At 35.8% G+C, this 72,089-nt stretch overlaps 4 protein-coding genes and 1 pseudogene across 7 annotated transcripts; 2 read left to right on the top strand and 3 right to left on the bottom strand.

Annotated features, from left to right (window-relative positions):
* Positions 1 to 2,769: 2,769 nt before the first annotated feature.
* On the bottom strand, positions 2,770 to 3,963 carry LOC110826006 (SSUH2-like protein). Of its 2 annotated transcripts, XM_022056582.2 has the most exons (4): positions 3,776 to 3,959; positions 3,599 to 3,658; positions 3,008 to 3,054; positions 2,770 to 2,921 (listed from the first exon to the last, which is right to left on the bottom strand). In XM_022056582.2, exons 1-4 carry the CDS (start codon positions 3,920 to 3,922, stop codon positions 2,834 to 2,836), a joined length of 342 nt encoding a protein of 113 aa, XP_021912274.1. In that variant the 5' UTR covers positions 3,923 to 3,959; the 3' UTR covers positions 2,770 to 2,833. The 2 variants fall into 2 exon arrangements, with proteins under 2 accessions (XP_021912274.1, XP_021912278.1); XM_022056586.2 differs by lacking the exon at positions 3,008 to 3,054 and having other exon boundaries at positions 3,776 to 3,963.
* Positions 3,964 to 4,451: 488 nt separating this feature from the next.
* ATSAC1 (Phosphoinositide phosphatase family protein) lies at positions 4,452 to 21,426 on the top strand. The gene is made up of 16 exons (XM_088221266.1): positions 4,452 to 4,836; positions 5,490 to 5,694; positions 5,785 to 5,950; positions 8,384 to 8,606; positions 9,566 to 9,642; positions 11,617 to 11,804; positions 12,054 to 12,151; positions 13,043 to 13,176; positions 13,309 to 13,443; positions 17,961 to 18,372; positions 18,597 to 18,718; positions 18,920 to 19,030; positions 19,369 to 19,581; positions 19,983 to 20,171; positions 20,438 to 20,549; positions 20,862 to 21,426. The coding sequence occupies exons 1-16, from the start codon at positions 4,711 to 4,713 to the stop codon at positions 21,108 to 21,110; spliced, it is 2,760 nt and encodes a 919-aa protein (XP_088077392.1). The 5' UTR covers positions 4,452 to 4,710; the 3' UTR covers positions 21,111 to 21,426.
* A 16,029-nt stretch (positions 21,427 to 37,455) lies between these two features.
* On the top strand, positions 37,456 to 44,403 carry LOC110813235 (Methylthiotransferase). 3 transcript variants are annotated; one of them, XM_088221268.1, is made up of 11 exons: positions 37,456 to 37,789; positions 37,868 to 37,906; positions 38,096 to 38,187; positions 38,931 to 39,180; positions 39,383 to 39,502; positions 39,610 to 39,685; positions 40,690 to 40,898; positions 41,065 to 41,173; positions 41,573 to 41,665; positions 43,071 to 43,231; positions 43,702 to 44,403. In XM_088221268.1, the coding sequence occupies exons 1-11, from the start codon at positions 37,601 to 37,603 to the stop codon at positions 44,221 to 44,223; spliced, it is 1,860 nt and encodes a 619-aa protein (XP_088077394.1). In that variant the 5' UTR covers positions 37,456 to 37,600; the 3' UTR covers positions 44,224 to 44,403. The 3 variants fall into 3 exon arrangements, with proteins under 3 accessions (XP_088077394.1, XP_088077395.1, XP_088077393.1); XM_088221269.1 differs by having other exon boundaries at positions 43,714 to 44,403; XM_088221267.1 differs by having other exon boundaries at positions 37,457 to 37,789; positions 43,687 to 44,403.
* Positions 44,404 to 44,613: 210 nt separating this feature from the next.
* Positions 44,614 to 47,432, bottom strand: LOC110813234 (multiple C2 domain and transmembrane region protein 6 pseudogene; annotated as a pseudogene).
* Positions 47,433 to 53,471: 6,039 nt separating this feature from the next.
* On the bottom strand, positions 53,472 to 57,052 carry LOC110813321 (C2 calcium/lipid-binding plant phosphoribosyltransferase family protein). The gene has a single exon (XM_022040404.2). It carries the CDS (start codon positions 56,805 to 56,807, stop codon positions 53,811 to 53,813), a length of 2,997 nt encoding a protein of 998 aa, XP_021896096.2. The 5' UTR covers positions 56,808 to 57,052; the 3' UTR covers positions 53,472 to 53,810.
* Positions 57,053 to 72,089: the final 15,037 nt, after the last annotated feature.

Below are 72,089 nucleotides of genomic sequence, written 5' to 3' on the forward strand. Positions count from 1 at the left end.
CCTACATTTATTTACTATTACACTGTGCATAATTCAATTGATGATTTTTAAGATCTTTTTGGTTATTTTGTTACTTAGTTCCCCTGCATTATGTGTCAATATCCCGGTTATTAGTTATTTGGTTGTGTTAAACTATATTATTATTTAAGTGAACGTGAGTATAAAATGAGGCATGGTTATTGCATGATTGATTCTTATGCTGATGAAAATCTACATAGGAAATACTTAATGGGTACCCAAGAAAGGGTGGACGAGCTTGATACATAGAAAATTCTACCGTGAACGTTACCTCAATTGGACGGGGCTGGAAAATCCCTGACTAGTAAGGTTTGGGAGATACGATTCACCTTTATACCGAACGGAGTATCGAGGTGGTGAAATATTTGGCACCCATTACCAGATGGGATATGAGAACGGTCGGTTAATTGTGTAATTGGATATTGGATTCATGAGTAGGAAAACATCCCTATAGACCTTTAGGGGTACCAGTAAGTGGGTAAAAATATAAAATGATAGTTTTTTGTTATCTTCTATGTGATAAATAATTGTCCATGAATATGAATTTTCATAAGTTATTATTGAGAAAGACTTGTTATACAAATATAGAATAAATTGCTTTCTTTATAGTAAATGAATTTATATAAAATTAAGGGTTTCATTGGTTGTTTTTCTAACTTTTACCAATCTTTAATTTTCTGTATCTGTAATTAGTATGATATTTTTACTGAGTTAATATTTCTCACCCTTTCATTAATTATTTCAGATCAAGATGATCAAAATTCAGATCCTGACCAACAAAGGGGTTGTGAATAATTCACTACCTAAACTCCCTTCAAGAGCTAGTGAATGTCATTTTAGGGTTGCTTAGTTATTTGTCTTTCGTTTATTTATTTAATTTTCGTTTATTCTTTTAGAATGAACATTCTCGTAACTTTATTAGACATTCTAAAGTATTGTGTAAAGAATATAAACCCTAACTCTATTATTTTATTTTCGTATTTAATTTATGATTTTATTTTTATTTAAGTTCCGGACCTTTACATATTTTATGTGTGTGTCTTTGTATTTAATTATTCATAAAAATTAAGATCTTAGATAATAAATAAGTGAATTATAAATGAGAGAGATTTATAAATAGTGTAGAGTGTAAGGACCTTGGATACCTACTCGTTGAGTCTATATCGAAGAATGAAGGATATGTGTGCGGATGAAGTTCAGCAGGTATAATGAACCTTCACATGGATAGAGTTTGAAACCTAGTCCAGATGTGGATATGTACTTGTGAGTGCGAGTCACCTAGTAAACGTAATTTATGTGACCATTATGAAATTTATGCGTGTGTGTTATCCATGAGATGGGGGGATCTATTTCGCATCTCATCGACGACGATATAAACAGTATCACATGATGAAATTTTATATATGATATTTCGAGTGTATTGTGATATTTTGAGTGTGAGTGTGATTTGAAAAGAGAACAATAATTATGTTATAAAAATGAGGATTATAATATTTAGTGAAGATACATGTTTGTATTGTAATATGTGTGTACCTATATTATGCATATGAAATGTATAACTAATGTGTGTATGTGTGGAATTTGGGTACACTGCACTTAGCGTGTGATATGGTACAAATGTACAATGCACTATACTTGTTGTGTGATCTAGTATAATTGCGGGAGAAATCTAAATATCTTGTGCTTGCTATGTGATCTGGTACATGATGATTCAGAAAGTGGTTTAAAACGTATAGCTCTGATATACGTGATGATATTGTGTATTTTATTTGTGTATTTGTGTTTAATTATGCATGAAAATTAAGATCTTATGTAGGAAATAAATGAATTAGAAATGAGATAGATTTGAAAAGAGTGTAGAGTGTAAAGACTCTGAATATTTACTCGTTTAATCTGTATTTAGGAGGGAAATGTGCATGTGTGGCTGAAGTTCAGCAAGTATGGTGAACCTGCATATGGATAGAGTTTGAAACTTAGTTCAGACGTAGAGAGGTATTTACGAGTGTGGGTCACTTAGCAAACGTAACTGTTGTGGTCATTGTGAAATTTATGTATGCATGCCATCGATGCGATGGGAGATTCATTTCACCTCTATTCGACGATGATATAAACGGCATCGCGCGATAAAACCTTAGATGTAATATTCCGAATGTATTTTGATATTTCGAGTGTAAATATGATTTGAAAGAAGAATAAGAATTAGGTTAAAAAAATGAGGATTAGAATGTGTTCCATGTAATGGTTTATTTTGTTGTGTATTTTAACTGAGATATTTTGTTTGACTTTTTTTATTATAAATATTATTATATTTTACATATTGCGTGAATGTATGTATGTAAATCTCAATTATATAATCTTTTTTCTTACTGACATTGTAAAACTCACTCCAATTCATCCCATCCAAGTAAGAGGAAGTCAAATATCAAATGAATATGACGAATAAAACTTTGTTAGTTTATATTTTAAATTTATAAATTAATTTAGATTCTTCAATTATGTGCAAACAAATAATTATCCAGTTACAAGTGATGTGTATTAAAGTGTAGTTCAACAACATGTTTAATATTTATCTGTTCCACTAGTTGAAAATATTGTACTAATGTCCATATCTATTAACATTGGGGTTTGGGATGTTACACTAATATTTTTTTATTATAATTTAATTTCTAACGTATTTTATTTATTTAAATATTAATTTTTTAATTTTATGAAAAATTAAAACAATTAAACTATGTTGCAATGTTTAAAAAATTAATCTAAAAATATATTTTTATTTATTAACTAAATTATAATATATGTTATTTAAACGTATTTCCTATCTTTCCCCTCTTTGTTCAGGCGTCAGTCCTCCCCGCCCACAATTTGGGCAGCTCTTCAAGCCAAATCCTTGACAGTTGAAGCACCTGAAATTTAATTTGTTTCAGCGAAATGTTATTTAATTGTAATTATGTCTTCATAATGTAAAATTTAACTAAATAAGAAAACTCACTTCCAACGTTCAAAGATATTTCCATTTTTTTTATTCTTTCCCGTCCCCTGGAAAATAAAAATAATAATTTTATTACACTGCACGAAGCATTAAGAGGAAATTTTATGTGTTGTATTCCTAATTAATATTATATAAGATTTTTGTTCAGCCTGATAATATTTTGGCTAATTTCAATTTATAGCTATCAGTAATATGAACTATTAAATTTATAATTATTAATCTGATTATCAATTTAAAAGGGCATACACAAATTTACAAACTAAGAATATAAATTAGGGAAAAAAAGTTGACAATGTGTTTTTTCAAATTTTCGTTTAATTTGTAGTTAATTTTAAGTGCTTTAATTGTTAATTAAATACATATGATTAAAAGAATTCGTAGGAGGTGAGTTTGAGGGTTTATTGAAATGTAATTTACACGCTCAATATGTTTTCATATTTCTAATTAAAATAATTTAAACAATTTGTATGAACAAAACATAATATAGTCATAATAACTTTAAAATAATCTATTTACATATAATATATTTAAATTCGTGATGTTTCAAAAATATATTTTTGAAACGTCAAACCTTTAATGAAATTAACACACCTTGCATCCTGGACATTCAATGGCTCCTTTGCCTTCACATTTTTGGCAACTTTTCAGAAGCTATCAGCCAAAATTATTCAAAATAAGCACTAAAATTATAAAAACTTAGACTGCAATTTAAATTTCATAATTATTTGAATTTATTTAAAATTTTTAAAATAATCTAAAAATTCATACCGAATTAAAGGGGAATCCGCCAGATTTGGCAGCCAAAGTTGGGATTGTGGTGCGTCTTTGCTGGTGGCCGCCGCATCTGGCTGAGCCAGGAAATGGTGGAGAAACCATCACGTTCGCACTGCAGCCCGTGCAGAGTCTTGCCGCCATGTCTTGGATGCTATTTTTTTTATAAAAGCTATAAACTAAATTTGTGGCTATTTTATACATCAAATAGATATAATTTAATTAAAATTGCCAACGAGTGGATAATAGCCACATCTATAACCACTGGTTGTGGACACAAAATATAATATTATGTGGCTCTAACTCAACATAAATAATTTTAGGGAAAAAAAAAAAAAATCAGCCATAATTCCAGAAAACAATATAATATAAATATACATATATTTATGAATAAAAAGTTTCAGACAAAATTTCACCAATTGTATTTATTTAAAATAAATAAGTAAGAATATAAAGGACAATAAACTATACTAAGAAATTATTCAAATGATATTTAATTAGTGTAAAATAAATAAAATTTAAACAAAAATATATACGTAAAACAATAAAATTGCCATTTTGGTGTGATTGGTAGATTATAAAAATATTTTTAGTAAACATATAAATAACTTAATACGCTTTAGAAGTTCATATTAACAGAATAATCTATTTGTCAAAAAATTATTTATAAAAAGAAAAAAAGAAATAAAGAGTATTAAAATGGCCAAATGAGTCAACTCGGGTGAGTGCAGATCTTGAGAACAACTCAGAAATGGTCATCGAAGGCTATGAAATTCTCAAATCAACCCCTGACTTCCTTCCAATTCAAGGTTCTTGATGCCAGTTTCTCGTCCGGACGTTAATGGTCCAAAAAACTTTCAATCACATCCCGAAACAATTCTTAGAGGTTTGATTGAACGAAAATTCCCATAGAATTTTGAGTGGATTCCGAGATGGCGAAAGCCGAAAATTCTAAGTCCACCGTACCGCCTTACGCCAAAATTCACCCGTCAAACGAGTCTGAAGTCGATCCCAATTCATATTCGTTCGAGAAATTCAGGCTCTACGAGACCAGAGCGGTAAGATTACGCTGTACAGGTTCCACATGGAATATCGCTTTTGAGATTTCTCCTTTATTGAGGAAAAAATGGTAAAAAAGTACAAGAAAATAGTAAGTTTGAGCTTTCTAGCATTTTCATCTCTTGTGTTTTCTGGAAATCAGAAACGCACTTGAAAGTCTTGTTGATTTTTGCTAGGAACGAGTTGAATTGATTGAGCTGAATGTTAACGGATGAAAAAAAAGTGACGGTCAATGTATGTACGGTTTTGAATATCCTGTTTGATAATATATGTAAATTGAATTATGAAAACATGTCGTTTCATCATCTGGGTTTGGGGAAACAGTAACGTAGGTTTTGCATTTGCTTATCTTAAAAGAAAATGGACTTGTGGTGGATTAGGGAAGCTAATTGTTGATCTGATTTTCTCTGAATACACAGAAAAAAAAAGGGGGAAAATTTGTAATACAATCAACTATTATGGGTCAGACGGTGGACTGATCCTTGCTTGATGAACTTAGTTTAGAAGTTATGTTGTTTAAAGGTGTGGTTATTAGTATGAGCCATATATATGTATATATGTATATATTGATAGATAAGACATGATCCATGTTGCTATTAGTGCGTTGGAGGTCTTATTTAATTGGTTTATTATTTTGGGCTTGTTTAAGCAGAGATTTTATTTAGTTGGGAGTGATAGGAACAAGAGATATTTCCGGGTGTTGAAGATTGATCGTTCTGAGCCATCTGATCTCAATATTAGTGAAGATCCAGTGGTATATTCACCTCAGGAAATCAAGAACTTACTTCAGCGAATTGCTGAAGGTAATCGAGCTACAGGAGGCTTAACCTTTGTGGCCAAGGTTTTTGGGATAGCTGGTTAGTGGCAGTGCATGTTTTATCCTTATTTCTTTTATTTGATGCGATAGTCCTACAAGAGGGAGCATTATATGTTTTTCGGTCATACAGGTTGCATTAAGTTTCTGGAGTCGTATTACTTGATTCTGGTGACAAAGCGACGTCAAATTGGATGCATATGTGGTCATGCAATATATGCTATCGATGAAAGTCAGTTGATCACAATTCCACATGTTTCAATTCAAACTGATGTTGCACATTCGAAAACTGAGTTAAGGTATTTCCTTCCCTCGGATTGGCTTGCCTATGGTTGTTTAGTGTTTACATTTTTTGCTTTCTTCTGATTTTACAAATTTCTTGAACATATCAAATTTAAATATGTGGAGCGAGTCATCTTATATTTCCTGACTATTTTTAGGTCAACTCATAAATCAAATGGGTCTTTGTATTGCTCAAATCCTTCTTGATTATGATCTATTGATTTATGTCTTTGTTTTTAATTTAAAACCGGGATTTTGTGGGAATTTGTATCAAGGTTTTTTAAGTCTCTGTATCTCACGTTGGCTCTGTAACCTTAAAAAGAAAATGTGTTTCCCATCTTCAAGCTAACAGGGAAGAGATGTAGACCAAGATAGCAATGGAATTTTTGTCATAAATCTTATAACTCAGTCTGGACATTAAAACTGTTACAAAAACATTTCCTGACTCCAGCACTGACAGAGATAGAGATTGCAAGGGGATGTTTACTGTATATTTCTTTGGGCAAGTTAATTTATGGTGGACTACCAGAATTGGTCTCCTCTTCCTTACAGAATCAATAGTAAGGATTCTCCTTCTAACTGAGTCCTGAGCAAATAAAGTGATTCTAAAGGTGGCAGCATTCAACTTTAAAACATGCTTCCAACAGGAAAAAATTGATTGGTAAGTGGGCGGGTAAAATGCCAAAGAAAAATGTCATAGAAAAGTAACCACTATTACCTAGTTTCTAGAGCGATTTATTGGCTGCAGTAAGTGAAACACTACACAGGAAAAGGAGTTGAATCATTCTAGCATACTCTTCTTCCTCCCAGTCATAAGGTTTCCAACTGTGGCATTCACAGACTCTTTTACAGGTTGCAGGCTATAATTTTGGAGTTATACAAGAAAAGAAAGAGAGGAAAGAAGAATAAGCATGGATACAAGAAACAAGGTCTATGCACAATGTGAAGCTCAAAAAACATAGTAAATAATCTCAGTTTATGATAGTCTGATGAATCTGGAGTAACTGGGATCTTTTTATACGCAAGACTTTAGCAATACTAGAAATACTGGTTACTGATTCATAAGAATTAGGAGTTTTTAGGCATAATTATATATACTTTCAGGTTTTGATGCACAGGGTAAATAAAAGGTCCATAACATTTATTTTGCTCTGTGGTGTGGCTTGGAGGCTTTCGACCTGATTATTTAATATATTTGTTGTTTCTTGGGTTGCTCCTTCGGCTTGAGACCTTTATGACCTCTTCTTTGTTTTTTTGGGACAAGATGACTTTTCTTTCTCTATTTACTTTAAAGGTGCATGGGCTTTTTAAGGATTTCTCTTTGTCTATTCTATAAAGAAATTGACTGGCTGTTCTTTATCTAGTGTATCTGTTTGCCTGGCCCATTTCTTTTCTCTTCTTTTTGGGTTTTTCTTCTTCTTTCAGTGGACAACTAGTTGTTATCTGATGTAATCTTTTCTTCTCTTTTGTAATATGTTTTTTTCTGCATACAAAAAGAAAGATAAAATAAAATGTCCTTACTACTTCATAACCAAAATAAATTTATAACATGACAAAATGAATAAAAAATTGGTATGCTGTTATGGTAAGATAACTCATACTAAAATACTTCTGCAAATATTGGCTTGATAACTATCCTTGGACCAAAACCTGTGCGCTGTTGTAGTCAATATTACTTTGACAAAGTAGCCCGTTAAATATTATCAAGCCAACTAGGTCTTTTTAATTTGTTATTTCTTTTGCAAAAACTATTACTTTTGTATTCTTGGACTATTATTGCTCCACAACTTAATCTTCTTGTAAGGCTATAAATAGCACATTGATATGAATGGTAAGATCACTTGAGAAGATAATTATCCCTTAATGGTTTCAGATCCAAAGATTTCTGAACTGATTGTTTTTTGCTTTTGGGGCTTTGGAAGAGGATAATTCTTTGAAAGCCGAGTCCTTGGTTCTTCACTGACACCTTGGAAATCATAAACATATTAGCTTCTTGGACCTAGCGGGATCCGCTCCAAAACTTATGGTAGTAACATTTGATTTCCATTTGAACATCATTTAGTTGCCTAGGCATCTAGAAATTAGAAACACCATGATTTGACCATGTTGGCTGACTTTCCGTTCACATGTTTATTTTTCTTATGGGGTTATTACCACTTCTGACAGGAAGTTATCCATTTTTCTTTAGATGATCATTTCATCTTGCTCTGGATGGATTTTTTACAATCTCTTTTAACTATTAATTGGAAGCCCTTAATGAGCTTTCATTTCAATATTTACACTCTCTTCCTGTGCCGTTCTTTTTTATTTTTTGAAATATTTTCCTGTGCCATTCTGATACATTAGTTTGTGAATTGCATGTCTTCTCTGTTCACAATTGCTGCGAGAATCATTCACCCAACTCATATAGCTTTTCATGGTCTCATTTTGTCCTTTTGCTTTATTTGCAGGTACAAAAAACTTTTGTCAAGTGTTGATTTAACCAAAGACTTCTTCTATAGTTATACTTATCCTATAATGCAAAGCTTGCAAAAAAATGTCTTATCATCGGGTGAAGAAGGAACGCTGTATGATAACATGTTTGTGTGGAATGCATATTTGACACAAGCTATTCGATCGAGATGCAATAACACTATTTGGACAATAGCATTAGTTCATGGGCATTTTAAGCAGGTATCTATCCTTTTAGGCTAAATGTTTTTGCACAAATGTGTAATCTGAGAGTCCATCTTTTTATTATGCGCAATCAAGGGACTAACATATTCAATTAGGGACCTAGTAAATTCAATTGTGTTCAATCAAGGGCCTCCAGCAATTGTACACTTAACACTGTTAATATTTTTGAAATGTGGCATATCACATTATTAATGATAGATATGTAAATAATTTTGTATACGGGTTGACACCTCTTTGGTGCTTGTAATTAATGATATATCATATTTTTATTTTAAAAAAAAGAGTGCTTCTGGTTTCTTCTGCCTTTTTTACCTATTATGTCTAATTGTTAGGGCTCATTGACAGAAAACCATCTGATCTCCTTAAGTTAGAGATTTAAGAAACTTATACAGATCTCCGCATAACTTTACTGAAATCAGAACAGTCCTTTTAAGGCATGACAGTACAGGATAACTGCTTCTTTAAGGATAGTAGCTTCCTCCCTTAAGAATAACAAACTATTACTTATTGAAAAACATAAACTAAACAAAAAACTAACTGGTCCAATAACTGCTAATAGTCTTTAAGGCACATGATAAATAATAAAACTACAGAAGGCTTAGTAATTTGACTAAGTGATCTTTCTATGCTTCCCGAAGACTTGGACCTTTGAATCTGATTCAGGCTCCTGATGAACCAGAATATTGTTCTACCAAGTCAATTATAGAAAAATTTCTAGATGGTATATAAAAAGAAGCATATAAAAAGATTATAGTTAGTTGTAAAAGTGACTGCTTTAGTCAAAAAGTTTTTCAGTGTAAAAATCTCTTGGATTTTTGATATGAGCAAGAAAGATTTTAGTATGTCAGCCTCTTTTTCTGCCTTATTTTCATCAGTTTAGTCATGTTGTGGTTTTTTGCTTTCTTCTTTCTTTCTTCTGTTTGGTATTTTAGTAATCATTTTGTATTGAATAACAGATTAGGTTATCAATCTTCGGGAGAGATTTTAGTGTTTCTTTGGTTTCTAGACGCTCTCGGCATTTTGCTGGCACACGGTATATTCTGCTCCAAACTTCATTTTGTTTGTGCATGGAATTCTAAATATTATATATATTGTGGCAAAATTATACATATTGTATTTTGTAGGCTTTTGCTGGAAAATCGTTAATGGAATATAGAAATTTCAGTACCTGGTGCACATGGTTTTGACTTTGAGGTTGTGTTTTCATATTTAGGGTCTGTCCTTTGGGATTGCTAAAGATTTGGTTCATTGTCACCCTCAAATGAACTTTTGGCAGGAAATAATATTCCTGTATGCTTTGGACCATTTGAAGTGCCTATTAAGGCAGCTTTTGATTTTCTTCTTATACATGACAATAATATTTTAGTTTTTTTCATATGATACTAGTTTTGTTCTTGTAATTTTTGATACTATGACTGCTTTCTTTGTTGATTCACTCTTTCAGTTCTCTTACACTATGATTGAGTAAAAATTAGTAAAAGGAATAGAGAGGAAAGCAAAGAAAGGAAAAAATGGTTTTAAAAGCTGAATCGAATGGGATTTGGCAGCTTTAGAGTCTCTTGCAGGCTCGTGAGGCTAAAGGTTCATGTAAACTAATGGATAAGGAGATTTTCGGCTTTGTTACTGAGATCAATTGATGGAAACTACTGAAGCTGTTGATAACAAGGAAGCTAAGAATAGGCTCATTGTGATGAGAAAAATAGAAGGTGTGCATGGAGCTGGCCAATATTGTGTTAGTAGAAGAGATTGCTTGGAGATAGCACCCTCTGATCATTTTCAATAAAGGAAGGTGATTGGACCACCAAATTTTTTTCGTAGGATGGCCTACTCCAATCGGCAAAATTATTTCATCCCCAAGCTATTAGTAGAGGATAGGGAGGTAGTCAACAACAAGGAATTGAGTGTAATAAAACCACTTAAAGTCTACTATAAGAAGGGGGGTAAATTGGAAAAAGATTGTACAGGGGCAAAATAGTCAAACTGTGATGGGGTAGAATAGACTTTTCCTCTTCACCACTTGCTTAGGGAGTTATCGGGGAGGCAGAGGCTGTTGGCAACTACTGCCACTTGCAGACTGTGTAACTGCAGCAACTTGCCGAAGGTGTAACGGGCAGGTGCACCTAACAAATTGGCACGTCCTTCCGGCCCGAGCTCAGCCTATATAAAGGCCTTGAGTTTGAATGAAATGGACCATGACCTCAGCTTACCGCTTGATCATCTTCTTCTTTCTCTCCTCTCCCTCTTGTTCGAAACCCGGTCCAGACCATGAGCAAGGTCTTTGACAAAGTGGTCTCAGAGCAATCAGAGTCGGCGGAGATTTATCCTTCTCTCTCTCTCAATCATTTTTCTTCGCTCTTCTCTTTCTTCCATTCGAAATTCAGTCAGGACCATGAGCAAAGTCCCTGACAGTCCTGCAACTAGAAAACTTTGGGATTCAACCTTCTATTTTCTTAAGCACGGGTATGTGGTTGTTAGTACATCAAGGGTGAGTTATGTGCATGGGATGGAATCCTGGCAACAAATTTTAGAAGTTTTTATCACTCATCCCCCATGCAATTCACTTGGAAGAGGAGAACAGTATTAAAACTTTTCCTTCCTCTTTTGTTTCAATTTATGACCAATTGCTTAGAACCCATCAAATGTTGTTTGAAGGCCAACCCCTGATTGATAGGGTTGATTTTGCTGGCATTAAAGATATTTTTCTCTCTGAGAGATGTAAATGTTTTTCTCAATTGGTGGCACCCCCTTGGTCCCTTTGGATGACATTATCTTCTTCTCTGAAAAAAATTGATTGATTTTTTTCTTTTCCCATAATGGATTTGGAGGGCATGAAACTATGAATTCTATACAATAAGTTTTATTGCCTGTTTAAGATGCACAGCTGGTGCAAATTGAAAAACAATTGCTTTGAATAATTCTTTTTAAGGAGTATTCTGAAAGACCATGAACTCTTCAACAATTACAAAAAAATGGGTTTATGATAATTCTATCATTTTGTTGCACACAGTTATCTGAAGAGGGGAGTTAATGATCGAGGAAGAGTTGCAAATGATGTTGAAACCGAGCAGATTGTCCTTGATGAAGAAGCTGGTTCGTGCAAGGGGAAAATGAGCTCTGTTGTGCAGATGCGTGGATCAATACCCCTATTCTGGTCTCAAGAAGCTTCAAGATTTAGTCCTAAGCCTGATATAATCTGTAAGAAAATAATCAGATGTAGTATGTTGGTAGTTTCTTGAGAAATAAGTTTTATCATATGAGCACTAATTTATCCTATCCTGGTCCCAAGAAGCTTCGATATTAGTCATAAACCTGATGTAATCGAGAAGAAAATAAATTTCATGTAGTTTGTTGGTGTTGTCTTGAGAAATAAGTTTTATCCTATTAGGGCTAACATGTTTCTGTTTTCTATAGATAAATCTCTTGATGTTTTCTTTGTTGCTTCAGTACAGAGGTATGATCCTACATACCAAGCGACCAAACTGCACTTTGAAGACCTGGCAAAGAGATATGGCAACCCAATCATTGTGCTTAATTTGATTAAGGTTATTCACAGATCTTTTATACTGGCTTCCAGCTAGAAAATATTGCTCTTCTGTAGCAGGTTATTTTACATTTCATATGTTTCTAGATAAGGAAAAGAAACAGGCAATTCATCTGATTTTTGGTTGACATACTTTGTTTTTTGTGATTGCAATGTCACATGCATTTTACTATTTGCAAATTTGACTTTACTAGTTTGCGGCAAATGTCTTCTAAAAATTCCTGCTTTGAGAAATCTCGTAGTTACGTGAATTATCTTGAAAAAAGTTTTAAGGGGAAACAGCTGTGATCTTGAACCTTTTATATGTTTCTAATAAAGGAAAGGAATCTGCAACTTGCGTGATCTCTTGTTCAGGTACCAATTCTTGCATTAGAATTTTTTTTTCTTTCTGAATTGCAATTTTTAAATGCATTTAGATGTGGTATTAGCTAACCCAACTCGCATTGGAAATTCTGTATTTTCCTTGACTTCATAAAGCTATTACTAGATGTGGCTTTTATTGATAACTTCAGAAACTTGATGTCCTGTACATTTATTTGTCTAGATAACTGTGATAAGATGATGTCTTCTAGTAGCTTGATAACTCCACTCTCATAAATCTGAAATAGGAAGTTTCACATTTCTCACACTTTTAATCTCACTGCAGACTGGTTCTAGGTGAAGTAAAGGTGCAATTTGTAATTCAATTTATTTCCTCCTTTGTGTGTTCCCATCTTTTTCTGGAATCTGCACAACATAGCTACCTGCTTTTTGCTACATCTGGAATATTTTGAACCAATTATCTTTTGGTCTTATTTTTAACGTAAAGTGAAATTAGCTACCTTCACTTTTTTTTTTAGTTAGTATCTGTAAGTTGAATTTATTTAATAATCATTTAAATCACAAAATGCAGACAGTTGAGAAGAGGCCTCGAGAAATGATGCTGAGGCGAGAATTTGCCAATGCAGTAGGGTACTTGAATAACATTCTTACAGAAGAAAATCATCTTAAGTTTATCCACTGGGACTTCCACAAGTTTGCAAAGAGGTAAAGAACTAATAATTCGCTCTTGCTCCTCCCAACATGCATCCCTCCTCTGATCCTGTCTTTTTCTCTAACCCTTTATTAAAGATAACTTGTAACTAACGGGTTCTTTTTTTATGTTGGTTGATATCAAAGTAAATCTGCCAATGTTTTGGCTGTTTTGGGTGCTGTAGCAAGTGAAGCACTTGATATGACTGGTTTTTACTACAGCGGTAAGCCTATCACTGTTAAGAGGAGAGCCACCCAGATAAGTCGTACAAGCACAGGAAGGTATTACATGTACTTTTGTAATTGTTATGTACTTAAATATGATTATTTGCTGCACTTATAGCAGATAAAGCAGTTGGTGTATCTTCTGATGCAGAATAAGAAGTTTGGAAAAGATTTTCAATAGGATAAGTTTTTTATAATAATAATTAGATAGATTTTAAGGACTACTGGAATTAAAATCTTTTAGATTTATTCTTTTATAATTTTTTTTAATTAATTGTAGCTAATGCTTATATGAAGAGTCTAGCTATTAATAATGGAGTAGACGGCAATGAATTAAAAATTTCTTTGCTAGGATTTCTTTTCATGTTACCTCACTGTGTTTGTTCTTTTAGTTGTTACTTATTCTAAATTATCTCATTCAGTCTACTTCTTTCTATTTCTTTTTCATTTCGCTCTACAATTTCTTATGAAGTATCTCTTTTTTTTTTTCTCTTTTCTTATTCTCTCCAAAATTTACTCTATTTATAAACTCTCCTCAGGACAAGTAGTTCATGTGCTACTCGTCCTTAGTATTAACGTTTGACTTCTATCTCTACCTTTTGACGCTGTTACACTGCAAAGAAAAAAATCGAGGTTCTTCCACCACGTCCAGTGAAAAGAAAAAGTTCCTTTCTGAACAAAGAACAAATATTTAATCGAACAAATAAAAAGTAGAAGTTGTACATCCTACCCTATATCAGATTGCCAACAATCACTTGGTAGTGGCTTAAGTTGCAACTACCTTTTGAACCAGAGACCAATGATGTTCTATCGTCCTTCATTATTGGAGATGTCTAAACGTGCCACTCGAAGCATGAGTTTATGGCTCTGCAAGACCCTCTGGTTTTAGATTGTAGTGACGACCACTGACCAATAATCTGCAACCCTCAATGCTGAATGGCCCTTTTGTCGGGTGCTCAACCCTCATTAGTGAATTGGAACTGACATACATAACTCACGTGTGCAGCTAAGACTGGCATTATGTGTTTACCTGTTTATTTATTTTGACCAGACTAATTTGACCAGGTTAGCTTTGACCCTTTGTAACAGATTTCTATGGTTTTCCGATATGTTCTACCAATTTCTGTGGTTAGTTTGATCAAATTCACACCTTAGGATCGTCTTTAGAGTAGATAAGTTATTAAAGGTGACAACTCGACATGGAATCCGACAAACTTTTAGTTACCAATTTATATTTAATCTACATGATTACATATGATGTGTTGTGTCAAGTTTTTGATCCTTATGGATGCATGGACACTATTGAAATACATTCACTAGTAATTCTTATCTAATATCAATATGTTGAAGATGCTATATATGCTAAAATTCTCTGAATAGCCTTCAGATATATGATAACTGTTTTCAGTTAAATATTGAGTATGAAATAGGCTTATACTCACAATTTGTGATAGCATGAGATTTTACGAAGAATCCAAAGTTGATCTTAGGAGTAGAATTAACACTTCCCTTGCATTAGATGATGAAAAACTTGAAGTTCATCTTGAAGCACCGTTTATTGGTGTTGTTCCTGTTCATGCTAATGATGTTGAGCAACTTCATTCGATGATCTTGTTTGACCTCTTAGTTTTATGATCTTAAAAAGCCTGATTTCAATTAACTTTTAGTTTTTTCTGTGAAGATTATCGAAAATTGTAAAGAGTATGTTTGAGTCTTTCTTATCTTGATGCCTTGCCCTTCGAATTTCAAGGTCGAGTTTTCACCAAGTTGGGTGGATTGATGCAGAATAAGAAATTATTTTGGAATAATTAATTAAAGAGGTTTTGTAATAATCATAATTATTTTCTATTTTCAATTTATGTGGAATAATATTTTAGTTTATCATAGGAATAAGTTGTTTAGATTTCTTCTTCTACAAAATTTCTTAATTACTTGTAATTAATGCCTATATAATGGCAGTTGTTCTTAACAATAAAGATTAGATGATGTTGGATTAATAATTTCCTTGCTGGGGTTTTATTCATGTCACCTCTATATTTGTTATTCTGTTATTATTGTGTCTAATGGATACTGTTCAGTCTACTTCTTTTTGTACTTTTTCACCTTGGTCTCTTATTTCCTGTGACCAATCTTTGTTCTTTATTTCTTAAATTGTTCTTTATTTCTAAACTATTTCCAGGACGAGTACTTTAATTACTACCTGCCCTGCCTTACCTTCTTTCTTTCAATTGTGGTCAGCATCTATTCAGTATCTGTGATAGAATATCAGGTTGATTATAGATGTTGGCTCATCCATTGTTATTTATTTAATTTTAGTTTGTAGTAGAGGTGGTTCTCTTAGCAAGGCTTGAATCTGCATTCTCCCCATGGAGAGATAAGTACTAACTGGACTAATGTCTAATGATCATGCAATGATAACACAACAAATCTTTTTATAAATAAAATGTCACCTTCTTTGTTACAACTATGGTTATGAATACTCGTGTCTAAGTATTATAGATGGGGAATCATACTTATTGCTTGTTTACAATATAATCAGCCATGGAGGGCGTTGGTAAGCAGGGAATGAACCCAAGTAGAGAACTTGACCCATTCTCTTGGATGGGAAGGAGTGAGCAACTGAGCTGACATTCAAGTCGTCGACTATATTGTTGATTGTCATCAACTATGTTGTTGATTATATGTCATTGACTGTGATTATATTGTCAAATATTTTCTTTTAGGAATTTTACATTTTTTTTAGAGAAAAGGATTATTTTTTTGAAATATTTTAGAGAAAAGGATTACACTTTTTAGAAAAATAAAAAAGAAATTATGTTAGAAAGTGGAAAGGAACAAGGTAGGAGGACAAGGAATCCTCCAAAGTAGAACAAAGGGGAAATCCTAAAAAGACAAATACATGGACAAACTTAAAAAGTCATCAAGAAAATATTGTAGTTAAGTTATTTTGTAAGATGGATATGGTAAATGCTGACGGTAAATAGCATTGCGTTCCAACCCCAAAACCATGTACTTGTAAAAAGCACAGCTCTCCATAAAAGCTTATGCTCCTTAACGTACATTTGATCTAATATACAGGAACTCTTGGGTAGGCTTAGTGTAGCTCTTAGATTTTTATTTCATGAAGCTGATCAAATAACAAACGAAAAAGAAAAAGAAAAGCCATATTTTATTAGCACTATCAATGTGCGAAAGAATTCATAGGGCTATGTTATGAAATTATGGCACATTCCATTTGTTGAATGTAATAACAGAATGGAATAGGATAACTATTCGGTAGGAATAGGATGAACTTAAGAGTATAATTTTCATTGCATTAGATTGTCTGGTTTGAATGTCAGAATAATAGTTATATTGATTGCTATATTGTAATATAAGTAGAATAAGATGTAAATGATTAAAATACTCTTATCTATTACATCTTTTTTAAAATAAAAGAGAAGTATTATTATGCACAAAGGTATCAAGGGGTACAAAATACCCTTATCTATTACATAGGTTATATTAATTATATTTTTATTTTAATTTAATTCAGGTAGTTAAAAAGTCTTAAATTTTATAATTCACTTATTATAGAATAGTTAATTAATTTACTAATTATAATGAAAATAAAATTAAAAATTAGGTAAAAATTTAAATTAATAAAAGCCTAGAAAACAATTTTTCTTCTTTCAAGACCTTTTGTTCATCTTCTCTGCACCTCCTTTCGAAAGAACAGCATAATTTTTCAAAATAACTTCATCATCTTGTGCTCTTACATAAAATACCATTATCAATGGCTACTTTGCACACCAAACCATCAATGGCCACTCCGCAGATGCACCATCAATGATGATGCCTGTCACACCAAAATTAATCATCTTCATCACGCTCACTTGCCAGAACTTTACTCTCTCTCCTCATCTCTGTTCTTGGTAAGGATTTTTGTTTGGATAAATTTAAATCTTTAATTGGTAAGAAGAGAAGCATAGATTTTCATTTTACTAGAAATATAAATCTTTATGTGCTCATTGTTTGTTCTTGTATAGATTGTTGATCAAAGAAGAGTAGGTTTTTTGAAAAGATTGGTGCTGGTCTGTTATCTATGGAGAATAATATGTTAATTTTGAAAAGGGTAAATATCGGTATTTTTTATAGAATGAAAGGGCAAAATAGTATGCAAGTATTGAGGCAATCTCTTGATGGTGATTCATATCCACTTGATCGGATTAGGGAATGCCTGTTTAAAATTTTAAATCCATTGATGTGTATTTCATGTGATATTTCAAAAAAATTAAGAGTACGGTTGAAATTTATAAGAATTCATTAATTGTCTTTTTTATATTTGACGAAGTAAATTTTGTTGTTCGGAAAAGCAATCACATGGTTGCTTTTCTTAACCAATCAGTATTTGCTTTTTTCTAAATGAATAATTTTGCAAAAAAATTAATAAATATTCAGCAAAAAGGCATAATTGCGCTTTGAAAAAATGAAGCTCCATAAACACAACTAGATGAAGCCAAAATCATTTTGATCTATCCAATTGATGATGTATAATTCTCTTATTTTTTTAATCTAAGCTCATCTTATTTTAGGGATACTTCTCTTCGAGAAATGAGAGCTAATTCAGGGGACCTTGCAAGAATTGGAAGTAGTAATGAGAGTCTGAATTCTGTAGCTAACCGAGACAAAGAGGGTGATTTAAGTCAGCAAGGTAGAAGAGAGAATAATGAAGGGAGAAGAGATAATAACGATGGTTATGGTACAGCACCACGTTTTCAAAGTGGAGTTCTGCGCACAAACTGTATCGACTGCTTGGACCGTACAAATGTTGCTCAATATGCTTATGGCCTTGCAGCTCTAGGTCGTCAACTCCATGCAATGGGTTTGACGGACATGCCCAAAGTTGACCCTGACAGTAGCATTGCTGCAGCTCTTATGGATATGTATCAGAGCATGGGGGATGCTCTTGCACAGCAGTACGGCGGCTCTGCAGCTCATAACACTGTATGATTACATGTCTTTTTCTTTTTTTGGAGATGTCTATGATTACACGTCCTGAATTACCTATTAAAATTGACTCCCAGCAAGGAAAGTGATATTGTTTCTATGAATTTAATGTTTTGCATAGATTATTCATTTTCTTTTTCCATCCACCTACTATTGTATTATTGAGCTTGCATGTGCCTGTTTGTTGACATTGTTAAGACAATGGCTCACCATGAATTCAGGTTTTTCCTGAGAGGCAGGGAAAATGGAAAGCTACAACACAGTCCAGAGAGTTTCTCAAGTCTATCAAGCGATACTACAGCAATACCTACACTGATGGTGAAAAGCAAGATGCAATAAACTTGTAAACCTCCTCTCTTCATAATTTTTACTGGATTTAGAAAGATCTTTTGGGGCTGATTGTAGTGGATAGATATGTAAAGTTCTGAAAGTTCTAGTTTTCTATTTTCCTTAACAGTAGATGGATATCAGAGAACTGAGTTTTTTGTCCCCGGACCTTTATTTATATGGGTTCTTAACTATGGCCTTCTGGTTGCTAGAGCAGATTCTTGGGCTATTTCCAACCACAAGAAGGGAAACCTGCTCTCTGGGAGTTGGATTCTGATTATTATCTTCATGTGTCTGGGATTGGAGACGATTTTTTCCCTGATGAGTGGTAAATTTCCACATTTCCACCTTAAATTTTTCTTTGAATAATGAGAGGTAAATTTCCACATTTCCACCTTAAAAACTATGGTCAAACTTGGCACCTCTCTCATTATTCAAAGAAAAAAACACGCATGAAAGCATGAAATGGGAGTTGTAGTTGAATTATGAAGCTTTATGTTGAAAAGATTTTAGTTTTGATCTACTCATGGCTTGAAAACTGTCATGTTTTCCTTGTTATGTTGATTTTTCCTTACCTAGTTGTGATCAGTACCTTTATAAAGGTATTAATCTAGAGAATAGAGCAGGTTGAGCTTATGGATTACTTTTCTGTCTGACAAATTGCAGTGTGCAAACTAACACGAAGCCTGTGGAAGGATTTGGAATGACTCTTGCCCCTGTTCCAGCTTGTAGAGAAGACTTCTTGCGGATGAAGTTGACATCATTTGATAAACTAATAGAGAGGACATGTAGTTCAATAAAGAACGTAAGACTCTGCGGTGAGCCAGATCAAAGACCAGCTGGTCTTGCTGGAAGTACTGGTGTGGCACCTGATGCAGCGTACTATTTCTACAACCTAAGCTGTCATTGGTTCAATTTCTAAAATCTTTATTTGCAGAATGATTCTGTTTCAAATATTTGATTATTCTCTCTCTCTCTCTCTCATATGGTTCTTATTAGTTTAGAAGACATTTATAATATACAGTGGTAGAATTAGCAACTGATTAGTCCTTTGGTTGCATGTTTAACTTGCTTTCTTTTCATGCTTAAAACAGTCCAAGTTTCTCAAAAGGAAAAAAAGAAGTTTCTGAACTGATTACTTTTTTCTGCTTTTAAAGAAAGAAGTTCGAGGGTGAATATTTATTGTATCAGAAATAATATTTCTGCACCTTGATTATGCATGTGCAGTTGATGAATGTTTTAATGATAACTAAGTCTGAATTTTATAATTTGATATGTAGCGAAATACAGCTCAAAAGCCCAAATTGGCTATTTGGCCAGAGAAAATATGAAGAAAATGTCTCTGCTTCCAAAGCTGCTACAGGTGAAACAGCAAATTGCGGATCTCATATTGAGACAGGATTTGATGGTTTCTGTAATTTAGATATGCTATCTTTGGGTGATATTCATGAAGAGGATATTTTTCAAAGGTAATTTAAAAATGCCTTTCTGGTTTACATAAGAAAGTGCTCCTTGCCGTGACATATTAACAAAGCATGATAACTTGAGTCAAAATGTTTGGTATTCTGGGACATGCTGATCTAATCTTTTGACGTCTCTTTAAAGAAAGGTCATAAAAATAGGTTTGGGGTTGTGGGTGGTGGAAGGGAGATATCATCTGTTTTCTTTTCTAAACAAGGCTAATAGCTTCTGCATTCAGCTCTTGTCTCACAGTGCTTATTTTTGTTTTCTGAAGGTACCTCACGGTAACCTCAGTTGATGAAGCTAGCGGTTGGTATGGTGGAACCCTACTTGGCGATCAAGATGAAAATAGCGAGGTGTATAAGCATTATGCTGAATTGTGTCAGGTAACGCTGATTTAACTCTCTAATGGTGTCATATGCATTTATACTTTGAATCTTCAACAAATTTATCCATCGAAAGAACTTGTACCAGCGGTACAAAATTCAAAATTTAGCTTCTTAAACTAATCTTTTGACTTTGTTTCTCTTTAGACAAAGTTGACAATTTTTGTTCTTCAAAGTAGTTATTTTCATCTTTCTTAAAAAAGAATTCTCATGAAAAACAAAACTATCTAAATTATCTTTAACTGTTTTGAATAATGCCTTTCCTATTCTATGTTACTGTGTTATTTATCTATAAAACGTCAAAATCAACAGGGCCCAGCCATGGAACCTTTTCAACATGATCCTGAGAGAGAGAAGCATTACGCTGACGTTCTACGCATGAATGCAATTGATGTTTTCGATGATACGGTCATTGAAGCAGAGATGGAAGTTGCTCTTAAGGAGTATGATCAAATTGGTGCCGATCTTGGGATCATCCTAATGCCATGTAACTCCTTTGCTGAAGATCCGAGTTGGTTGACCAGATGGATCATTGGAGAGGAGAGACTGCACAGGGGCTGAAACTGACTCCTCTTCGTGTATTTCTTCCTGGCTACAAGTAATAAGGACTCATAGACAAGTGCGCATAGACCCACATTTTGTCTGTTTTCTCTTTCTGCTAATGTATATGATAGGTTGCGCTGCTGTTTAGGTACCCATGGAAATTCACAGTTTGCCAGTAATGATAACATGCTTGTATATCGCCTTACATGATTAGGGCAAAGGTGTCAAAAGATTGAATTAACGGTGGCTTGTGTTTTTGGAGCTAAACCACTCTCTTGTGAAGTTGGAAGTAAACAACTAAAATTTGATTAATAGAATTATTTTATGCATTAAACCATTTTTTTTTTCTTTTTTTCCCACCTCAAAATTAGAATAATTAACTTGTATGGTTTCTTTGTGTTTTTTTAGTAACTAGCATAAAGGTCATTTCATGCCTGATAATAGGAAGTCTTTTACCAACCTGTTCGCATCACTTGTATTTTTCAGGGGCTCATTTTTGCTAATTTTGTTTTCCAAGAGGAAGGGCTACCGAGTATTTGCATTGGGATACCAATTTCTTTAAGGGAATCGGATGAATCGACATAATGTCTGTATGTTATTCAACTATCTTTCTCGTTGTAACAAGTTAAATTTAGGTTTTTCGAATTTTAAGAATTTTAGCGACGAAGAAGAGAAGTGAGAATTGCTAAAATCCTTGAGTTCATTTAACATCATTAACACATACTTCCTGATAGATTTATGTGGTTATTAACACAGTTTTATTTATATTATTACAAAGTACTGAAAGAAGTAGAATCTTACAAATTCGGCATAATAGTGTATAATAATTGATCATTATGTTTTAACATAACAATCCTGACTTGCATATACCTCTTCATTAGTTGGTTATGTTAGTACGAAGTAGGTGAGCCTACAAACTTTGCAACACTTTTTTTAATTTCTTTTGAGTCTATAGATTCCGGGCTACCTAAAGTCATTCCTTTTTTCTTTTTTGAGTACAATAATATATATATATCTTATGTTAAATGAGAGTTAAACATTTAACTTTTAACTTGTTAGAAGTGAAAAAGTAGTTTACCCAAATTCGAGATGTTAAAATCGATATCTTGATTTTGCTTTTTACTATATCAAATGACTTGGAAGAATGGATCAAGTTAAATTTATTCTAACAATTATTAAATGCATTACAATCAAATAATAATTCACAATGATATATTAATTAAATCCACTGTATTTTAATTAAGTATATATACGATATAAAGTGTACATGTTAATTAAATTGGTATATGTAAATAACTAAATTGATTATATATCTTGAATATATTTATATTTACTTAATCATATTAATTAAATACATAAATTAAAATACTAAAACTAAAAAATAAGCTAAATGTGACTTAATGTGATAATACAAGCCAAACTTTATATAAATTTGAGTTCTTATTCTATCACATTACATAGTTTTGAAGCTGGATCCAAAGATTTTATAGGATTCTTAGTTTCTTAATTTCTTTTTTCTACTACATCATAAGGTATTGGAAGTGGATCAGGAGACTCTATGGGATTTGGACCACTTGGAACCGGTCTCAAAATTTCTTTCTTCGCCATATCAAATAACTGTGCAGGTGGATCATTTATGCGATTGAGACCACTTGGAACCCACCTTTTGGCTTCTCTCTTCACTATATTAGATGACTCCGGAGATGGATCTGGAGATTCAATAGGATTTGGACCAGTTGGAACTCGCCTCAAAATTTCTTTTTTTGCCATATCAAATGACTGTGCAGGTGCATCATCTATGCGATTGAGACCACTTGGAGCCCACCTCTTGGCTTCTCTCTTCACTATATTAGATGGCTCCGGAGATGGATCTGGAGATTCAATAGGATTTGGACCAGTTGGAACCCGCCTCAAAATTTCTTTTTTCGCCATATCAAATGACTGTGCAGGTGGATCATCTATGCTATTAAGACCACTTGAAACCCACATCTTGGCTTCTCTCTTCACTATATTAGATGGTTCCAGAGATGGATATGGAGATTCAATAGGATTTGGACCAGTTAGAACTTGCCTCAAAATTTCTTTCTTCGCCATATTAAATGACTGTGCAAGTGGATCATCTATGCTATTGAGACCACTTGAAACCCACCTCTTGGCTTCTCTCTTCACTATATTAGATGGCTCCGGAGATGGATCTGGAGATTCAATAGGATTTGGACCAGTTGGAACCTGCCTCAAAATTTCTTTTTTTGCCATATCAAATGACTGTGCAGGTGGATCATCTATGCTATTGAGACCACTTGAAACCCACATCTTGGCTTCTATCTTCACTATATTAGATAGCTCCGGAGATGGATCTGGAGATTCAATAGGATTTGGACCAGTTGGAACCTGCCTCAAAATTTCTTTCTTTATCATATCAAATGACTGTGCAAGTGGATCATCTATGCGATTGAGACCACTTGGAACCCACATCTTGACTTCTCTCTTCACTATATTAGATGGCTCCGGAGATGGATCTGGAGATTCAATAGAATTTGGACCACTTGGAACTTGCCTCTTTATACTCCACGAAGCAGAAATATCATTGTTGATTATATTACCATGCTGTTTTCCTATGATCAAAGAAGAAAACAAAATTATTAAAGCGAAAGCTCCCATAAAACACTTGTTAAAAAACTTCATATTGCTCATACGCTTTAAAAACACTACTATCACGATAATTCTTAATGTATATGCCAGCCATGGATTAGCTTCTTTATATAATCTAAAAAAGTTCCACGCATTCTCTTGTTTTTTGAAGGTCAAAAGAATTTAGTAAGTTACTATATTTAACTACGTGATTTCATTCTGTTATTTTTTCATATTTGATATAATTATATAATTATATATTTTGATTTGTTTCCAGATAGAATGTTGTGTGAAAGAAAGAAAAAATCTCTCATTTATAATCTTTGAAATGAAATTCATCTTCTCTTTTTGGAATAATCTTTGCTATAATAACCATAAAGATTGTCTAGGTAGTATTGCAGTCTTAATAAACTAATTAATTTTAAAAACCATGATCTTATAACTAATTGAATATATTTTAGCTCTCTAGAAATATAATGTGGCAAGTACGATAAAAACTTTGTAAATATAGCTATTACAAAACATTACATTTATGTTAATCTAATAAAATCTAAAATGTAGTTGCTGAATTCCATACGCAAAAGATTGAATCTTCCATATAATCTTAGACTTTATTTGATTATTTTCTTTCTTTACTACTGACCCTAACCTTTTCTGAGATAGTCCTAAGCAAGATAAGAACATTGATTTAGGAATAACGTCCACACACACACATATCATACTATTTTTTAATCAAAAAAATTAAACGTAAGAATATTGATTTAGAAATCAATCCCATATTTCTTTATCAAGAAAATTAGTACATATTTCCAGTTGGGTGAATTTGCAAGTAACTCAAGTTAGCCTTTTTCCATTGGATTTATTTAAGTTTCAATTTTGTGTTAATAGCCATGAAAAAAAAAAGAAAGAAAAATTGGGCTGACAAAAGATTTGCTTGCAAATGATCCTTTTGAAATATACTGATACATCATCCATCATGTATTTATTTGCTAATCGATCCGGAACCCGTTAGATACTTTCTAATTTTAATCATTTATGACCATTTTTTTTTAATCTACATGGTTAATATTACCTTCTAATTACCATCTTTACTAATATACATGCATTTGGAATCTTCCATCCTCAGCAATGTATATCTTGCTTAAAATATACACCCAAATTCAAATATTTTATTCACTATAAATCTTAGATCCTAGACACATGTATATCATTGCTAACAAAATCAACTAATGAATTATTAATCTTTCTGCAATTGAATAATAAAGGATGGTTCTTATAATCTTTGTTTACATACATTGCTAACAAAATCAACTAATGAATTATTAATCTTTCTGCAATTGAATAATAAAGGATGGTTCTTATAATCTTTGTTTACATACATTAAAATTTATTGTGTCAAATAAAGATATTATTTATGTTAATACTAAACTATTGTTAAATATAAACATACAAGTTACATTACTACATGCATTGATTTTACCGAATTGAGTAAAATTTACTAAAGAGCCACCACTATTGATCTTTCTCTATGTCACATCCTATGAAATTTTACTGGGGCAATTGAGAGTTTATTTTAATGTTGATTGACAGGAAGATGATGAAAAATATAAAACACAATTTATAATAACCGGACTCGAAAATTAACTCGGGATAATTTTTATATTTTTTAAATAATATTTTTTAAAGTAATTTTATTTATTTTAATTTAATTTTATTGATTTTTTTTGAGAAAAATGAATTAGGGACGAAATTAAAAGCAACTTTGGGAAAAATAGGTGAAATTTTGAGTTTAGGGGGTGTTTTTGAAAGAAAAATTAGAAATAAGAGGTTAAAATACAAAAAAGGAAAATTCGGCCATGTCGGACGACTCAGTCAGCAGCAACGGCGAACCAGAGCACACTGTGTAGAAAAATGTGCTGACATTGGTACCATGCGGGCGATCCGCGTGCTTCGTGATCCAATGGTCCTAATCACGTCCCGCGCGCATAGATGACTCAAATGCATTCTCTCTTTAGACGCAATCGGACGAACGAGATCAATCACGATGAACGATCCAGAATCGCCCACGCAATCGACCTAAACAGGCAACGATCAGACAACTCTCCTGCCTCCACATCGACGCGAATGGATGGTCCAGATTGACGCGAGATGAGTATTTAAATATCGCATCTCAGAGAACCCTACCTAGTCGCATCTGCCCTCGCCGAAAATAAAGGACCAAACGCCGGAGAAGGAGACCGACCACCTACCGGCGCTGCACCGGAGCCATCGTCGATAGTTAAAAAAGGTAAAATTTTCTCATTTCTGCTTAGAATTTGATTCCGAGGCTCCCTGTGGCTATATCAGAGCAAAAGGGACGGCAGGTGAGCCGAAAATTGTGGCCAAAGCCCGAAAAAACTGTTCTGGTCAAAACCCTAAAACTCCTCCGATGAGCTCCTTTTCGTTTTTCATTCCACACGATTCTTTAACCATTGTGTTCACTATCCTTTTATGTGCAGGTTAGCCGAAGAAGAAACCCAGCTGCGAAGGAGAACTAGCAGAGCCATCGCAGCAGAAGATTCCCTGCCAGTAAGTTTCGTTTTCTTTTTTATTTTCTAGCCAACCAAGGTCTCCTAACGTATTTTTCTGCAGGGATACATATAAAATCAACTAAAACTCACAAAAAAGGTCAGGTCGAGGCGAACCATTGCTATGAGCGGTGGAGTTGGTGCCAAAGCACGGCGATGCTGTGTCAAAACCCTAAAATTGGCCAGAAAGGATTTTCAACATCAATTTTGGATTTTATAGGGTATTTTTAGGTACGTGAGAGTATTTTGATTTCTGCAAAGAAAATTTAGAGAATCTGGGACCCGTTATGAGACGTAGTAGATAGTACGATATTTCAAAACGCCGATCTGGGTAAAGATTCCTCACCCTATTCTTTGTTACGGTAAATTAAGACTTAATAATTAATAATCCCGTATTTTGTAAAAATTTAAAAAACTCTAATAATAATTAGATATTACTAGTGGAGATAGAACTAGTCAATGTACGATTGCCCTGGTTTACTGTTTATTTTTTTCTATGTTGTTTAAGATGTTTACTATTTCATTATGTGCATTAAATTTCTAGTTTAAAATGTTTCTCGATTACTTGGTTTATTTGGTTTCTCTTATACTATTTATTTGGTTATCTGATTACTTGATTATTCGGTTATGTTAAATTGTATTGCTTGCTTAGATGCCATTTAAATTAATTTGTGAATATGTAATGAGATGTTGGTATGTGATTGATGGTTGTTTGTATGATAATAATTTATATATATGGAAGCTCATTGGGTATCCTTGGAAAGGGTGAACGGACCTAGTACATAAGGAACTGTACTATAGACATTACCTCAGTCGGATAGGGCTAGAAAGTCCCATACCAGAAGAGTTTGAGAGATATAGTTCACCTCTTACTGGACATGGTATCGAGGTAATGGTGTTTGGCGCCTATTACTGGACGAGGTATGGGGACGACCGAGTAAATTAACAAATCTAGATATTGGGTTCACGAGTAGGGGAACATCGCTATGGACCTCTAGGAGTCCCAGTAAGCAGGTAAAAAAGGAGAATGATTGATTTTACTCACTTGTATATGAAATTATAAATGTTATATGGGTGTCATTTGGTTACTTGTCTTTATAGGTTGACTTTTGGAAAACTCGTAGCAATAAGTATGAAAACAATGTTTTAATGTTAAAGATATTTACTTAAATTAAGAGCTCAATTAGTTGTTTTGTGATTTTTACTAACCTTTGTATTTCGTATCAGTGATTAACGTGATATTCTTATTGCACTAGTGCAGCTCACTCTTCTATTAACCATTTTAGATCAAGAGGACACAAATCCAAATCCCCATCAACAAGAAGGTTGTGGTAGTTTACCTCCCGAACTCCTTCAAGAGCTAGTGGAAGTTAACCCCTAGGATACTTATCTATTTATTTTAAGTCATTTATTTGCTTCTTTTTGCAAGTCGCTGTAGTAGGGATATTCTCGTGACCCTATTGGACATTCCAATTTATTGTGTAAGGAATGTAAACCTTGATATTATTGTTCGCTTCTGCATTAAAGATAATAAATTCATTTTTTTGAGTTTCGGACTTTTATAATTTGTATCAGAGCCACGTTCCTCGGAACCATTCCTTATACAAAAACTTAAAAATACCAAATACAAACTATCGCTTAACCATTCCTTATGAAACACAAGTACAAAGATATAAGGAGATGAATGCCCCTGCTAAACCAAGCAGCCCAAAATGGTTCGTTTGATCGACTCTTTGAGATGCTGGAGAGACTCATCTCTGCCGAGCAGGCAGAGAAGAAATGAGGGGTTTGTCTGACCCTCCACCACTGCCATAGTATGAACCACCCCTATAATGAGAAGATCCAGTGCCACCTTGATGCAACCTTGCTCCTCCATTGTATCATCCGACACAGCTACAGTACAATCCAGTGCCCCATTATACAACTATATACCACACAGGGTCAACTGGTCCCTCTCCAGCATAATCCGGTTCCTTTTTAACAGGACGCGATAGGACTTGCCATCACTATGGTAAAGATCATAGAGATCGACCCTGCTATTGTTTCAACAATACCTGCTGCAAATGTGGGAGTACCCAATACTACGCGAGAGAGTGCCCGTGAAATCAGAATCAGACCAGACCTCCTATCTAGGGAAGAGCTTACAACCTCACACAACAAGATGTCGAGCCCAATTCGGACATGATACATGGCAAACCTAAGAAAGTAGTTTGCATTCAAGAGATCCCCTTAGTTCAAAAATTCTTGGATGTGTTCCCTGATGAACTACCCAAACTGTCAACGGATAAGAAAGTTGAGTTCACCATAAATCTTCAGCCTGACACCTAGCCTATCTCAGTTGCCCCTTACTGCATGAGTAGTGTGAAGATGGAAGAGCTAAAGAAATAGATCAAGGAATTGCAGGATATTGGGTTCATCTTACACAGTGTATCTCCTTAGGGTGCTGGGGTCATGTTTACAAAGAATGGGGATGAGACCCTGAGATTATGTATCAATTACAGAGGATTAAACAGAGTCACAATCAAGAATAAGTACCCTATCCCTAAAATTAATGATCTCGTTGACTAGTTACAGGGTGCATAGGTTTTCTCCAAGATAGACTTGCGTTCAAGTTACCATCAGTTAAAGACAAGGGCATGGAACTTTTCCAAGATAGCTTTTAGAACCCGGTACAGACACTATGAGTTCTTGATCATGTCTTTTGGGTTAACTAATATGCCGGCTATATTGATGGAATTGATGAATAGAGTTTTTAGTAATTCCTGGATCAGTTCATCATTGTATTTATCAATGATATCCTAATCTATTTAAAGAGTAGAGAGGGACACGCTCACAACTTGAATCAGGTGTTACAAGTTCTTAGGAAAAAAAATTGTATGCAAAATGAAGCAAGTTTGGGTTTTACCTCGAGCATACTACCTGCCTAGGGCATATCATATCAAAGGATGAAGTATCAGTGAATTCTGAGAAAGTTGGCGTAGTACTTGGTTGGGAGAAATTGATTTCAGTTAAAGAGATTCGTAGTTTTCTGGGAATGATAAGTTATTACCGCAGGTTTGTGAAAGGATTTTTTAGCCTATCCGCTCATTTGACCCAACTCACAAAGAAGAATGTTAAGTTCGAATGGAATGAGGACTGCGAAAGGAGTTTTACGAACTCAAGAAGCAGTTGACTACTGCACCAATTTTGGCTCTACCGAGTGGAACGGGTGGATAGATAGGGTATAGTGATGCCTTCTATCTAGGATTGGATTGTGTTTTGATGCAGTATGAGAAAGTCATACCTTATGGGTCCAGACAGTTAAAGAGTTATAAAAAGATTAACCCCACTCACGACTTCGAATTGACCACCATTATCCACGCATTGAAGACTTGATGCCACTATTTGTATGGGAAAAATTTTGAGATTTACACAGACTATAAGAACTTAAAGCATATATTAACTCAAAAGGATCTCAACATGCATTGGAAGGATTAGATAAAAGTCCTCAAGGATTATGATTGTAAGATTTTGTATTACTCGAGAAAGGACAATGTGGTAGCCGATGTGCTTAGTAGAAAAAATGCAGGTATGTTGCCTCACATAATAGTTTCTGAATGCAAGGTAATAGGGGTTGCACGGCAAATATGACTTCAGGACTTGAAAAGGGTTACATGTCTGACCCATCTAATAGTCCAACCCAAATTAATCTAGAGAATAAAAGAAGCCTAATTAACCGATTCCACCATAGCAGTTCTCAAGAAGGATGTAGAACAAGGAGTAAGTCCAGAATTTTGAGTCTTTACCGATGGGCTGCTCAGATTTTAGGATAGAGTGTGTGTTCCAGATGACAGTGAACTGAAAATGGACATCAAGACAGAAGCTCATAGCTCAAAGTTTGCCATACATCCCAAAAGTACTAAAATGTATTAAAGTATGTGATCTCAGTTTTGGTAGAGCGAGATAAAAAGGGAGATAACCGACTTTGCCTCCAAGTGTGGTATGTCAACACGTTAAGACAAACTATCAACACTTAAACAGACTACTTTAACTATTACCGATCCTGGAGTAGAAGTGAGAACATATCACAATTGATTTCGTGATAAGGTTGCCTAAAGCACGCTCAGGACATGATACTATTTAGATAATTGTCGACTGACTCACTAAGTCCTCTCATTTCTTAGCTATCAAGATGACCGACTCCTTGAACAAGTTAGTTATAATCTATATCTAAGAGATAGTCAGGTTACATGAAGTTCCGGTGACTTTGGTATTCGACAGAGACACCAGGTTTACTTCTGGATTTTGGTCTAATTTTCAGAAAACTATGAGAACGAAATTGTCTCTTAGCACTGCATTCCACCCTCAGACCGATGGACAATCAGAGAGGACGATTCGCACACTGGAGGATATGCTCCGAGTTTGTGTTCTAGATTTTGGGGCCCATTGGGATGATCACCTACCTTTGATAGAGTTTGTTTATAATAATAGCTATCAAGCAAACATCGACATGACCCCGTATGAGACGTTATATGGTTGACCTTGTAGGTCGCTGATTTGCTGGGAAGAGATGGGCGATAAAAAATTATTTGGCCCGGATCTTGTAGAAGAGACTACAACCAAAATACTTAAAATCAAGAAGAACATCCAGACAGCTCAGAGCAGACAGAAGAGTTATGCGGACATCCAGAAGAAGGATTTAAAATTTGAGAAAGGCGATCGAGTATTTTAAATAAGGTTTGACAAGAGGGAGAAATTAAATTCCCGGTTCATTGGGCCATTTGAAAATTTAGACAAGATTGGTACGTCCGCCTACAGACTAGCACTACCTCCAGAGCTATCTTGGGTCCATACTGTGTTTTATGTATTCATACTATGCAAGTATAACCCGAACTCCTTATACATCCTGTCCCACGAGCCCCTTTCACTCCAGTAGCATCTATCCTATGAGGAGGTACCAGTAGGTACTGTAGACCGAAAGAACAGAGTATTTTGCAAAAGAAAAATTCCATTTGTCAAGGTCCTATAGTAGAATCATAGTCAGGAAGAGGCCAATTGGAAAATATAATTAGACTTCAGAGCCCAGTACCCCCAACTGTTCAACTAAGTGAGAGAGTGACAAATTTGAGATACCAAATTTTCTTAAGGAGAAGAGAGTTGTAATACTCGAACTCGAAAATCGGTCCGGGATGATTTTTTTTATTCTAAAAAATATATATATATTTTAAAGTAATTTTATTTATTTTAATTTGGTTTTATTGAATTTTTTTGAAAAAAATGAATTAAGGACGAAATTAAAAGTAATTTTGAGAAAAATGGGTGAAAATTTAAGTTCCGGAGGTATTTTTGAAAGAAAAATTAGAAATAGGGGGTTAAAATATAAAAAGAAAAAATTTGGCCACGTGGGACGATCCAGTCAGCATCCACGGCGAAACAGAGCACGCAGCATGGCAAAACATGCTGACATCGGCACCACATGGACGATCCACGTACTTGGCAATCCGACAGTTCCAATCACGTCTTGCATGCACGGACAGCTCAGATGCATTCTCTCTTTAGACATGATTAGACGGGCGAGATCAATCGTGATGAATGACCTAGATTCATCCACGCAATTAGGACGACTCTCCTCGCTCCACGTTGATGCAGACAGACGGTCAAATCGACGTGGGATGGGTATTTAAACATCACGTCTTACGGAACCCTAACCCTAGCTACACCTGCCCTTACCGGAGAAGAACAACTAGACACCAGAGAAGGAAACCGACCCCGTCACCGCACTGGAGCCACCGTCGACTGCTAAAAAAAGTAAATTTTTTCCTTCCTGCTTGGAATTTGATTTCGAGTCTCCCTATGGCCATATCGAAGAGAAAAAGACAGCGGGTGAGCCGAAAATTGCGGGCAAAGCCTGATGGAGCTGCTGCAGCCAAAATTCTAAAATTCCTCCGATGAGCTCCTTCCCATATTTTGTTCCACACAATTCTTTAACCATTGTGTTTACCATCCTTTTCTGTGTAGGTTAGTCGAAGAAAAAACTCCAGCCGCGAAGGAGAACCAACAGAGCTGTTGCACTTGTAGACCACCCTCGCTGGTAGGTTTAGTTCTTTTTTTATTTTCTAGCCAACCGAAGCCTCTTAATGTATTTTTTGGTAGAAATACATGTAAAATCAGCCAAAATTAGTCAAAACTGGCTAGACCGAGGTGAACAACTACTGTGGGTGGCAAAGCCAACACCGGAGCACACGTCGACGCCGTGCTGAAACCCTAAAATTGGCTAAAAAGGGTTTTCAACATTAGTTTTGAGTTTTTTGGGAGTATTTTTAGGTATGTGACAAGTAACTTGATTTTTGCATAGAAAATTCAGGAAATCTGGGACCCGTTAAGAGACGTAATAGATAGTACAACGTTTCAAAATGCCGATCCGGTTATGGATCCCTTACCTATTCTCTATTACGGTAAATTGAGGCTTAATAATTAATAATTTCGTATTTTATAAAAATTAAAAAAATCTTAATAATAATTAATGTCACTAATGGAGCCGAAACTGGTCAGTGTACGATTTTTCTGGTTTACTATTTATTTCCTCCTGTGTTGTTTAAGATGTTTACTATTTCATTATATGTATTAAATTTCTAGTTTAAAATGTGTTCTTGATTGCTTGGTTTATTTGGTTTTTCCTGTACTATTTATTTGGTTATCTGGTTACTTGATTATTCGATTATGTTAAATTGTATCACTTGCTTAGATGTCGTTTAAATTAATCTGTGAATATGTAACGAGATGTTGATATGCGATTGGTGGCTGTTTGGATAATGAGAATCTATATATATGGAAGCTTACTAGGTACCCTGGGAAAGGGTGGACGGACCCGGTACATAGAGAACCCTACTGTGGATATTACTTCAGTCGAACGGGGTTAAGAAGTCCCATACCGGAAGGGTTTGAGAGATATGGTTCACATCATACTAGGCAGAGTATCGAGATGATAGTGTTTGACGTCCATTACCGAACGGGATATGAGAACAGCTGAGTAAATTGACAAATCTAGATATTGGATTCACGAGTAGAGAGACATCTCTATGCACCCCCAGGTGTCCCAATAAGCAGGTAAAAATAGAGAATGACTGATTTTACTCACTTGTACATGAAATTATAAATGATATATGGGTGTCATTTGGTTACTCTTCTTTATAGATTGACTTTTGAAAAACTCGTAACAGTAAGTATGAAAATAATGTTTTAATGTTAAAAGTATTTACTTAAATTAAGAGCTCAATTAGTTATTTAGTGATTTTTACTAACCTTTATTTTTCGTATCAGTGATTATTATGATATTCTTACTGGGCTAGTATAACTCACTCTTCTATTAACCATTTCAGATCAAGAGAACACAAATCTATATCTTGATCAATAAGAAGGTTGTGAGTAGTCTATCTCCCAGATCCCTTTAAGAGCTAGTGAAGATTAATCCCTTGGATACTTATCTATTTATTTTAAGTCATTTATTTGCTTTTTTTTACGAACCGTTATAGTAGAGACATTCCTGTAGCCTTATTGGATATTCTAATTTACTGTGAAAAAATATAAACCCTGATATCATTGTTCGCTTCCGCATTAAAGATAATAAATTTATTTATTTTGAGTTTCGGGCTTTTAAAAATTTATCAAAATATGCCACTAAAAATAGTATCTCCCTCTCCCCCCTACTCTATGTATATATATATATATATTTATATCTATTTATCTATTTCTTTTTTATTCTCGTAATTATTCTAGATTTAAGATGACAAGAAATGAGACAAGAGTCATTCTAGTCAACAACCTATTTCTAATGGTGATAGAATCATTCTCCTCCTCTCATTTACTAACTGTTTTTTTTTCATAAGTTTCACTTCAATATATAAAAATAAGAATTATATCTTAGAATTTCCTAAAATAAGTATATATTTATAATCGAAATTCTTGACCATTATGTTAAATTCGTCATGAATATACTGGTTATATAACGTGGAGGGTTCATCAAATATCACACACAGAAATATATACATAGTTTTTTTATAAATACAAATAGATTTTATTACTTTGTAAGTGTATTATGAAGTAACAGTAACTAAACTATAGTACTTGATTAAATAGAATTAAGGATATAATTCATTATTATATTAGTGAGATTATGATTATCAAATTGAAATATCTCTATGAGACTAATACATTTTTGAACAAAAATAATTTTTTACAGTGTTTATATTTATTTAATTATAATAGTTATAATAAGTTAAAAAGTACATAGATATGTTTTTTATTTATAAAAAATATATAACGACCCGTGAACTCCAAAAGAAATAAATTTAGTGTGGAATTGAAATAAATAGTTAAGCTTTACATTCTTTATACAATAATTCAGATTACGCAATAGGGATACGAGAATGACTCTTTTAAAAGAAATAACGAGAAATTAAAAAAATAAATAGAAAATATATAATTGGGCATCCTACTCGTAACCCTATTGTGGATCAGACTCTGGATCTTGGTTTTCTTGATCTGAAATGGTTGATGAAAGAATGAATTACAGTAGCTCAGTAAGAATATCACACTACTCACCGACACAGAAATGAAGGTTGGTAGAAATCATAAAAATAACTAATGAAGCTCTTAATTTAAGTAAATTTGTTTATCATAAATAAAATCATTTACCGCATACTTACCATAACGAGATTTCTAAAAAAACTAACTTATAAAGTCAATAACATAAACAATATCAAAATCTTATATTCAATCAGTCAGAATAACGACTTTTTCTTTTATCGGCCTATTGGTATCCATGAGGGTTCATAGGGAAGTCCCCACTACGCGTGAAACTTTTTTCAATATTTTCAATTAACGGGCTATCTCTATATCTTGTTTGGTATGAGCACTAGGAAATACCATCCCTCAATACCCCGTCCAGTATGAGGATGAAATGGGTCGTCCCCATACCCCGTTCGATATGAGCACCAAATTACCAATTCTCGATACCTCATCCGGTATGAGACAACGTTCATGGTAGGGTTCCCTATGTACCCGGTCCGTCCACCATCTCCCAAGATATCCAGTAAGACTACCGTTCATCCATTTACTTAATTAAACAATTTTTCGTTTACATTTAATTTCTAGTTTCTCAATTTAACTTCAATTACATAAAACAAGTAATACATGCATCAAGAAAATACAATCATATCATCATACTAATTTCATTGTATTATCATGCATTCGAAATTGTAAAATCAACCAATCAACTAAAGACGACAAACAGTAATAAATAACCGATTTTGACTCCATTAGTGACCTATAATTAATTACAGATATTTTTTAAACTATACAAAATATCGTATTAATATTAATTAAACTTCAATTCCATAACAGAAAATAAGGTGAGAGATTATTACTCGAATTGTTGTCCGACGCTAAGTTTTTGACTACACCTACTAACGGTCCTCGGGTTCCTTGAATTTTTCTTCAGAGATTAAAACAAGCTTCAAGTATCTAAAAATACCCCAAAAAACCCAAAATCAGTGTTAGAAACCCTTTCTGGCTAATTCTGAAATTTTGGCACAGCAGCTCTGCCGTGCTCCAGTGTGGGCACTGCCGTCGTTTGTCTAGGATTAGTTATTTTCAGCCGATTTTGTACCAATACCTATGAGAAAATATGTTAAGTGGCCTCAGTTGGCAAAAAAAAGTCGAAAAACCGAAGCTTATCGACGACGAGGTTCTCCGGTGCGGTGGCTCCATTGGCTCACCTTTGCGGTTGGGTGTTTTGCTTCGGTCAACCTATAGAGAAAGGGATGGTGATTACAATGGTAGAAAAATTACACGAAACGAAAATCGAGAAGGGCCTCATCGGAAGCGGTGTTTGCTTTTTTCTGCGGCAGCAACGCCGGGCTTTGTCTGTGGTTTCTAGCTCATCCGCCGGTCCTTTTGATCTAATTTGGCCATGGGGGTGTTCAAAATTAAATTTCGAGCGAATGAGAAATTTTTTACCTTTTTTGGCGGTCAGAAGTGGCTCCGGAGTGGTGGCAGGCGGCGATCAACTCCCTTTCTGGTGACTAGCTCTTCTTCTCCGACGGGGGGTCTGGCGGCTAGGGGTAGAGTTTGGTGTGAAAATGGTTATTTATATTCGTCTCTTTTTAATCTGGACCGTCCATCATGTTTGATCTGAACCGTCCGATCGCGTTTAAATAAGGAGTGAATTTGGACCGTTCATCACGATTTGATTTACACCATCCAATCGCGTTTAAATAGGAAGTGGATCTAGACCATTCATCGCGATTTGATCTGGACTGTCTGATCGCGTTTAAAGGGGGAACGGATCCAGACAATCCGTGCGCGTGGGAACAAATCCGGACCGTCTGATCACAGACACGCGGATCGCCAGCGTGGCCTCCCGTATGGCACCGCGTCAGCGTGCCTTGCCACACGACACGCTCCGGTTGGTCGAGGCTACTGACTGAGCATTCTACGTGGTACAATTTTCTTAAATTACATTTTTACCTCCAGTTTCTGATTTTTCTTTCAAAAACACTATCAGAATCCAAATTTTTACTATTTTTTTTCAAAATTATTTTCAATTTCATCATTCACCTATTTTTTTTATTTTTATATTAAATAAAAATTTAAAAATTAAAAATTATATTTATACATTAATTTTAATTATATTAAAATTAATTAAGGGTATTACAAAATATGTAGATATGTTTTCGCAATGCAAGCGGGAATCTTTTTAACTTAGGCAATTCTTGAAAAAATAGAAAGTATTGTTAAATTTATGCAAATTCACGTGTAATTCAATAATGAGAATTTGTACATTATATTAGGATGACAAAAAAATTGTATGAAATTTTATTTATAATTATATATAAACTCATTTTATTATTTTTGGATGGCAATTCATCATCTTATAGCTAAAAATAAATTTTATATAAATTTTTATTTATTCCAAACATAATCATAATATTGTTATTCGGTTGAGAAGATAATTTGTTTCACAAAAGGCCAAAAGAAAAAGAAAAAATATAGTTCCCTCAAAAATTAAAATTGAAAATGATAATTATAATTGATAAAATATACGGATATTAAATTTATAATTAAAATATTATTTTATAATATAAAAAATTATTTACAAAATAATAAAAAGATTGGGAGGACCAGACTAGTTGAACTTTTACTGGCCTCTACCAGGGCCCATGTTCGTCTCTCCCCCTCTCTGCTTCTTCTTCCTCTCGAAAAGTAAGGCCAGAGCTCCCTCCCTCTTTCTGTGCGCTTACTCACGCCGGAGCTTGAGCAGAGACCAAGAAAATGGAAGACATAGAGGATCTGTTAGTCGGCAGGGGAGCTGAGGGTGCTCCGCCCGGTTTCCGGTTACCATTAACCTCTGTTGGAGTTGTTCCCAGGAAGAATAGGAATAGAACTAAGCTGAACGACGATAAGATTTCCCCAATTTATGACCCTCTCACCCCTCCTTCCCTCAAAATCCCTGGCACTCAGGTCCTTCTCTCTCTCTAATGTCTCCTTGAAAGTGTGCTTATCAATGTTGTTGCTTAATTTAGTTTCTGTTTGTTGCAGACCATATATATAAAGACTTTTGGATGCTCACATAACCAGGTTTTGAATGCTGTCTATTCTATTAACTTGATTTTAGGGCAACTTCCTCTTCCTTTTGGTGGTAGTAGATAGTTAATTACATGATTGTTACTTGTAATCGTTGCTTACGGTATCTGTCTCCCTCGTCATGTCAACTTCTTTCCTTGTTTCTATCATTTGTTTTTATGATTTTTTACTCTTTTGTACCAGAGTGACAGTGAGTATATGGCTGGTCAGCTTTCAGCATTTGGTTATTTATTGGCTGACGATCCAGAAGAGGCAGATCTGTGGCTAATAAACACGTAAAATTCATTGTTTTTTTTTTCTATTTACATCCCTAAATCTTCTAGTTCTCTTAATTTCATTGCCTATTTCCAGATTTCATACGGTAAACAAAATAATGCTCTGGTGGATGCTTCAATTCCTTGTATCTAATGGTATTATCATTTTTAAGGATTAATTTTATGCGGCAGCTCATCCATTCAGCCGCCCATGAGTTCAAGCTGTTTATATCAGCTGGTTAATTGCGGAAATCACTGGAAAGATATAGTCTAATCGTATAAATAACTTTCCTTCTCATCATTGGAAAAATATGGTCGATGCTTTCTTTCCTATTGTGCATGACTGCAGTAACTGATGTTATGTACAGTCAGTAAAGCATTATGATTGCACCTTCTTCCATTGTGTTTTATCCCTCTAAGGCTCAGTTATCTATCTTGAAAGGCCAGATTCTGCATTATAAACAAATGGATTGCTTTTCTTACTGCCATCAGCTGCAAAATAGTAATTCTTAACTGTTTGTTTTTACCTTCTACAAGAAACTGCCATTAAAAGGTTTAAATTTATCATGTATTTTATCTGTAAGAATGCTAGTCTAATCCGCATTTTTCAAACTGTTTTGATGATACTGGAGATGCCAGCCTCTCTGGCTTCCCCTGGCTTTTATGCTAGGGTCATATTTGTTTGTTTAAAGTAAATAAAATCCTTCTGTATTTGGAAATTTTTAGTGTTAATGCATAATGTTACTTTGCATTGCCTGATACAGATGTACTGTGAAATCTCCAAGCCAGTCTGCTATGAACACAATAATAGCAAAAGGAAAATCTGCTAAAAAGCCTCTGGTGGTAGCTGGGTGTGTGCCTCAAGGAAGTCGAGATCTGAAGGAGTTAGAAGGGGTCAGTATCATTGGTGTCCAGCAAATTGACCGTGTAGTTGAAATTGTAGAGGAAACCCTGAAGGGTCATGAAGTGCGTCTTTTGACTCGCAAGATTTTGCCAGCACTTGACCTTCCTAAGGTGCAATGTAGATAAAAATTCTGGTTTTTTCATATCCTTGTGATAAGCTAAATTTGTTTGAAGCCATTTCTGATACATGGTTGGCATTATTGATATCTGTGCTTTAGTGATACTTTGGCATTTTCTGAGAAATATGTGTTGCTTTTATTAACACTTATCTGATATTCTTCTCTTCTTAAGTTTTACTTAATTCTTTCAACAGGTGAGAAAAAATAAGTTTGTCGAGATTCTCCCAATTAATGTTGGCTGTTTAGGTGCTTGTACCTATTGCAAGACAAAGCATGCACGTGGTCATTTGGGAAGCTATACAGTTGATAGCCTTGTATGTTCATCTCAAAGATTACTGGCTGTTCTTTCTATTTGGCTTTGTATCTTTTTTTTTTTTTTTAAATTCTATTTGGCTTTGATCTATTTACATTTTTACTTTAGGTGGGACGAGTAAGAACTGTCATAGGTGATGGAGTTAAAGAAATATGGTTGAGCAGTGAAGATACTGGAGCATATGGTAGTTTCTTGTCCTTGTTTACATTTTTATAATCTGTCTTTTGATCTGAAAATTGTTTTTGTTATTTTTCGTGGTTTCGTAATTTATTTGATGATGTGAAGTTACCTGTTAAGAAAGGCACTATACTGGGTTACCTTTGCGCTAAACATTATTCCTGAGCCATTAAGCAATGAACCAAGTTAAATTGTTTAATTATTGCACTAGAACTAATGATTTATACAACCTATTATTAGCATCTAGTATCCAATGGTGTTGGCTTTTGGTAGAAGAAGCATTTTTGCCCAGAAGCAAATGCTTTGCCACGGTCCTGGGCTTGCAATAGCAGTTGGGGGGCCAAACTGTGTGTCGGAGCAAGCTGGTTGCTTGTTTCTGTGAACTCCAGCCTTTTCAGCCTGTAATGAGACTTGTCAAAATAAACATATTTACAGGATAGCTCTAATTCAAAGAGAAGCCTCCAGAGATAGCTTTAATTTTTCTTAAAATAGCTTATAAGCTTTATTAATCAAAATAAACATATTTACAGGAAGCTATTAAGAATTAGATCCCTATTAGCTTTAGTTTTTCTTGAAATAGCTTATAAGCTCTAATTCAAAGAGAAGCCTCCAGAGATAGCTTTAGTTTTTCTTAAAATAGCTTATAAGCTTTATTAATCAAAATAAACATATTTACAGGAAGCTATTAAGAATTAGATCCCTATTAGACCACCAGGATTTCTAGATCCTGTACTAACCTAAATCCAACTCCTAAATCAGCAATAAATTAAACATAACATAATATAGAGTCCTAAACCAAATTTCCTAATAGAATCCTAGACTCCAGCCAGGTCTGAGGTAAACCTGGAAACTGTCTAGGAAGCAGTTTTCCCTCCCTTGCCGTGGGTCCCATGATGTAGACATTACCAGAAAATGTATCCTGGTTACTAGCCTGGCTTTAACATGCAATAAGAACTGAAGCTTTTTGTGTAAACTAAAGTGTTTGTCCAAATAATTTGAGTCTTCTTGCAGGTCGCGATATTGGGGTTAATCTTCCCATCTTGTTAAATGCTATTGTTGCTGAACTTCCTTCTGATGGGAGCACAATGCTAAGAATTGGGATGACCAACCCTCCTTTTATTCTTGAGCACTTGAAAGAGATAGCTGCTGTTTTGCGCCACCCATGTGTATACTCCTTTCTTCATGTTCCAGTCCAATCTGGAAGTGATGCTGTCTTGAGTGTAAGTACACAATTTTTGGATGGACCATCCACTTTTAAGGCTGATGATTACTGCACCTTCCATTTTCCTCCCTCTATCTCTTTCGTTTTGTCTAGGATTCCAATTATAAATGCTCTTTGGAAAACAGTTCCTTCATTTTAGCATTTGACTATTGTTATTGGCTCAGGCAATGAACCGAGAATATACAGTGACTGAATTCAGGACCGTTGTAGATACCTTGACAGAACTTGTGCCAGGAATGCAGATCGCAACTGATATAATTTGTGGATTCCCCGGTTAGTATGTTCACTTGGCGTCCTCCCTCTTCTTTCTAGTTTCTTTGCATTTATTTTTAAACGTTCCAAATTGTAATCTGGTCAGCCGGTGTAAATGTTAAAGTTGCTACTGCTTTTGAAATGGTTAACTGCACATGTATTTTTGTAAAATGATGTTCAGCATAGGGGGTTACCAATGCCTGTCAGAAAATTAAGCATATGATTTATCCTGTCCCTGGAACTACATGAATTCTTATGTATATGGTCTGGTAGTCATACAAACATGTGCTCTGCCTCTATAAAAACATGGAAATGGTAATCAACAATATGTCCACCCTCTATAGAGAAAATCCTGTTGATTTGTTGAGGATCTATTTTGATACTGCTTCAGTGAATAATATTCTTTCCTTCATATTTCAGGTGAAACGGATGAAGATTTTGCTCGAACAGTGAGCCTTGTTAAGGAATACAGGTTCTCCCAAGTTCATATTTCACAGTTCTATCCTAGACCAGGTATGGCATTAAGACCTCTGATACGATCATTTCTAAATTCCATGATATTCTCTATAATGTAGATTGGAAGAGTGGGTCCTTTTTATGACAACAACCTTGTTTTCAGGCAAGAAAACATGTTTTCTTACATTAAGGGTGCTTCTAACGACTATGTTTTGTTCATATTATATCGTGTACTATATTAGTTTGTTTCTTCATTCATTAGCATTCATTAGTTACACATTTCAAGGTTCTGTGGAGGATTTTCTATTAGTGCCAGAGAAATATCAGGTCATAAACTTTGTCGACAGTTTTCAACTATGATCAACTATTACATGGATATGTTAATCAACTATGGCCATCTGGCCTAGTGGTCATAGGCACGCCACTGATGAAATAAAAGATCTCCTTGGGATACTCCCACAGAAAATTAATTAATTAAATAGACACTTCAATGTGTCAGTCAATTTATACATATTCATCGAAGCATGTGTCTGCCTCAGTGTTATCTAATCTGAAATTGAAACCCAAATTTGTGTAGCTGCAGGTATTATTAGGCTAAGCCCGTTATTTAAGAAAAAAAATTGATTATTTCAAAAAATTATTAGGCTAAGGCTCCTGGTGAATATGGAACTTACCTACCAGTTCGTACCATCAGAGTGTCCTACCTTGGAGCATAATGAGATTTATATGCGAGTTGCATGGCAGTAGAGGTTCATCCTCATTTTTTGTTGTACTTATTGCAAATTAGCAACTGAAAAATTCAGTTGAGGGTAAAAACCTTGCTCCCTTATTTCATTGGAAAGTTTTTGTTTTGCACCAGTGCCTAAATAGATACATAAAGAACTGGGGAAGGTACAGTCTTATTCCCCATGTTTTCCCCTTATTGGAATTGAAATTTTATTTTTTTGTGACAGTTCAGTACTCTGTACTGTAGTTTTTTAGTGCTTACATAAAATCTTCAGTTTTTACAGGACATTCACTTGTTTGGATTTCCAAACAGGAAACATGGAAATCCAAAGCTAAATAAATAAAACTTTGGAAAAGAAGGAAGATAATATCTTAAAAGTTCACTGATTTATGTGCAATAAAAAAACCAACAATAAGGTATCAAACTGTCACAAAAAAATTGAATTGCGATAAGGCAAAACCATATAGGGTGAAACAGTAATTTTACCTAAATTGAACTTCTGGTAATTGGTATATGGATGGCAGGGCCAATTTTTGTACGTAATATAGGTGTTCATTAACTTCGTTGTGATAAGGAAATTGTTGTATATTCTGGACGCCAGTTGGTAATTAATAATATAACATGATAAGCTAATTTGTTAGGTTTAGAATCATGATACTCTTATTACCAATCAATTGAATTGTTGACTGACAAATAGTTAATGAGTTAAATGATTTGATTTTCTTTTTAATCCAGGGACACCTGCAGCAAGAATGAAGAAGGTTCCAAGCACAACAGTGAAGAACCGAAGCCGTGAATTGACGTCTGTTTTTGAAGCTTTCCAACCTTACAATGGAATGGAAGGCAGAGTTGAAAGAATATGGATAACTGATATAGCAACTGACAGAGTTCACTTGGTAAGCCTGACTGCAAGTGACTTTATTAATGAAACTCTTAGGTTTTCACCATCATCTTGGTATCTTATTGAGAATCTGCTTTCGTATTGTCTGGTGGTTTCTTACTGATTGTCTCAGGGAGCATTTGAATGGAATGTAAACTCTATTTGGCTGGTGTTTCATATGTAATGTCTCTGTCCGAATAGGTGATGTCTTACTGTCTTTCCTGTGGAACAAATTTCAATGAACTGTTGCCATGACAGGATGGCTTCATTCTCTTAGATCATTCAGTAAATTATCTGAGCACTTTTGTCGTATATCATCCAATCAGCAAAACATCATCTTTTTTAACCCTAGGTTCTCTTGACTCTTTTTTACTTGGTAGGAAAATGAATTGTTTTGGTAGTGGTTGGTCACCGTTGATGCTTTTTCTATTTTTCTATTTCTCCAATTTTGTGGTCCTTGATTTCCCCAAGGTTGGACATACCAAGGGATATGTGCAGGTTCTTGTAATTGCTCCGGAGGGTTTGTTGGGTACTTCTGCTATTGTAAAGATAACATCTGTGGGAAGATGGTCGGTTTTTGGAGAGGTGATTGAGATTGTCAACCAACCAAATAACAAAACAGCTACAAACTGGAGAGTGTCGAGTGAGCACAAATGTTCATCCCTTTCTGACCCATACAAGCCTTGTTCATGCTCCGGATTGTCAGAATCTTGTGCCTGTGGACCAGAAAGCTGCAGAGGACAACAGAGTAATTTTTCAAAGAGGGAACTGTTGGAAGATCAAAGCAAAAGAAATCTTGCTGGATGGTTCCTACGGAAGCGGAATAATCTAGTGCGAAAGAAAATACAGAGTGAGAAAGCCTCAGGAGTGAAGAAGCAAGAACAGTCTCGTGGAAGCACGGGTGAATGGGATTTCATTGATAGAGTGCTTCTCGGTGGAATGCTTGTCAGCTCCTTCACAGTTATAATTTTACTCATATATCTTTACATAACTCTGTTGTCCAAGTAAACTTTATCTCTGTAATTATTTTGGAGAGAAATTTCATGAAGGATTTAGTACCATACATGGATTTTGTCTTTATTCTTGGAGTAATCAGTCCTAGAAGCGAGCTTCTTTGTTGCCAAATTTTGAGTCAATCATATCATCTGTAAGAACTCTGTTAAAATTTTTATCATATAATTAATAGCACTTCCATCTGTCCCCTTAGAACTTTGAGTTTAGCTGTTAAATTTACTGATAACCTGCCTGCAGTTTGTTTACTCAGCTGACTTTTTGGATATTGCTTCGAGAAGTACAAGCTGTGAGTGCTTATTCCTAAATAGAATCTGGAAATACAGTGCAAAAAAGAATGGTCGTTACCCAAGATGAATTTTGAAGAAAGAAGTTGAAATGTGGAACTCTGCAAAAAGTGAGATTCTTTTATAGCTGGTGGGACAGCAGGTAATCAAAAGCAAATAGCTGCTTTTCCTGTATTCTGCAATTATAATTATAGCAAATATGATTTTATTTACTGACTTCTGCACAATAATGGAGTAAATGAATGGTAACTGATTATAGTGCCTTGACTCGTTACAGTAGCATATCTGATTTTGCTGGCAATCTCTTGAAGAAATTGACAGGTAGGGAAGGCATCTTGTTCCTGAACCGTGGATGGCACAGCATGTAAAACCCAACCAATACAGCCACCACCTGCAATGGAGTCACGTAGATGAACATAGCTCAGACCAACGAGAAGATTATGAAGATAGCTGTAGCTCTTGGATCACGCCAGCTGAGTATGGCTTCTGCTCTTTCTCCTTGTGTAGCCAAGTCTCTGACAACTAACTCGACTCGACCTGCCACAGTTCGCAGCCGATCATACCTCATTCTGACAACATCTGAAGGTTTGTAGGTGGGAAATGTGTTGAATTCCTCATCAAGCTCATCTGGGTTTGTCCTGTCTGCCTGTGAAAGCCGGACGTCCATAAGAGGTGGGTGTCTTGCCCTGAGCCGGTAATTCCATATCCCAATAACAAAAAGGTAGAGGAAGATGGCGGGCAAGATAAGTTTCTGGTAGCAAACGAGTATCAAGAACAAAACATGGACAAGACAAGTAGTTGCCGGGTTTCTCCAGTTGCAGATATCGTGGAACCATCTGCAAACGAGAGAAATTGAAGAAGGCAACGACATTATGCACTGGAAATTTGCTTTGGTTCTTCTGAGGCTAAACATGTGGTCATCAACATCGAGCATGTACTCCACCACCTTGCGCCTCAGCAGTGGCTCTGCTCTCGCTAGTCTAGCCGCCACTATCTGTATTGCCTGGAACCGCAACATATCAATGTGCCTTACTGGTATAGGCTGTATTTAATGCATTTTTGGGAGCAATAACTTAGGGTATTGAATCAACATGTCAGTCCAAGCAGTACAAGTGAACCTCAAAGCTAACTAGAGCTCCCCATATTTCTTCAAACCCAAGGGTCTCAAAACCAGCAATGGGTAGTAATGGGTGTAGACTCTATCCATCTCCAAGATTGATAGCCGGATTCTCACCTTACGTATTCTCTGATCTCTAGCGTCTTCCTTGTGGTAGTTGGTGTGCGCATCGTCAAATACTCCGACTGTGATTACAGTGCATGGATCATGGACTTCCCAGGTATATTGTTCATTCCATCGAGGAGCTAGGGTGTCAAGCAGAGTCCTGGTTCGAACCCATTTGTTTCCATACTTGACTACACTGTACGCATCAGTTGTCCGCCCATCTTTGCTCTTTACAGGCAGCAAATTTCTAGCACTCAATATCCCAAGTTCAAGAATTCCAATGGTTTCCTTCCTTAGATGCTTTGACAATTGCTGCAGATCACTGCTGAAGTGAATTGACTCTTCAAGCACATTATACCCTGCGTTTAAACAGAGATGAAGCAGGATCTTGCTCGAGAATTTTTCCTTCTTCTCTGTCTCCTCTTCCGCAGCCAACAAAGGCTTGAAAAGATTGTACCAGCGGGGATCTGGAAGCTTGGGTTTATCAAGCCGTGTAACAGTGAAGTCTCTGATCAACAGTATAATCACTCTACCTAAAATCTCATCCTTGCCAGGTCCAATTCTGTCGTGGACGGACACAATGACCATGTCCTCAAAAGGTTTGGCGGCCACAAACATGAGCTCTTCGTTCCCAATTGGATTGATGGTTTGCGTTTTCACGCCGGTGGGTTTTGTCTGGTGGCCAAGGTTGACACTGACAAAAGTTTCTGTTGCTCGGCCCTTCTCCGACGATACAAGGTCCTGAGCTTGCATGACATGAATCTGAAGATAATGGAGCTTCGGGGAGATATAAACTTTGGATCTTGTGTTAGGCAAGATTAGAATGACTGGTGTTGTGAGCATTAGAATGCCAAGATTCTGGAAACGATTCGTCAACTTGGGTTCCAATCCCGACTGCAAGCATGATTTCACCTTTCGTCTTCTCCCTCTTCTTGTCCTCCAGTGTATACAACTGAGGGGCCAGGGGACTATCGGGCGGAACTCTGATTGGTACCTCTGCTAAATTGATTTCTACTATGCCTACAAAATCGCCTTTACCAATATCCTTTTCTTTTAAGGTAACTTAAAGCAAATTGGCCCGGAATCTCTGCCCTTGGAGAAAGCAAAAATCTGTTTCCAAACTGGGTTTTGGTTCTTTTCCTGATGCTTGGTCAGTCCTTATTAGTTTCCGAGCTTCACTTCGACGTACAGGTCAAGGCTGCCGGAGATATGCATTACGGGGAGATCTCTGGCCTTCACTACGCTGATGTAGAGGTACTGCATCTGCTTCACCAAATCGTAAGTGCTCGTCATCCTGTCACCTCCCCTGTACCCAAAGGAGGGTTGGTTTCCATCAATCCGAACTTGTTTGACATCTGCATGTGCGTCACAGCCGCTGCTTGCGATGGCCCTACAAGGGTGAAGTCTGTTCTGGTATCCCCCGCCGGCGCCTTTTCCCGCCATTGGTGAGTCTGGAAGGCAGGAGGTGGATCAGCATGACCTATAGAGGGAGAGGTGCTCACCTCTTCCTGAGTTCTTCTCCGGCATTGTTCCTTTTCATTTTTTGTAGTAACGATAAGTGAAGAGAAGAGTAGTAGTAGTGAACAAAAAGAAGACAAGATCTGTAGTAGGAGGAAGAGAAGATGGAGGTTGGAGGATGAAGACAGGAACATGTTAGAGAACAGAAAGAGCGAAGAAAAAAAGAAGAAAGGAGGAGAGAGAGGTTATTTGTGGAGGTGGCCCCCCAACGCACATACGTCTTTTTTTATGTAGGGAGATTTTGGTAGGCAATTTTATTTTACAGTTTGTCGAAAAAGAAAAATAATAAAAGCAAACAGTAGATATATGCAATTAGTAGCTTTATGAAATTCAAAAAACTGCTAAAATCTTGGGCATTTGATTTTGATTGTAAATTTTTTGAAATAAATTGAACATAGCCTTAAATCTAAACGACTATTTGTTAAGATTAAATATACTTTAAATGAATATTTAATATTATTAGTTCCTTAATTTCTCAATATATATGTATGTGATAACTACATTATCTTAAATATTTATGTACGCTTGAAAATCAAGATCTTTTACGTATCGTTTGCATAAGTCTCTGTAATTTTTTTTTTTAACAGTAAGCTTATATTCTTTTAATATTCTAAACATAATCAAAAATGTATTTCAAACAAATTTCGTAGTTCATATTTGAATTATTCAATTCTAAACCTAGTGTCGGGATTTGCTGTTATTTTCTGTTCATCTCAGCCCGTTACGTTTGCTTGAACATGAACAAAATACCCATATGTTTCTTTATCTGCACACAAGTAATTCATATATATATGAATATATGTTTTGTATTTTCAAACTTAAGTGTTAAATGTCAACATAAATTACATGCATTTTTTTGGGTAAACTAGAAGTGTAGCTTAAATAATTAACATGGACCAAACTTGTCTCTACTCAACACTCACTTGGACTGCAAATTATTCAATATTTGATTATATTTCATGTAATCATCATTTCTCAACAACCAATTCAGGGGAAACGGATGAAGATTTTGCTCAAATAGTGAGTCTTGTTAAGGAGTACAAGTTCTCCCAAGTTTCATATTTCACAATTCTATCCTAGACCAGGTATGGCATTATAAGACCTCTGATACAATTATTTCTAAATTCCATGATACTTTTCCATAATATAACCGAGTAAAAATCTCTGTTGTCTTTACTATTACCAGGTGGATTGGAAGAGAAGGTATTTTCTCCATTTCACCCCTAACTTACCCACATAATCCCTCATCCTTTCTTCATTATAAAAGGGCCACTTGAACAGCAAAATCTCCCATTTTGGTCGTCCAACTCAAGGAGAAACCAAGAGAAATAAGAGGAGAGCAAGTAATCTGAGAGGAAGAAAGAAAAAATTGTAAGTGGCTTCCTCCCTCCTCTTCTGTTTTTAAATTTTTTTCCTAGGCTAGAAAACTCCAAAAATTCTGAAATTTGAGGGGTGTTTAGGCTTATGACTTAGGTAAATTTCAGTGAAACAGAGGAGTGAAAACTTTCTCCAAGAGGGATAAATTGAAGGAATAACACCAGAAGCTCAGGTAAGCATGGCGTTAAAATTCTGTTCAATATTTCCTGACTTTTTTTAATATCTTAGGATACTCAGAAAAATATGAAATTTTTCTTAGTAATAGGGCTCGTTTAAAGAAAATGTAGAGATAAGAATCAAATAAAACAGATAATCGTAGAAGGAGAAATAGCTTCCGAACCACAGAAAGGTCCAGGAAACCCCTCTAGGAAGCACCCAGATTTCTTATGCTTCAGTTCTTGAATTTTTTGGACACTTAAAACTAACTCCCAAAATTCTGAAAATTTTCAGAAAAGGAGCCTTACATGTTATGTACATTTTGGTGAAAACAGAAGTGAAATCGATTCACCCATTAGGGAGAACCAAGGGTGGAAACACTCAGCACTCATGCTGATCCTGGGTGAAAAGCAAGGAGCTATTGGTGAGGACTTTAATCTGTTTTAAGGAAATTTGAATACCTAAAAATTTGGCCTAAATTAAGGTAAGTAGAGTACCTAATTCTAACGTGCAGTGGTGCTTAATTTTAGACAATTATTGTTATATGGTTTGGAAATAAAAAATGGTGAAATGGTGTTCAATGAATAGGGTTGAGTTTGAACATTTGCATTCTGTTTTAATCAAGCGTGCTGTTCATGTTTAAATTTGGTGTTCAAATCATAATTTAGGTGCATGTTAGACCTTAGATAATCTTGAAACATGTTTTGGGTTTAAAGAAAAATTTTGGAATGGTCTCTTTCTGGGAAGGATCATCAAATTACACATGGCATCACCAACTTACCAATTTTTATGTGCTGGAGTTGATTATAATACTGTGCTCTTCCTCATGAAATTACAACAGATCTTACCACCTAACATCTTTTAGCTTTTTGTTATTGTTAAGAATACAAACAATAGAATTTTTTTAATCAGCTTAAGTTTATGAAAATACTAGTTCAACTTATTATTTAACATGATATCAGAGTCAGAATTGAATCCATTTATGTTAGTTAATTCTACCACAAGGTAGACTAGTTTGTGATCGGTCCATGCTTGTGAACTAGCAGACTTCTGCCACAAGGTAGAGTATAAATATTGTATTATACTACTTTTTATCTGCTTTCAAGCTATAATATGAAAAAAAAAAGAAGAAAAAGAAAAAGAGAATTGAATGAGTAGAACTTTAGATCACAAAATTTTGATGTTGCCTCTTCTCCCACTCAGTTTTGAGTGTTTTCTTGGTCCAATTTGATAGCTTAAGTCCTATAATTTTTACCATTTTTGTCACTAGAAAAGGGAATATATTATTAGTACGGCACCAAGGTCCTACTATTTGCTTACGAGAAGTATGTAGTTACGTTACTTACGCAAAATAAAAGTCTCTTTGGTCCTCCTTAAGAGAGGCGGCTAGATGTATTCATGAGCTAGGTTGCATTTGGTTTGTTTGCCTGACTCGATTCTGACCCAATTATTCAGGTCTATTACTAATCCATCGTAATTCCATGTCCAGCACCTTTAAAAAAAGTCTTGTCATATTTTTTCATTCAAATACAATTAATATTGTTCCGGAGAACATTTTAATTAGTTTTTCATGGTAATAGCAGCCCAACTAATATGCTTTTCAATTACAACATGCGCATGACACTAGGTTCAGATCGAAATGTTTTAGATTAAATAAGAGATGTGTGCTTGATCTGGCTGATTTGTGTTTAAAACGTAAAATACTAGGTTTTACCCTATATATTTCGGCTCTCTTTTTTGCCAAAGCACGGTCTATGAACTTAAAATATATGAATAGCCCAGCCGTTGGGTGAGCCAATGGGCTTAAGAACAGGTTTGGAGATTATTAAGTCTCTCTCTCTCTCTCTCTCTCTCTCTCTCATGCATAAGGCCTTATTCCTGCGATAAACGGTAACCACTGCCCTCAAAACCCCCTTGTATTTATTTCTTTTCAATTTTCGTATGACCCATTTGATGGCTTGAGAAGCAAAGCGGTAACCGGTGGAAAAAATGTAAGGTTACATTAGAAATTTGTAAAAGAAAGATTAACTAAAACATGTATTGACATTGAAGAAACCATTCAACTATGACGATTGTCCCTTTTGCAATGTAGCCGACTTGGGTGTTTCTTGAACTACCTCAACTATCTAATACGCACCACCTGCTATGGGGATATTGTTAATTTTTGACCGGAGCTGATTTTCTGTCCTTCCCCTCTAACTGAGATCATGTTTAGTTATTTGGTTTGCCCATAAGATTCTGCATGTTATATGAAAATTTATTTAACTCTTGATCTTAATGTACTTATTATGCTTTTTTCTTCATTTTTTTTTTCCAAAAAGAAAATCATTTACGCTTTCTTTTAAAAAATTTTGTACATTGGTTGACACTCTTTTAGTGCTTGTATCTAATGATATATAATATTTTTACTTTTTAAAAAAATTGTTCATTTGAGCTTTAAGCTATCAAAATTATTAAGGCAGATATTTTGTTTTGGCTTAGGTGGCTATCAAAATGTGTGAAGAAAAAATTTCTTCCCTTGGTTTGATTTAATAATCTATGGAAACTTTGTCTTTTGATCTTTAACATATGATATGAAAGTTTGTTAGACTGATGTTTTCGGTGGTTTGGCTCTGACAAATATATCAACATTATGTGAAGACGATACTAAGTGCAGTTTACGTACTCAGTCCAATTGATATAATTTCATAAAGTAATTTTTGTTACATTTTATTATCATCTATTTTGGCTTGATTTAATAAGCAATGCCATCTTGTTTTCCTCTACCAACAAGAATACTGGGGATAGTTGGTCTCTTGGAAGATCTCCTCATAATCTTGGTCTTCTTTCTCCATATTGCTGTTTTTATATGGGTCAGTACTCTATTTCCGACATGGAAGCAGTTCTTGAACTCAACTGGAGCAATTGTATAACTCTCTTAAGTCAAAAAAGTAACCCACAGAAAGCTTAATAAAAAATATTACAGAAATGTGATTTTATAGATAAATCTATCGCGTAGTATATAGTACTCTGCATTATGTTGTTATTGCTCTTCTCATTTTGTTGTTGTTTGGTATGATATAGTTGCATTTGGCTAGTTGAATAGGAATATGATAATACAAGTATAGAAATTAGAGATTTTGTATTTTGCTTTATTTTGTATATGAATATGCTATATTATAGTAAAAAAATGCGATAAATTTTGTATATGATATACTATGAAGACTCGTTTGGAAGCAATAAAGTAATTGGACGATGACACAATGAACATTTACGTAGCTGAAAAGTGGATCTATATTGCCAAACTAACATAATGTAACTTTCTAAAGAATAATCTAAATTATCTTACAGAAAGAGCATGATTCAGGAGCAAAGATGCCCCTAATTTTCAAGGTGATATATTTACTATATATTACACCTACATCTACTGATTTACATGTGCATGCATAATCCAGTCAATAGAGTATATAATATACTGAGTCACATATAATCTATTGACTGCATTAGAATTTGAATTGTGCATACACATGAAAATCAGCAAATGTAGGTGTAATATGTGGCAAGTATCACCTTAAAAATTAGGGGCATCTTTGCTCTTTCTAATTATAATCTTTTTGTGAGATATTCAAGTTTCTTGCATAAGAAGTTGCATTATGCTGGTTTGGCAATATGGATTCACTTTTCTATCATATAAATGTTGATATTGTCGTTGTCCAATTACTTTACTACTTCCAAACGAGTCTTCATAGTATATCATTTACAAAATTTATCGCATTTTTTTATTATAATATATTATATTCATATACAAAATCAATCAAGATAATCAAATTCTAATTTCTATAGTTCTATTATCATATCCCTAGTGAAATGGGACTGTATCGTACAAAACAATAATAAAATGGGGAGAACAATAACAATATAATGGAGACTAGTGTATACTATGTGATAGATTTCTCTACAAAATCACATCCCTGTAATATTTTTTATTAAATTTCTGTGAATTACTTTTTTGAATTAAAAAAGTTATACAATTGATTCAGCTGAGTTCAAGAACTACCTTCATGCCGGAAATAGAATACTGACTGATATAAAGCAGTAATATGGAGAAAGAAGATCAAGATTATGAGGAGATCATCCAAGAGACCAACTATCCCTAGTATCTCTGTTGGCAGGAAACTAGGAAAACACCATGATGTTGCTTATTAAATCAAGCCAGAGTAGATGACAATAAAATGCAACAAAAATTACCTTCTAGAATTTTATCAACTGAAATGAGTACGTAAACTGCACTTAGCATTATCTTCACATAATGTTGATATATTTGTCAGAGGCAAATCACTAAAGACATCAGTCTAACAAACTTTCATGTCACATGTCAAAGATCAAAAGTAAACTGCAATATACACAAAGTTTCCATAAACTATTAAATCAGACCAAGGAAAGAAATTTTTTCTTCACACGTTTTGATAGCCACCTAAGCCAAAACAGAACATCTGCTTTTTTGGAGAGAAATTTCATCAAAGATTAGTACCATGTATGGATTTTCTCTTTATTTTTAGAGTAATCAATCCTAGAAGCGAGCTTCTTTGTTGCCAAATTTTGAGTCAATTATATCATCTGTCAGAACTCTGTTAAATTTTTTATCATATAATTAATAACACTTCCATCTATCCCCTTAGAACTTTGAGTTAGTTGGCTGTTGAATGTACTGATAAGCTGCCAGCAGTTTGTTTACTCAGCTGACTTTTTGGATATTGCTTCAAGAAGTACAAGCTATGAGTGCTTATTCCTAAATAGAAATCTGGAAAGACAGTGCCAAAAAGAATGGTCGTTACCCAAGGTGAATTTTACAGAAACAAGTTAAAATATGGAACTCTGGAAAAAGTCGGATTCTTTTATAGCTGGTGGGACAGCAGGTAATCAAACGCAAATAGCTGCTTTTCCTGTATTCTGCAATTATAATTATAGCAGATATGACTTTATTTACTGGCTTCTGCACAATAATGGAGTAAATGAATGGTAACTGATTATAGTGCCTTGACTTTTTACAGTAGCATATCTGATTTTGCTGGTAATCTCTTGAAGAAATTGACAGGTACGGAAGGCATTTTGTTCCTGAACCGTGGATGGCGTAGCATGTAAAGCCCAACCAACACAGCAACCACCTGCAATGGAGTCACATAGATAAACATAGCCCAGATCAACGAGAAGATTATGAAGATAGCTGTAGCTCTTGGATCACGCCAGCTAAGTATGGCTTGTGCTCTTTCTCCTTGCGTAGCCAAGTCTCCGACAACCGATTGTACTCGACCTGCCACAGCTCGCAGCCGGTCATACCTCATTCTGACAATATCTGAAGGTTTGGAGGTGGGAAATGTGTCGAATTCCTCATCAAGCTCATCTGGGTTTGTCCTGTCTGCTTGTGAAAGCCGGGCGTCCATGTGAGGTGGGTGTCTTGGCCTGAACTGGTAGTTCCATATCCCAATCACAAACAGGTAGAGGAAGATGGTGGGCAAGATCAGTTCTGGGTAGCAAACGAGTATCAAGAACAAAACATGGACAAGACAAGTAGTCACTGGGTTTCTCCAGTTGCAGATATCATGGAACCATCTGCAAACGTGAGAAATTGAAGATAGTAACGACATAATTCGATGGAAATTTGCTTTGCTTCTCCTGAGGCTAAACATGTGGTAATCGACATCCAGCATGTACTCCACCACCTCACGCCTCAGTGGTGGCTCTGCTCTAGCTAGTCTTGCCGCCACTATCTGCATTGCCTGGAACCTCAACATATCAATATGCCTTACTGGTATAGGCTGTATGTAATGCATTTTTGGGAGCAATGGCTTGCCATATTGAGTCACCATGTTAACCCAAGCAGTACAAGTGAACCTCAAAGCTAACTGAAGCTCCCCATATTTCTTCAAACCAAAGGGTGTCAAAACCAGCAATGGGTAGTAATGGGTGTAGACTCTATCTGTCTCCAAGGTCGATAGCCGAATTCTTACCTTACCGATTCTCTGATCTCTAGCGTCTTCCTTGTGGCCATTGGTGTGGGCATTGTCGAATACTCCGACTGTGATTACAGTGCATGGATCATGGACTTCCCAAGTATATTGCTCGTTCCATCGAGGAGCTAGGGTGTCAAGCAGAGTCCTGGTGCGAACCCATTTGTTCCCATACTTAGCTACACAGTATGCATCAGTTGTCCGCCCTTCTTTGCTCTTTAAAGGCAGCAAATTTCTCGCACTCAATATCCCAAGTTCAAGAATTCCAATGCTTTCCTTCCTCAGATGCTTTGACGATGGCTGCAGATCACTGCTGAAGTGAGTTGACTCATCAAGCACATGGTACCCTGCGTCTAAACAGAGACGAAGCAGGATCTTGCTAGAGAATTTCTCCTTCTTCTTCTCTGTCTCCTCTTCCGCAGCCAACGAAGGCTTGAAAAGATTGTACCAGCGGGGATCTGGAAGCTTGGGTTTATCAAGCCGTGTAACAGCGAAGTCTCTGATAGACGGTATAATCACTCTACCTAAAATCTCATCCTTTCCAGGTCCAATTCTGTCATGGACGGTCACAATGACCATGTCCTCAAAAGGCTCGGCGGCCACAAACATGAGCTCCTCGTTCCAAATCGGATTTATGGTTCTCGTTTGCACGCCGGTGGGTTTTGTCTGGTGGCCGAGGTTGACGGTGACAAAAGTTTCTGGTGCTCGGCCCTTGTCTGACGGTACAAGGTCCTGAGCTTGCAGGACATGAATCCGAAGATAATACAGCTTGGGAGAAAAGTAAACTTTGGATCTTGTGTTGGCGAGATTAGAATGACTGACGTTGTGAGCATCAGAATGCCAAGCTTCTGGAAATGACTCATCAGCTTGGGTTCCAATCCACACTGCAAGCATAATTTCACCTTTCGTCTTCTCCCTCTTCTTGTCCTCCAGTTTATACCACTGAGGAGCCAGTGGACTATCCGGCGGAACTCTGACTGGTACCTCCGCTAAATCGATTTCTACTCTGCCTACAAAATCATCTTTACCAATATCCTTGTCCTTCACTGTAACTTCAAGCAAATTGGCCTGTAATCTCTCCTTTGAGAACGCAAAAATCTGTTTCCAAACTGGGTTTCGGTTCTTCTCCAGATGCTTGGTCACTCCTTTGTAGTTTCCAAGCTTCACTTCCACGTACGGGTCAAGGCTGCCAGAGAGATCCATTACCGGAAGATCTCTGGCCTTCACCACGCTAACGTACAGGTACTGCATCTGCTCCACCAAATCGTAAGTGCTGGTAGTCTTGTCACCTCCCCTGTACCGCAACCGTGCCGCCAAAGGAGGACTGGTTTCCACCAACCCGAACTCGTTTGGCATCTGCATGTGCATTACAGCCGCTGCTTGCGGTGGTCCGGCACGGGCGAAGTCCATTCTGGTCTCCACCGCCGGCGCCATTTCCCGCCATTGGCTAGACTGGAAGACAGGGGGTGGAGCAGCATGACCTATAGAGTGAAAAGTCCTCACCTCTTTCTCCTTCACCTTGTTCTTCTTTTTTTCATCAACCCTGAAATCTTCTCTCACATCGTTCCTATTCATTTCCTGAAATGGGGTCTCTTCAGCTCTGAAGTTACTCGCCGGCGCCGGCGGCACGAAGCCAGACCCATTTTGAAAAGCATATATCTTCAGCGCAATGTCCCCTTTGATATGAGAAAAGATGCCACGTTTATCTAATGGGTAGCGTTGGACACTGGCTTCAGACTCCGACAAGGGAACTGAAACTCCATAAATCCTGACTCGACCCAGAAACTTGGGGTGGTGACCACCTTGTCGATCATCATATACCACCACATCAATCGTCTTGTTCTGAAGATCTCTTGGATTGGCAACATTGAAAACCAGCTGTTCGTTCCACTGAGGATTAAGATCCTTGGGCTTTGTACAAGTCCTCTGCCGCTGACCATCAAAATCCACCTCTGCAAATGGACTCGCCGACCCATTACCATATTTTGGCATAAGATCACCGGCATCAAGAACTTCAACAACCAGTTTGCTCATGGCGCGGACAGTAAAAAAATCTCAGGAGTTTCTTGAAATTAAATTCTTTTTTTTGTAGTAATGATAAGTGAAGTGAAGAGAAGAGGAGTAGTAGTGAAGAAAAAGAAGACAAGAACTGAGGTAAGAGGAAGAGAAGATGGAGGTTGGGGGATGAAGACAGGAACATGTTAGAGAACAGAAAGAGAGAAGAAGAAGAAAGAAGAAAAGCAGGGGGAGAGAGAGGGTCAGTTGGGTGGAGGTGGCCCCTCAACGCATATACACCTTTTTTTTTATGTAGGGAGATTCTGGTAGGCAATTTTGTTGGCTTATGTATTTTGTGAAATTGACATAAAGACAAGACATTTTTTACTAATTTTTCTATTGAGGTGGTTTCATTTATGACACATTCTTGGATCATGGAAGGTGATTCCCCGTCATTAGGTCACTTTAAATCTTTTGATAAAAAGTTAAATAGTAGGTTCGTCCTTATGTCATCTTAAGCTGTGTAATTAATAGGTGACATATATTTAGTTATTTAGTTTCTGATATAAAATGAAATGAACCATCTTAATTTATATGTTTAGAGAATATGGTAAAATTTTAAAAAATAAATTTCTAATAAAAAATTAACAATTACCCTACATACCAAAAAAATTTGAAGTGAACTCTGGAAAAGGTAAAAAAAAAAAAAAAAAAAAAAATTCATTTTCATTGAAGTCAAGAAATTCATAATAAAATTTATTTTAAAAGTCTTTCTACATGAAATGTGGATGGGTTTTTGATGATAAGGAGATAATATTTAGGTGGAGGAGGAAGGGGGCAGAGATACAATTAAATTGTTATTGGAGGGTTGAAAGTGAAAGGAATTCACTTCATTGATGAAAAGCAATCTTCCCTTTTCTTGATAGGGTGTCTCCCTTTAAAGAAATTGGACAGCTACATACATATATAAATTAATTATTATTGTAAGAAAAGTTTACCCAAAAATTATTTAATTTAATTTTATGGATTTTTTTTTTATTTTAAAATTTAAATTGATCCGTAATAAATATTAAATATGAATTTGGTAAAGTCCATTATATATATCACTAAACTCACACTTAACATAATTCATTGAGCTCAAAAATTGCATGAAGAAACGAAAATTCTAGTTTAGGTATTATTAATATATCAACACGTAATCTTTTGCAACGCAACTAATAAGAAAATGTGTGGAATTAATTTAAAAATATTTATTTATTTCTATCTAATATAAAAATTTCAAAAAATGTGAAAAAGATATATCTTAAATTTCAATTATGGATGGACCTAGTCTTAGACTATAAATAAAAGCAGATTTAAGGATTGTTTGGAGCCTACTCTACCCCTGGCCCTGCTAGGGATAGCATATCCCAGACAAGAAGAAGAAAAAATTGAATGCCCAACGCAGTTTGTCAAAAAAAAATAATAATAATAATAAAAAGCAAACAGTACATAAAATGCAATTAAGTAGTAGCTTTATGAAATGTCAATTTGTCGGCAATCAAAATATGATCATTTTTAGTTTTTTTTTTTTTAATTTAAATGAATAAATCATACACAGCCTTAATTGAATTTAAAAAATAAAAATTTTAATAATTAAAATAAATTTTAAAAATAGAAATAACATAAGGCCATTGTGGCACATGGCAATGAATTAATTTATCTTGTAGGTGAAGAAGGCGATGGGATCTTTCTTCTTATAAAATCCGCCTTTCACTTGTCGGCCAAAGCTCATCCTTGATTGACATGAATTATTAATTTTAATGGACAAAATATATATTTTTTAAAATTAAAACATAAATAAATAATAAAAAGGTATAAAAGTCAAATATTTATATACACTTGAAAATCAAGATCTTTTACATATTGTTTGTATATATGTCCGAAATGGATTAATTTTATAAGCAGGGTGTAATTTTTACAATAAGCTTATATATTCTTATGTATTTCAAAATAAATTTCATAGTTTATATTTGAATTACTCTGTTCCAAACGTAGTGCGAGTGATTTGCTATTTTCTTTTCATCTCAGTCCATTATGTTTGCTTGAATATTAACAAGCTACCCGTAATTATTATTATTATTATTTTTCTCCTCCTTTTATTTGTATGTATATTTTAACTTAAGTGTTAAGTTAATATAAAGTAGAAGTGTAGCTCAAATAATTAACACGGACCAAACTTGTCCCTACTCAACACTCACTTCCACTGCAAATTATTAAATATTGATTATATTTCATGTATACATCATCTCCCAACAACCAGTTTTCACAATTATATAACTCCAGCTAAATTACTATTCTTTTTAACAGATAAATTTACTCATTATAACCAATTTCAAAATTAAATTCTATTGTTATATTTTAAAATTTTAAATACTATCATATTAATTTTATTTTTGTATTTTAAAATTTGAGTCTTAATATTTAAAATTTAATTTATATATAATTATAATTATCACATTAAGTTTACTTTTATATTTTAAAATTTAAGTAGATAAAATATCTAAATTTTATTTTTATATTGGATATGTGTAATTATAATTATTTTTGATATTTTATTTTTATTTTTTATTTCATAAGATTAAAAAAAAAAAAAAAGTCATGTGATATTTTGTGGTATTACTTATATATATATATATAGATCTGAATATAAAAATCAAGTAAAAATTAATATGATAATTAAACCCCGAAAGCCCGTGTGTGCTAATATATTTAAATTCAAAGATTAATGAGAAATCTTTTTAATTATACAAGTTAAAATGTATTATTTGGATTCAGAAAAAAAGTTTTTGTGTAAATAAATTTTGAACACAGAAACTGATAATAGAAGTGAAGGAAAATGAGAAGTGGGGCCAATAGAGGAGTCAACATCGGAGGCCACTAATACGACGGACAAAGACGTCGTTTTCGAGAAATTCAAGCGATTTAGCTTTAGCCTTCAGGCATCATACAGGGATTTGATAATTACTCTCTTCTTCCCTTACAACTACTAACAATAATAATTTACTGCTTTCAATAAGAAGGCAAAATTATATGGAAAGGTTGGATAAATGATGATTGAAAACCTTATAATTTTTAAAATCCACATCATGACCTTCTCAATCTGTGGCCATATTTATATATTGGATATTATTAAATTTATATTGTCATATGTTATATATGGACTATAATTATATAATACATAATTTATATTTTATTAAAAATTAAATTTTACTCATATTTAAAGATTTGATGAATAATTATTACACCATAATTATTTTGTATTTAACAATTATATAGTATATAATTTTCAATTAAATTCTCTTTTTATATTTCAGAATTCTTGTCAAGTTCTTAATTTTATTCTCTATGCACTGTAATTAAATAATTGATTATAAATAAGTAAATTACTTTCAAAATTTAATAATTAAAAATAAATTATATATTATACGTAGTCATTTAAATATCCTCTATTGACTGCATTAGAATTTGAATTATATTTGCGCATGTAAATTAGTAAGAGTAGGTGTAATATGCAATAAGTATATCACCATAAAAATTGTGGGCATCTTTGCTCCTTCTCAATAATAATATTTCTGTAAAATAATTCTTTTTTCTTTTGTTCTTCCCAATAAATTGCATTATGCTCGTTTGACAACATGGATCCACTTTTAGCCATGTAAATATCAATTATGTCGTCGACTAATTACTTTGCCAGTTCCCAACGAGTCTTCATTAAGAGAGTATCTCAATTCTGTACTTGTTGAAGTTTTAGGAAAAGTTAAAACCTATAATCGTTATTTTAGAGGACATACAAACATCAAAGTCTAAGTATAGAACATTGATTTAACAATAGAATTCAAAATTGATTGTTTGAACTTTTCAATTCATAGATATTAATGCAAAGTTGATTAAGATCTTTGCTCCTTCTGATTCATAATTTTTCTGTAAGATAATTCAAGTTTCTTTTTATTTTTTTCTAGGAAGTTGCATTATGCTAGTTTAGTAACATGGATCAATTTTTCACCAATGTAAATCTCCATTGTGTCGTCGTCAAATTACTTTATTAGTTCCCAATAAGTCTTCACTAAAGAAGCATCACATTTATGCGGTTTCTAAGATTTTGGAAAATGTTGACACCTATAACCATTATTTTGGAGGACATACAAGCAGTACGGTTTAGGTATAGAACATTGGTGTAATAATAGAATTCAAAATTGATTGCTTGAACTTTTTAATTCATAGATATGAATTTAAATTTGATTATGATCTTTTCTCATTCTGAATAATAATCTTTCTATAAGATAATTTGTTCTTCCCTATGAAGTTTCATTATGTTAGTTTGGTAACATGGATCCACTTTTCAACTATATAAATGTTCATTGTGTTGTAATCTATTTACTTTGTTGGTTCCCAACAAGTCTTCATTAAGAGAGCATCACAATCCCGTAATTACTGAGGTTTTCGAAAAAGTTGAGACCTAAATACATTATTTTGGAGGACATACAAACAACACGGTACAAGTATAGAACATTAATTTAGCAATAGAATTCAAAATTGATTACTTGAACATTTCAATTTATAGATATGAATTTAAAGTTGATTATGATCCTTGCTCCTTTTGAATCATAATCATTATGTGATTTGTTCTTCTCTAGGAAGTTGTATTATGTTGGTCTGGTAACACTAAATTCATTTTTTAGCCATGTAAATGTCTATTGTGTTGCTGTTAAATGACTTTTTTTTGTTCCCAACGAGTTTTCATTTACTAAGCATCACAATCCTGCAGTTACTAAGTTTTTAGAAAAAGTTGAAGTTATAGTAGCATGATCCAAGTATAGAACATTGATTTAACAATAAAATTAAAGTGATTGTTTGAACCTTTCAATTCATAGATATGAATTCAAATTTGATTATGATCTTTGCTCCATCTGAATCATGATTTTTTTGTAAGATAATTCAGGTTTTTTTTTTTTTTTTGTTATTCCTTAGGAAGTTGCATTAAGCTAGTTTGGCAATTTGGATCCATTTTTCAGCCATGTAAATATCCATTGTGTTGTCATCTAATTATTTTACTGGTTCTCAATGAGTCTTCATTAAGGGAGTGTTACAATCCTATAATTATTGAGGTTTTGGAAAAACTTATAACATATAACTGCTATTTTAGAGGACATATAAGGATCACAATCCAAGTATAGAACATTGATAATATAATTTGAAGTTGATTGCATAAACTATTCAATTTACAGATATGAACTCAAAGCTGATTATAATATTTGTTCATTCGAAATCATAATCTTTCTAAAAGATAATTCAAGTTTTTTTGTTCTTCCTTAGAAAGTTGCAGTATTCTGATTTGACAAATGGATCCACTATTGAGCTATGAAAATGTCCATTGTGTCATCGTCCAATTATTTTCTTGGTTCCCAACGAGTCTTCATTAAGAAAGCATCACAATTCTATAGTTGCTAAGATTTTAGAAACAACTTAAACTTGTAACCGTTATTTCGGAGGACACACAAACAACACGGTCCAGGTATAGAATATTGATTTTACAATAGAATTCAAAATTGATTGTAATGCCCTTGAACTTTTCAAGACGTTAAATCAAATTAACATCATTTCCTTACGAAGCTAGGAACTCTAAACAAACATTTTATGCATTCATATGCCCACTATACATTTAGTTCATCCAAATCGTCAAAACCAAAGTTTAAGACATCCTACTTTACAACCACCAATACTAGAATGATAAGTGGAACAATCTAGTAACTTTATAAGAGTAAGTCGAGATGTGTATATATAGTTTCATTAATCCGCTTCCTCTAAATACTGTAATATTACTGGCAATCCTAGCTCCGTTTCCTGTTTTACTGCATCTAAAAATGATAAGTAATGAACATACTCTAGCCTAGTAAGATGAGCTCAGAACTTAAAACAAAGTATGAAAAAACATTTGCATTTCTAGCCAGTACCCCCGCGTAGCACCATATAACAAATGAAGGTACACCAACGACTTATTCTCAACCATTTCCCACAACAGCCCCCAACCCCTACTTTATTACTTTTTTTCCAGACCTGTGCTCATATTCAACCTCCCCTATTACCCTTCCAACTTCTTATACCTATATAACCATTCCTTTCCCACACCCCACACTTCCTTTAGGCACACCACCTGATAATCAACACATTTTAGTGCATATTTAATCCTCTTCTTACCCAGAATAATTACTATATCTTCTTTAGCTTTGTTCCCACACGTGTGAGTAATCATGCAAACACAATAGAACAATAACATCCTTACCGGTCATAAACTCTTATCAATATATACCAGCAAACATAACAACCAAAAATCATGATAACATAATCACTAGAAAATTTGAACACATTATACACGCATATACCGACCATTACTCGACTAGGCACACACCAACGCCACACCGACCCTCACCTGGCCACACACACACCCCATCACCACACTGGTCCTCACTCGGCTACACACACACCATCGCCACATCGGCCCTCACTCGACCACACAAACACCATTGCCACACTGGCCCTCACTTGGCCACACACACACATTATCGCCACATCGACCCTCACTCAGCCACATACACACACCAACACGACATTAGCTCTCACCCGGCCACACATACACACCATCGCCATACCAGCCCTCACTTGGTGACACACACACCATCGCCACACCGACCCTCACTCTGCCACACACACACACATGATCACCACACCGGCCCTCACTCGGCCACACACCCATACCATCACCACACTGGCCCTCACTAGGCCACACACACACACTATTAACACACCGGCCCTCACTTAACCACCCACACACACAATAGCCTATATTGGCTTTCGGGATATAAAACAGTAGCCTTATACAAATACCAGACTTTCATTGGCCACACATACACACAATCGCCTATATCAACTTTTCAGAATATAAAATAGTAGCCTCATGCAAATATCGGCCTTTCGTTGGCCACACATACACACAATTGCCTATATCGACTTTTTGGAATATAAACCAGCAGCCTCCTCACCAATAGCTTTTTCCCTTCACCTTCATACTATGTTCAGTTTCCCACATTTGACCCCTCATAGCCAGTTGTACACTCTAGTCCCTGGTTCACCAACCTAAGCAAATGTTCTAGTAATTTAATCTTTTCATACTTTCCTAGGTTAAGTTTAATCACCTCTTTTGACCTTACATTTCCACCACAACCAGATTGTTTTGCCTTCTTCTCATTTATATTTCCTTATCAACCCTTTAAATTAGCCTTACTCGACAACCATTACTCACTAACAGGTTCCTACTTTAACCATTCCAAACGAACACAACCTATCGCTTCGGTTCTGCCTGAAATTCTATTTCTCTACCACTCTAGTTGTAATGGACCCGGAAATTTAAAAAGGAAATGTATATAAAGAATATAAGTGCGGAAGCGAAATAAAAGGTTCTGGTTAATATCCCTTACACAATAACTTAAAACATACTAACAATACCGAAAATAAGTCCTCTAAAGGAAAATACTGGAAATGAAAGACTATAAAAGAAACTAATAAACATCTAGGTATCTACTCGCCGTCTTCTTGTAGATCGGACTCGGGAACCAAGTCCTCCTGATCTGAAATGGTTAAGTAAGGAATGAGGCACACTAGTCCAGTAAAGACATCACACTATATCACTGTCACAGAAGTAAAGGTTGATAGAAAACCAAAGATAACCAATGGAGCACAAGTTTCAAGTAAATTTATTTATCAATAATCAAATCATTTACCGTCCACTTACCTCAGTGAGATTTATAAAAACGACTCATGGAAACAATAACATCATAAATATCATGAATTCATACATAATCTGTATCATAGTATATGTCATACTTTTATATTTCAATCATCAAACAACGGTTACCCCCTTTTTATCAGCCTACCAGTATCCATGGGAATCCATAGGGGTCCCTGCTACACGTGAACTGTTCTATTAACAAACTTAATTCCCAGGGCCATCCCCGTACCCCGTCCGGTATGGGCGCCAAATAATAAAACCTCAATACCTCGTCCAGTATGAGGGTGAAGCAGACCGTCCCCATACCCCGTCCGGTATGAGAGCCAAAATATTGAAAGTCTTCATACCCCGTTCGGTATGAGACAACATTCCCGGTAGGGTTCTCCATGAACCCGGTCCGTCCCTCATCTCCCAAGATATCTAGTGAGACTGTCAACTTATCCATTTATCAATTCACATACCTTTTCTATTTTTTTCCTTAGTTTTTTGTTTCCCACATAAACATGAATACATAAACAAGTAACGAGCATCCAACAAGGCAAGCATATCATCGAATTCACAAAATCAAGCCATAATGAAGTAAACAGTGATTCATGCATTCAAAATCATAGAATAAATAAATCAGATACCATACTGCATTTAGACTGTAAAATAAATCAAACAGGAATTGACAGATAAATATATCCGATTTGGGCTCCATTAGCAACTGTAATAATTATGTATATCTATTTAATTCATACAAATATAGTTTTATCATTTATTAGACTTTAATCCCGTGATAGGAAATAGGGTGAGGGGTCTTTACCTGATTCGAAGTCGAAAACTGAATTTTTTTACTGCGCCTATGGGCAGTCCCTAGGTTCCCTGAATTTTCTTTCGAGAACTGAAACGCGCTTACAGTACCTACACATGTCCCAAATAACTCAAAAATCAGATCCAAGGCCTATTCGACCAATTTCAAAATTCTGGCATGGCGGCTCCGCCGTGCTCTGGCGATGGCTCTGCCGCGAGCGACGGCAATCCGCCTCGGGTTGGCTGTTTTCGGCCAAATTCGGCCAAACTTGTATTGGTTACTGTGAGAAAACACTCCTAAGGCTCTCGGTGGGCCCAAAAAATACCAAAAATTGAAACTTACCTGTGGTGGGACTCTCCGGTGCGGCGGCTCCTCTGGCTTGAGTCGCGATTTGATGTTTTGCTCCAACCAACCTGTAGAGGAAGGAACAATAGTCACAATGGTGTAAAAATTACATCGAACGGGAATCGGGAAGGGCCTCATTGGAGGTAAAAATTGAGAAAACCCGCGGCAGCACTGCTAGGCTTTTGCGGCATTTTTCGGCCAATTGGCTAGTGTTTTGGCTCCGATTTGGCTGCAGGTGGGTTTAGAATTGAATTCTAAGCCAAGGGAAGAATTTTTACCTCATTTGGCGGCCGAAAAGTGCTCCGATGCGGCGGCGGGTGGCGGCGGTCGGCTCCATGATGGCTGGGCTATCTTATCCGGCGAGGGCTCTAGCGGCTAGGGTTAGGGTTTGGGTGTGGATGAGATTATTTATAACCTTTCGCTTTTAATCTGAGCCGTCCATCGCGATTTAATCTAGGCCGTCTGATCGCGATTAAAAAAGAAATGAATCTGGACTGTTCATTGCGATGCAGTTTAGGCTGTCCGTGCGCGATTCAATCTGGGCCGTCCGTGCCCGTGCAATCCGGACTGTCCGTGCGTGTGCAATTCGGGCCGTTCTTGCGCGCAGGAAGGGATCTCAGCCGTTCGATCGCGCACACGCAGATCGCCCACGTGGCTCCCTTCCGCGTGGCCTCCTGCATCAGCGTCTCTGCCACGTGGTGCGTTCTGGTTGGTCGGGGCTGCTGACCGGGCAGCTGACGTGGCGTAATTTTTTAAATTACGTTTTGACTCTCGGTTTTCAAATTTTCTTTCAAAAATACCACCAGAACCCAAATTTTCACCCATTTTTTCCAAAATTATTTTCAATTAAATCCCTAATAAAATTTTTCCCTTTTTATTGTTTTTATTATTATTATTTCTATTTAAAATAAATTAAAGTAATTTAAAATAAATTAAATTCTATTAATACTTAATTATATTTAGTTAGAATTAATTAAAAATAATACAATAAAATAATAATAATAATAATAATAATAATAATAATAATAATAATAATAAATTCTTGGGTGTTACAACTTCCACCCCCTAAAAAAATTTGGTCCCTCAAATTTGCCTCTTATTCTTGATCGAATAACTGGGGGTATTGGGCTCTAAAGTCTGATTCTAACTCCCATGTAGCCTCCCTTGGTGTGTGGTTCTTCCACACGACCTTTACAAAGGATATCTCCCGGTTGCGGAGTAATCTACTCTTTCGGTCCGTAATACCAACTGGTACTTCCTCATAAGATAAGTTCTCATGAAGTGGAAGTGGTTCATGAGCTAAGACATGAGAGGGGTCCAGATTGTACTTACGTAGCATGGATACATGGAACACGTTGTGGACCTTGGAGAGCTGTGGAGGCAGTGCTAGTTTGTAGGCGACAGTACCGATCCTGTCTAAGACTTCAAATGGTCCAATAAATCGGGGGTTCAGTTTTTCCCTCTTGTCGAACCTACTAATTCCCTTGAAAGGGGTGACCTTAAGGAACACCTGGTCGCTTTTCTCAAATGCTAAATCTCTCCTCCGGGTGTCCGCGTAACTTTTCTACCTACTCTGAGCCGTCTGAATGTTCTTTCTGATCTTAACTATCTTGGATGTGGTCTCCTCTACTAGTTCCGGGGCAAACAATTTTCTGTCACCCACTTCTTTCCAACAAATCGACGATCTGCATGGACGCCCATATAACGCTTCATACGGAGCCATGCCAATGCTTGCTTGGTAGCCTTTGTTGTAGGCAAATTCTATTAGGGGCAGATGGTCATCCCAATGGCCCCCAGAGTCAAGGACACAAGCTCGAAGTATATCTTCAAGTGTATGGATTGTCCTTTCTGATTGTCCGTCAGTCTGAGGGTGGAAGGTAGTACTGAGAGATAGCTTCGTTCCCATGACTTGCTGAAAGCTACTCCAAAATTGAGAAGTGAACCTAGGGTCCCTGTCGGACCCCACTGTCACTAGAACTCTATGTAATCTAACTATTTCCTGGATATACATTCTAACCAACTTGTCTAAGAGATCGGTCATTTTGATGGTTAAGAAGTGAGAAGACTTGGTGAGCCGGTCAACAATTACCTAGATGGTGTCATGTCCTGCGCGTGCCTTAGGTAACCCTGTCACGAAGTCCATGACGATATGTTCCCACTTCCATTTCAGAATCGGTAAAGGTTGAAGTAGCCCGCCTGGGTGCTGATACTTTGCCTTGACTTGCTAACATATCAAGCACTTAGACACAAAGTCAGCTATGTCCTTTTTCATCCCATTCCACCAAAATCGGGGTCGCATGCTTTGATACATTTTGGTGCTTCCGGGATGCATGACAAACTTTGAGCTATGGGCCTCAGTCATAATGACTCTCTTTAACTCATTATCATTCGGAACGCACACCCTGTCTTGAAATCAGAGTAACCCATCGGCAGAGACTCGAAATTCTGAACTAACTCCCTATTCTGCATTGTTCTTGAGGGCTACTAGGGCGGGATCAGCTGACTGAGTTTCCCTTATTCTCTGGATCATCTCAGGCTGGACGGTCAAATGGATCAAACATGTGGCTCTCCTCAAGTCCTGAAGTCGAACCTGTTGTGTAGCCCCAATTGGTCTGCATTCTGAGACCATCAAATGGGCCAAGATACCTGCACTTTTCCTACTGAGTGCATCAGCTACCACGTTGCCCTTACCCGGGTGGTACAAGATATCATAATCATAGTCTTTAAGACATTCTATCCACCTTTTCTAACGCATGTTGAGATCCTTCTGAGTGAATATACGTTTCAAACTCTTATGATCGATATAGATATGAAAGATCTCTCCGTATAAATAATGGCGTCCGGTTTTCAAGGCGTGTATGATTGCGGCAAGCTCTAAGTTATGGGTGAGATAATTTTTTTCATGGCTCTTTAATTGTCTTGACCCATAAACTATGACCTTCCCATGATGCATTAGGACACAACCCAGGCCTAGATAGGAGGTATCACTGTAAACCGTATATCCCCCTGATCCACTCGGTAAGGCCAGCACATGTGCAGTAGTCAGCCACTTCTTTAGTTCTGAAAAACTTCTTTCAAAGTCCTCGTTCCACTCAAACTTGGCATTCTTTTTTGTGAGTCGGGTTAGGGGAGCTGCTAGGCTAGAAAATCCTTCAAAGAACCTGCGGTAATAGCCCGCTATTCCTAGAAAGCTGCGGATTTCTTTAACTGATGTCAATTTCTTTCAGCCAAATATCGCTTCAACTTTTTCAGGATTCACTGACACTCTATCCTTTGATATGATGTGTCCTAGGAAGGCGGTCTGCTCAAACCAGAATCCACACTTACTCAACTTTGCATACAGCTTCTTTCTTCTAAGAACCTGCAAAACCTTGGATAGATGGTGAGCATGTTCTTCTCTACTTTTTGAGTAGACCAGGATTTCATCGATAAACATAATAACAAATTGATCTAGAAATTCTCTGAAGACCCTGTTCGTTAGATCCATGAAGATGGCTGGGGCATTGGTTAGCCCAAATGGCATGACCAGGAACTCATAGTGTCCATACCTGGTTCGAAAGGTTGTCTTGGGGATGTCTTCTGTTCTTATTTTCACCTTATGGTAACCTGATCGCATGTCTATTTTGGAGAAGACCTGCGCACCCTACAACTGATCAAAGAGGTCATCAATTCTGGGAAGGGGATACTTGTTCTTGATGGTGACTTTGTTCAATCCTCTGTAATCAATACATAGCCTCAATGTTCCATCACCCTTCATGGCAAAAGTGACTCCGGCACCCCAAGGGGACACACTGTGTCTGATAAAATCACTGTTTTGCAATTCAATGATCTATTTCTTCAACTCCTCCATTTCAACGCGGCTAATGCGGTAAGGAGCAACTGAAATAGGTTCAGTGCCAAACTGTAGATCTATGGTGAACTCGACTTCCCTGTCTACTAGTAGCCCAAGTAGTTCATCCGAAAATACATCTGAAAAGTCTCGGACTACCGGAATCTCTTGAATACAATTCTCTTTCTTGGGTTTGCCTAGTTAGAGAAAGTAGCAAGATTAAGGCACTCGACAATTAAAGAAATTTGCCATCAAGAAATAAGTACTAAATGATTTTATTCATTTGTAAATGACTCCCCATTAGGAGGAGTGAATACAACATTCTTGCTAAAGCAATCTATGGAGGCGTGATACGCTGTTAGCCAATTCATCCCTAAAATTACATCAAAATCCCCCGTGTCTAATTCTATCAGGTCTACACTCAGTTTCTTATTTGCTATCTCCACGGCACAAGCCTTGTAGACAACTTCTCCTAGTAATGTTGCACTCCCAGCAGTAGATACAAATAACATTGAATCAAGTTTATCGGGTAATACATTAAATTTGGGTGCAAAAATAGGTGAAACAAATGAATGCGATGCACTAGTGTCAAACAAAATATGAGCACGATGGTTAAAGATAGTGTACATACCCTGTACTACGTCTGGGTCGGCATCGGCATCCTGCTGGGTGAGGTTGTAAACCCTGCCCTGGATAGGAGGTCTTCCCTGATTCTGGTTCCTTGGGCACTCTCTCACATAGTGTTGGGCACTACCACATATGCGATAAGTGTTGTTGAGGCGGTAACATGGTCGGTCCCCGTAATCTCTGTCGCAATGCTGACAGATCTTACCACGTCCAGCCATTGGAGCCTGAGGAGGAGGCTGAATCACTAGTCTGGGCCTCTTATTCTGTTGGACAGACGCAGTAGGTGCTGGTCTGCGGAGTGGAGCTGAGGGTCGGTGGTTCCTTATTGGCTGAGGGAGGGTGTGGAGGCTCCTCTCAACTAACTGTGCCTTGGCCAGGACAACTGAGTATGTCTTGAGCTTCAGTACAAATAGATGTTGCTTGATCTCTAGGTGGAGGCCCCACTGGAACCTCCTAGCCTTCCTACCCTCATCCATCAATGTCTCAGGGGAATATTAGCCCAACTCAAGGAACTTACGGGCATATTCTGACACCGTCATGTTCCCCTAGACCAACTAGACAAACTCCATCTCTTTCAGGTGTCAGATGTGCTCTGGAAGGTACTCTGCATAGAAGGCTGCTAAGAACTGTTCCCAAGTGACTGGAACAGGCATGGTGGTCTGCTTGAGTTCCCACCAGTGGTCTGCTTCTCCCACCAGCATGTAGGTAGCAAGAGTGACCCTTTGCTCAGGAGTCACTCCTAAAGTTTTGAAGGCCTTTTCGGTCTCTGCCAACCAATACTGGGCATCTTCAAAGGAGGATTCCCCTGTAAAAGTGCATGGGTTCAGTCTCCTGTACCTCTCTACGTAGCCTGAGTCAATCATAGAAGGAGCTGGGTCCTGCAGAAGAGGAACTGGGTCAGGCTGAGGATAAACTGGGGGACCTTATGGTGGTACTTGCTGGTATGGTGGGGGCACTGGATTATACTGTAGCGGTGCCGGGCAGTACTGTGGCTGGGGCACTGAATTATACTGTGACGGTGTACCGGGTGGTACTGTGGAGGAGCAGGCTCGTATCGGGGTGGCTCGGTATCCTCTCCCTGCAGTGGTGGCTCAACTTGTGGTAGCGGGGGAGAGTCGGGTAGCTCCCTTCTCTCCTCTTGACCCTGCTGGGCTGCAATAAGTCTTTCCAGCATCTTAAATATTCTGTTAACATCTTTCCGAAGTGAACCATCCCGGGCTGCTCGGTTTAGTGGGGGTCTTCCTTTCCTCATCTCTCTGCACCTACATTTCACAAGGAAGGATTGAGTAATGATTCATTGGTTTGATATTTTTCTAACTATTATTGTGTAAGGGACGAGTCCGAAGAACGCGGCTGTGATATCAACTGTAACGGCCCTGGAAATTTAAAAAGGAAATGTATATAAAGAATATAAGTGCGGAAGCGAAATAAAAGATTATGGTTAATATCCCTTACACAATAACTTAAAACGTACTAACAATACCGAAAATAAGTCCTCTAAAGGAAAATACTGGAAATGAAAGACTATAAAAGAAACTAATAAACATCTAGGTATCTACTCGCCGTCTTCTTGTAGATCGGGCTCGGGAACCAAGTCCTCCTGATCTGAAATGGTTAAGTAAGGAATGAGGTACATTAGTCCAGTAAAGACATCACACTATATCACTGTCACAGAAGTAAAGGTTGATAGAAAACCAAAGACAACCAATAGAGCACAAGTTTCAAATAAATTTAATTATCAATAATCAAATCATTTACCGTCCACTTACCTCAGTGGGATTTATAAAAACGACTCATGGAAATAATAACATCATAAATATCATGAATTCATACATAATATGTATTATAGTACATGTCATACTTTTATATTTCAATCATCAAACAACAGTTACTCCCTTTTTA

The sequence above is a fragment of the Carica papaya genome, chromosome 1 (genome assembly GCF_054855325.1).
Source record: "Carica papaya isolate Zhongbai chromosome 1, ASM5485532v1, whole genome shotgun sequence".
Classification (NCBI taxonomy): Eukaryota; Viridiplantae; Streptophyta; class Magnoliopsida; order Brassicales; family Caricaceae; genus Carica; species Carica papaya.

Coding starts and splice junctions, on each gene's coding strand:
- LOC110826006 (XM_022056582.2), bottom strand. CDS start 3,922: ATGGCGGCAAGACTCTGCACGGGCTGCAGTGCGAACGTGATGGTTTCT. Junction 3,659..3,775: donor GCGGATTCCCCTTTAATTCG/GTATGAATTTTT, acceptor TTTGGCTGATAG/CTTCTGAAAAGTTGCCAAAA. Junction 3,055..3,598: donor TTGAATGTCCAGGATGCAAG/GTGTGTTAATTT, acceptor TTTATTTTCCAG/GGGACGGGAAAGAATAAAAA.
- ATSAC1 (XM_088221266.1), top strand. CDS start 4,711: ATGGCGAAAGCCGAAAATTCTAAGTCCACCGTACCGCCTTACGCCAAA. Junction 5,695..5,784: donor CAAGGTTTTTGGGATAGCTG/GTTAGTGGCAGT, acceptor TCGGTCATACAG/GTTGCATTAAGTTTCTGGAG. Junction 19,031..19,368: donor GATTTTTTCCCTGATGAGTG/GTAAATTTCCAC, acceptor GACAAATTGCAG/TGTGCAAACTAACACGAAGC.
- LOC110813235 (XM_088221267.1), top strand. CDS start 37,601: ATGGAAGACATAGAGGATCTGTTAGTCGGCAGGGGAGCTGAGGGTGCT. Junction 37,907..38,095: donor TTGGATGCTCACATAACCAG/GTTTTGAATGCT, acceptor CTTTTGTACCAG/AGTGACAGTGAGTATATGGC. Junction 39,686..40,689: donor TGAAGATACTGGAGCATATG/GTAGTTTCTTGT, acceptor GTCTTCTTGCAG/GTCGCGATATTGGGGTTAAT.
- LOC110813321 (XM_022040404.2), bottom strand. CDS start 56,807: ATGAGCAAACTGGTTGTTGAAGTTCTTGATGCCGGTGATCTTATGCCA.